This window comes from Hypomesus nipponensis, chromosome 12 (genome assembly GCF_054491055.1).
Source record: "Hypomesus nipponensis isolate SF chromosome 12, ASM5449105v1, whole genome shotgun sequence".
Taxonomy (NCBI): domain Eukaryota; kingdom Metazoa; phylum Chordata; class Actinopteri; order Osmeriformes; family Osmeridae; genus Hypomesus; species Hypomesus nipponensis.
The window spans coordinates 12,792,095-12,852,151 of record NC_140372.1 but is presented as its reverse complement, the minus strand read 5'-3'; the positions used below and the strand labels follow the sequence as shown (position 1 = coordinate 12,852,151).

General features: G+C 47.1%; 8 protein-coding genes across 9 annotated transcripts; 4 read left to right on the top strand and 4 right to left on the bottom strand.

Annotated features, from left to right (window-relative positions):
• Window positions 1-3,236: 3,236 nt before the first annotated feature.
• Window positions 3,237-6,006, top strand: LOC146261208 (homeobox protein Hox-D4a-like). The gene is made up of 2 exons (XM_084668103.1): window positions 3,237-4,874; window positions 5,306-6,006. The coding sequence occupies exons 1-2, from the start codon at window positions 4,499-4,501 to the stop codon at window positions 5,605-5,607; spliced, it is 678 nt and encodes a 225-aa protein (XP_084524229.1). The 5' UTR covers window positions 3,237-4,498; the 3' UTR covers window positions 5,608-6,006.
• Window positions 6,007-12,253: 6,247 nt separating this feature from the next.
• LOC146261207 (homeobox protein Hox-D3a-like) lies at window positions 12,254-13,822 on the top strand. The gene is made up of 2 exons (XM_084668102.1): window positions 12,254-12,767; window positions 12,938-13,822. Exons 1-2 carry the CDS (start codon window positions 12,374-12,376, stop codon window positions 13,633-13,635), a joined length of 1,092 nt encoding a protein of 363 aa, XP_084524228.1. The 5' UTR covers window positions 12,254-12,373; the 3' UTR covers window positions 13,636-13,822.
• A 1,320-nt stretch (window positions 13,823-15,142) lies between these two features.
• mtx2 (metaxin 2) lies at window positions 15,143-19,419 on the top strand. Its single transcript, XM_084667931.1, has 10 exons — window positions 15,143-15,303; window positions 15,666-15,713; window positions 15,947-15,993; window positions 16,391-16,463; window positions 16,552-16,628; window positions 17,350-17,442; window positions 17,789-17,827; window positions 17,992-18,117; window positions 18,294-18,370; window positions 18,637-19,419. Exons 1-10 carry the CDS (start codon window positions 15,264-15,266, stop codon window positions 18,836-18,838), a joined length of 822 nt encoding a protein of 273 aa, XP_084524057.1. The 5' UTR covers window positions 15,143-15,263; the 3' UTR covers window positions 18,839-19,419.
• Window positions 19,420-24,072: 4,653 nt separating this feature from the next.
• On the bottom strand, window positions 24,073-29,799 carry LOC146261205 (uncharacterized). Of its 2 annotated transcripts, none has more exons than XM_084668400.1 (5): window positions 29,557-29,799; window positions 27,861-27,998; window positions 27,183-27,452; window positions 26,979-27,074; window positions 24,073-26,403 (listed from the first exon to the last, which is right to left on the bottom strand). In XM_084668400.1, the coding sequence occupies exons 1-5, from the start codon at window positions 29,590-29,592 to the stop codon at window positions 24,343-24,345; spliced, it is 2,601 nt and encodes an 866-aa protein (XP_084524526.1). In that variant the 5' UTR covers window positions 29,593-29,799; the 3' UTR covers window positions 24,073-24,342. The 2 variants fall into 2 exon arrangements, with proteins under 2 accessions (XP_084524526.1, XP_084524527.1); XM_084668401.1 differs by lacking the exon at window positions 27,861-27,998 and having other exon boundaries at window positions 29,557-29,628; window positions 29,706-29,720.
• A 3,302-nt stretch (window positions 29,800-33,101) lies between these two features.
• Window positions 33,102-35,187, bottom strand: LOC146261204 (cytochrome c). The gene is made up of 3 exons (XM_084668421.1): window positions 35,044-35,187; window positions 33,816-33,990; window positions 33,102-33,724 (listed from the first exon to the last, which is right to left on the bottom strand). Exons 2-3 carry the CDS (start codon window positions 33,982-33,984, stop codon window positions 33,579-33,581), a joined length of 315 nt encoding a protein of 104 aa, XP_084524547.1. The 5' UTR covers window positions 33,985-33,990; window positions 35,044-35,187; the 3' UTR covers window positions 33,102-33,578.
• A 1,498-nt stretch (window positions 35,188-36,685) lies between these two features.
• Window positions 36,686-39,946, top strand: rbm45 (RNA binding motif protein 45). The gene is made up of 10 exons (XM_084668044.1): window positions 36,686-36,997; window positions 37,146-37,268; window positions 37,553-37,679; window positions 37,897-38,025; window positions 38,130-38,300; window positions 38,383-38,512; window positions 38,636-38,729; window positions 38,833-38,987; window positions 39,090-39,289; window positions 39,657-39,946. The coding sequence occupies exons 1-9, from the start codon at window positions 36,719-36,721 to the stop codon at window positions 39,280-39,282; spliced, it is 1,401 nt and encodes a 466-aa protein (XP_084524170.1). The 5' UTR covers window positions 36,686-36,718; the 3' UTR covers window positions 39,283-39,289; window positions 39,657-39,946.
• Window positions 39,947-41,253: 1,307 nt separating this feature from the next.
• On the bottom strand, window positions 41,254-52,850 carry itgav (integrin, alpha V). Its single transcript, XM_084667854.1, is given in 31 exon segments — window positions 41,254-41,986; window positions 42,203-42,325; window positions 42,432-42,539; window positions 42,645-42,758; window positions 42,864-42,989; window positions 43,077-43,235; window positions 43,393-43,498; window positions 43,637-43,717; window positions 44,043-44,122; window positions 44,263-44,355; window positions 44,460-44,542; window positions 44,545-44,606; window positions 44,689-44,756; window positions 44,924-45,061; window positions 45,260-45,414; window positions 45,667-45,722; window positions 46,211-46,318; window positions 47,210-47,255; window positions 47,338-47,535; window positions 47,795-48,000; window positions 48,179-48,231; window positions 48,755-48,811; window positions 48,918-48,961; window positions 49,140-49,184; window positions 49,356-49,478; window positions 50,068-50,113; window positions 50,199-50,260; window positions 50,469-50,583; window positions 51,025-51,116; window positions 51,947-52,089; window positions 52,208-52,850. Coding segments are annotated over 31 exon segments (3,153 nt in total). The 5' UTR covers window positions 52,372-52,850; the 3' UTR covers window positions 41,254-41,887.
• An 856-nt stretch (window positions 52,851-53,706) lies between these two features.
• Window positions 53,707-58,258, bottom strand: zc3h15 (zinc finger CCCH-type containing 15). The gene is made up of 10 exons (XM_084668615.1): window positions 58,070-58,258; window positions 57,342-57,443; window positions 57,077-57,173; window positions 55,776-55,928; window positions 55,572-55,663; window positions 55,179-55,361; window positions 54,953-55,099; window positions 54,720-54,842; window positions 54,276-54,408; window positions 53,707-54,107 (listed from the first exon to the last, which is right to left on the bottom strand). The coding sequence occupies exons 1-10, from the start codon at window positions 58,142-58,144 to the stop codon at window positions 53,941-53,943; spliced, it is 1,272 nt and encodes a 423-aa protein (XP_084524741.1). The 5' UTR covers window positions 58,145-58,258; the 3' UTR covers window positions 53,707-53,940.
• Between the last annotated feature and the right edge of the window lie 1,799 nt (window positions 58,259-60,057).

The window sequence follows — 60,057 nt, the reverse complement described above, 5'->3', positions numbered from 1 at the left end:
CATGCTTCTGGTCCAGCATGCATCCAGGACCGTTTGTAGGGTTCCTGGGGACAGAATGCGTCATGGCCTCTTGAAATTAATACAAATAATTGGTAAGTAATACTGTGAAGATCAATGTGTTTTAATGTAACCTAAATTATGAGCAGGCCTTTGTCTCGGTCTCAATAATTGTTTTTTGGGTCCTCCCATCTACCTCCGGTTCCTAGACGGTAGGAGGAAACTGTATATTCTAAATTAAATTCAAGTTAATTTTACGAATGAATCATCGCATGGTGGTTAAGTTGAATAAGGAAATTGAATTCAAATGCCTCACTTGCTTACTCAAATTAGCCTCTTGATAGGCTATTTAAGCGTGAACATGACGTGAAAGCAAAGCTAAGAGCTTTCAGGTCCGTGCTGGGGAGACAACGAGGCAACAAGGAAGGCAAAACTGGTTAGGAATGAAACACAGCCCCTCACGCCTCCCACCGCCCCTGCGCGCGAAGCGCTGTTGTAGCTGAATATCTAGGCCTACAGGGGGGGCTGTTGGCCAACAGTCAGACCACCGAGAGGAAACATCCAGTGCTTAGAAAGGAGACAGTCTGCCATTGTACATCGACTGACGACTAAATAATACTGCATTTGTTGATGGTGCCAAAATGCATCATTCTTGTTTTTAGGCTGGCCTACGCGTTGGGCCCCCAAAAAAACCGATTACACACAGGATAGCCTGTATGATATAGCCTAATATTTGGGCCTATGTATGAAATAACACACAGAGCCAATACCAGTAGTACCTAAGCTTCATAGCAAAATAGTCTACTGTATGTGTGTATTATCCGCAGCTGCCATTTTTGTTGTAGTGCAGTCCTTGCTTGCTTTGTGCGCAGTCCGGACCTAATAGCTTCACCAGAAGTCTAGCTGTTGAAATCGGACAAATTGCTGTTTTGTTTAACAGTAGCGTTTGTCTGTGTGTGTGGCCACACACATACACACACACACACACACACACACAGATTCCTGCTTCGTGTTTTCACAAGGCATGGTTTATGGTTTTATTACCTTCCACTTACGAAAATCAAAGGGTATGTGACCAAACAGATGCTACAACGTTAACACCTCCACTAACCCAAAAGGTTGAACAGAAAGAGAAACCACACATGACCCAGACAAGCTCACAAGATGACATTCAGATGAACGAAGCAAAACGAAAAATACCCTATTACACAGACATACTCAGACAATGTATCCACGGTTGCAACATAATGCATGGTTAAAGTATAAAAAAGCCATCGTAAAAAATATAATTGTAAATGTTCAGTACAACCTGGCAAACCAGTGTGCAGTTAGTACTGCATCTCTGCAAGCAACGTTATTGAATAAATGCAAGTTTGAAAGTTATTTATGGGTTTCGGGCGCGAGCATGAATGGCTATGGGGAGAACACGTGATTCCATTAAACTTTGTTTTATGGCGCAGAGTTGACAAGCCAAAATATAACTCACATTGTAGAATGGCTTGGGTGTGCAGATGGCCAAGAAAAACAGAATGATCACTGATCTCTGATGATCTCCGTGGAACCACGGATTACTCTCGGGCTTTACCGTCGATGGCTACCGTCCTCTCGCACTCTCTCCGGTCGATCATGGCCCGACAGAAGAAAGCTTTCGTTATTTTTTAGTTTGACATCAACAGACCAGACGTGAAAGGTAGGCCTACGGAATGTGTTCCATGTGGCGGGCGAACTTTTGGGTTTTAATTTCTATAAATTCACCGGGTGGCGTTAAAGTGGGCTATCAATTCACCCGAGGCGATGTTTAAATATTCTACCCTATAGTCTAAACGTTTAAACAAAACATGACCTATGGCATAATATGCTACAAACAGACAGAAAAACTTACTTACAACTCAAGCTACATTTAACATGACTATTTTACGCTGTAGTCTGTTTAATGCATAGATGTCTAAATAGGCCTAATACAATGATCCTTTATTTTTATTTTACATAGGCCTATAACAATATAGGCCAATTCACTTCTGTGTGATTGTCAATAGGCCTATTCAAGCAACTGTGTTGGTCAATAACGCATATTCCAGCCACCCTTCTGGAAAGTCGGGCTAATTTCAAAGGCCTTTTCCATTTACCTGGATTTATTTTTACATGTAGGTTATTTCTTATAGCCTACATTTTTCTTTCGGATATTTTTTTAGGAATGGTTACATGTGCATTCTAACAATTGTTGAGCTACAGGTCAGAGCTTGAGGTTAGTTTCCATCAGTAACTCGGCTTTGACCGTCTGGAGGAGGTGAACCGCCGGTCACCCCGTCTCCCATATGAAAAAGTGAAAAACAGGACAAAGGACTAAACCGCGCGCATGTATGTGGCGTTCGTGCATTATGTAAATTAAGATAAAATCATATTTGATCATAAGGGGGTAGGTCTAGGCTTATAAGTCGACTATTTTGATGGGCTCTTTTATTTAGGATGTTTCATAACTTTGTCGTTTGTTATAGTAAATCGGCCTATATAAGCTACCTTATAGGCTACGCCATAAAACACAAACAAGATGAATATTCAAAGTAGTTATATTTAAATGCAGTTTAGTCAATGTGAACCTGGTTGCGCACAAGGTGGGGGTGATCGCCGGGCCACTCTGTCTGGAGGGTCATCCAGGATTCGTGCACTCTGGTTGGTCCCCCGGCCTTGCTTGCGCTGGACAACAGCAGAAATAATGAAACTACAGGATGCTGGCCGTTGACTGATGTGTTCGGGCCCACTGGACGATATTTATATCTTAAATCCTGCAGTGGAGACAGTGGAATGAGGACTGAGAGTCTCAGAGGTCAGTTTATCTATCTAGATGTTACTTCCCAGGCTTCTGTGTTTAGTCTACTCTTAGCTTGTTTATGGGTCTGTATGGGTCAACATAAGGCTAAAGCACCTGAATTGTAATTGTTTATAGCAATTGAATAACTGTTGAATCGAATAGCAGCCTAACTGTCAGCAGTTTGTGTTGGTCTTGCATGTGGGTAGGGACCAAAGTGCATACAACCACAGTGTAGTCTTCTCTTCAAACATAATTAGGAGAGTTGCTCCGTCGTCTATATATACCCTGTAGAACCGAATTTGTGTGAAGAAATAACGGTCACAGATTCGGTTCTAGGGGAGTATATGGTCGATGCAAAAACGTCGATCAAATCCTTTGAAGATGGTGGGAAGAATTGCTTTCAGTAAAATACGCAACCTGATTAATACAATGTTCAGCCTCGTCGCTAGACAGTAGGCTATTCCTCATGGCTTGCAGAATATACCCTATTGCCTACCTGTAGGCAATGTACGATAGATTTCTAGCTGCTCGCCTAGTCATGAATAAATGAACCAGATGTAATCATTTGATGCCATGATTAGAGACGATAGAAAACCAAATCTTCGGTCGTTAGGCTTCCTGAACCTTTTGGGTAATCGCCGACTTTGGCTAATGCAATAGCCTACTTTTGTAACAAAAGTGTATTTTCAGCTATGCTATACGTTTTTTTGGCATGCAGTTTTACTGTAATTAGCCTATTTCTGAACAACTTAATTATAGGCCTAATGATTCAGCAGCAGTTCCACCGTTAAATTTCCCATCTGACAGAATTTTTGGCAATGGCTATGGAAACCTTGATTGTAAAATCCTCTAAATACCATATCTCATAACACACAAATCCGACTGAAACTAAACCTTTTCTCGTTTAGTCTATAATAATGTTACTAAATATATATAATTTGAGTGTAGACTACATTTTGTCTATCAACTGTTCATAAAGGGGATAATCTAATCATATGTCCTATTACAATACTGATGGGCTCAAATGTACTCTTTTGTCCAGTAAGCAATAGTGGCTTAGCTCAGAAGTCAACATGTTAGCTTAATGAAAAAGACTCGCCTTCTCCCTTTCACCGGAATGACAGACCAAGAGACCTCTAGTCCCATAGCACGAGGATGACCCCTCTGAAACAAAGCCTCTGTCCGTCACCTCCTCAGGCGTTGTGCTGACGCTTTGTACCGAAGGTCTCTAGCTATTGTTTTTATTATACCAGACAGTCAAGCTTGAATTATGTTCAGTATTGGCATCTGCTGGGACGCGGTTTGAGCCACACAATCTAGGCCTACTAAAACAAAAGGTAGCTGTCGCTTATTATTGGCTAAAGAGAGAGGATTTTGATATGCAAACCTTCGTTTGTATGGGAACCACTTAAAACAATTCTGCTGTCCATAATCATGTTTAATATTTTTGCATTTTGTTTATCTGAATTTGTCATCTCTGGAGTCGTTTGATTACGCTTACTCTACATATTTAATCGAAGTTGGTGCAAATTGCTGCTGATTCGCTTGAGCCGATACTCCTTCGTCGCGCCATTACAATTGGCTGGGTTGGTCACGTGAGCTGTTAAATCTGTGCATCTGACGGCGAGGAGGAGGGCTTTATGGGTACAGAAAAAAAGACAACTCGAGAAAAATTAGTATTTTCAGAAATTAATGACCATGAGTTCGTATATGGTGAACTCCAAATATGTTGATCCTCAATTTCCACCTTGCGAAGAATATTCGCAAACCAACTATATTCCTGAACAGGCGGGCTACTACCCCTCTTCTCAAGAGACAGTCTACCCTCCAGACCTCTGCCCCCGGTCAGACTACACACCACAGACCTACACTTGTGACACCGTGCAACAGCAGGGTCGTGAGCCGGGGCTTTCCAGCCAGCCTCTTCCCTTCACCGGTCAGACGGAACCATGCTCCCCTGTCCACCTGCCCGGTCCAAGGACCTGCGGCCCGCAACATCAGCAGAAAAGTGAGAGCAAGCCTCCGGCTGTTGTCTACCCGTGGATGAAAAAGGTGCACGTTGTCACCGGTAAGACCTGCGTCTCTTCTCATTAGTCTATACCTTTGCGTTCTCTCTCCTCTCTCCTCTATTGTACTGTAGCATCTTCTTCTCCATCCTCTTCGTTCTGCTCTCTCCGCTCATCCCACCATTTGTCTCGGCGGTGAGCCGCGGGAATCTCTGGGATATTTATGGGCTCCCTGAAAGGAACCGCAATTACACCCGCCATAAAGTTTTATAGCCTCGCGGGGAACATGCAAGCCGAAAGCTGTGCGGAGACAATCTCGCCACAAGGCTCTAGCTCGTTCTTTCTTCATGTTTGCTTCATAACAGGGACAGATGAAAACATTCATTTTAATCTAATTAAATCTAAATCTTAAACCTTAAATTATATTTTGGGACTAGGAAAAGTGAAGGTGAGTGTTGCTGAGTGGTCACCACCGTGTGCTCTTTCATTTCAGTGAACCCGAACCACACGGGACCGGAGCCCAAACGGTCGCGGACGGCGTATACACGGCAGCAGGCTTTAGAACTGGAGAAGGAATTTCATTTTAACAGGTACCTCACGCGGAGGCGACGCATTGAGATTGCACATACGCTGTGTCTATCGGAAAGGCAAATTAAGATCTGGTTCCAGAACCGGAGGATGAAGTGGAAGAAGGACCATAAACTTCCCAACACCAAAGGCCGATCCTCCGGTGGCCCTGGCCAGAGATCGCTGGCAGTAACTAAGGACGACCCTACTCACATCACGGCACTGTAGGGCAGGGCAATCCGTCCTGGAAGAACTGGGTTTAAACAGCTATGTGGAAACAAGTGGAGAACACGCACACAGACAGTTTATATGAAGACACAATTTTTGTTCCGTTTCAAGGCTGATCCATGCAGAGAAACAGGCTTCGGGGTTAATGCAACTCAACTTAAACCTCATCTTACCTGTTTGACTGAAATAGACTATATAGGTGAACAAACCCACGTCCAGTTATGTCAGTTCTTGATGACAGTAGGCTATTTATATTCATCAGTTTGATATGCTATGTTTGTTATAATCTTTCATTTCGTCCTTTCTGTATTTTTGGGGGTGAATATCGCCCGCTAATGTGTAAATGCGGCATATTTTATTTGTAAAAATGCTTCTGAATGCCCGAATACCAATAATGTAAACTACAAATAAAGTAGTTATTTTAAACTATAAATATACTTTGTAAAGCTAATGCTGAAGGTTGTGAATCATATGCGTAAATCTAGCCCACCATTTTACGCGCCGTTTGCATTAACACACCAGATAGCGTTTCCTTTGAAAACACTTAGGAAATTATTTGAATAGCCCATATAAACTGATCATAAGCCTTGGGAATGATATAAAGATCATCGGTAAAATTCTAAATCAATATTCACAGAAAACAGAATTCGTAGTCAGAGTTGCTTACATCCGGCCCGTGTTTCCTTGCTGATAACAATATTTAATGTTATTTATCAAATGAAGGCGATAGCCTTTCGGCTGAAAAATGTGAAAAGGTTTATTTAATCATTCGTATAATCAAATTGGACGGAAAAAAGGGTCAGAACCGACTAGATTTATTGCCTATTGATAACTAAACCACGCCAGAATGACAATCAAATCAAACGAATTTCCATGTGATGATGTAAGCTAATATTATGTGGGTATCGAATTTTATGTTGTGCATGCATGTTATAGGCCCTAGAATTATATTTTCTTCGGCACAAACAAAACGATCCCATTACGCACGTGTAATGGGCAGATGCCTCCACAGCAATCACGAGGCTGTGCTGCTTGGTGTCTCAGTGTGAAGCTGTAAAAAGCTGTTTTACCTAAAAAGCGGGTTTACCTTCACACTGAGATACCAAAGGCAGAGGTTTAGAAAGGCTGGATGGAGGATTCCCCGTACCGTGCTTGAGGGTTGGGAGAGCAGGCTAGAGGGTTTCCAAAGCTTTACTGTGCGCAGGTTCAAGCTGGGGACAGACCAGCCCAGTAGTGGATCAGTTACCCAGCGCCTCAGGCTTGACCTCTGAACCTTGACCCAAAGCATTGTCATGCTGTAAACAGTTCATATAGACTGCGACTGGCTTGTCCCAGACCCTGTATGGAGTAAAACTAATTCAAACGTATTGAGCGTAATTGAGCAGGCTTAATAAAACAAAGTCCGCAGTGAGGATTCGTATAGAGTTTATTACATCAGCATCAGTTGAATCTGCGCTGGTCACCTGGTCGAACTACTTCCCATCATCGTTCAGATTCCAGTTGGTGCATCCCATTGACAACTTGCTAGGCAACATAGTGATGGCTGCCATGTTCAGCTCTGTCAAAACCTTTAAGAAAGGCGTTTGTATTAGGCTACAGTATATCTTTTGTCATGTTTAGAATATGACATGTCAAAACACAATGAGATTGGTGACTAGAATTACAGGTTCAGAGTGTGTAGGTGTGTGTCTTGACTGTTCGATTGTGCTTTTATTTTACAAATATCCCTCATTTATCGTAGGAAATGATTTCATTGAGATACTATCCCACACCTTTGCATGCCTTTGGATGCGTGGCTTTTTGGGCTGTGCATGGAGACCTGTCAACCGCTTGTCGTTGGTCTGTGTGTGTGTGCGTGTGTATGTCTGTGAATGCAAGGCTCCTCTCAGGGACTATAGGGTTCCTGTCCATTCATCATTTAGCCGCAAGATCACGTGGTCATGAGTAAGCGCTGCTGGAAAAATGCTTGCATTTGAAACCATATCAAATAAACTGACTATAATAGGTCCATAGATTATTCAGAAGCATATAACCAGTAGCCTGTAATGTCGACCGGAAGTAGAGAACCCTGTGTATAAAATCGTAATAGAGCCTTTCTTGCACGCAAACACACGCATACATGATGTCCGATACAGTAGGTCTATAGACCTGTAGGCTATAAAATAGAAAGTAATAAGAGGAAGCTAAAAACATGCTGGGTGGAAGTAAATGTATTCACCAAGGAGCTCCAAAATAACTTGGGGGTCGGAAAAATCTCAATTGTATCAGGACTGTTATTGGAATTGAACTCTGAACTTAACGCCTGGTTACACATTTTCTCGTGTCCTTTTGGTAACACTGACGCTCATTGCATTAAAGGGTTGAGGTTGAATTGACTTTTGTGGCAGAATTCAGTTGTTAACCAGCAGACAATACCGGTAGCTCGCTCATCTGGTCATCGCGCCATTTATTTGTACTCTTCAGGTTAACTATTAATCAACCTTGTATATAGTTGAAGAAAACCTGGTCCAAGGAATGCATGTATAGGACCTGCTAAATCAGAATACAGGGACTAATAAAATAGAAATTGATAGAAAGATTAGTCTGATTGACAAGATAAAAAGAAATGGGTCAGCCATTTTACGTTACAAGAATATGCACTATTGTAAATAGTCAATATCAACACAGATCCTATGTCTAAAGTAGCCTATGGGCTGCACGTCTGTGTGTGACAAGTGTGGGTATTCTGAGCACGGTGACAGTTGTCCAGCTCACCGTAAATCCTTTAATTGCTGTGAGTGTGAGAGACGGCTGGGGGCCGGGCGACGAGGCGAGGACAGTAAATCTTTGACTTTATTACCCAAGAGCATATGCCCGTGCCAGGCCAGCGAAACCAGGCCAGTGCGTAGCTGTCCAGGCTGGCGTAAGTGAAGCCTTAGACCCGGTGCTGGAACTGTACCCCTCCAAACACCTAACAGTCTGATTGTATACACTTCCATATCAAATCTAATAGAGTGGTCTAATGGAAGCTCAATGTCACCACACAAACTACATAATTGTCAGAACAATAACAGGCCTAATTGTTCGTATTCGGATATAGGCCTACATACAGCACATATGCAATGACAATTCTAATATTTTAATAACACGTAATTCTTAAGCATGTATGACATGTGTTTTGGGATGTATCAGTATAAACCTAATAGAGGCCACTGCCAGTAGTGTGGGATCGTGGTGTTTATAGAATGGCGCAAGGACTGATAGAGCGCGACTCTGTTCCATTGATGAGAGGCTTCCAACACGAGCTCCGTGTCACGTGAGCAAATCTGCGTGGAACCTAAAGAGATCCTCGTTTTCATCATATTACATGCTGATGGAGATATGAATGAAATTATGACTGCATGGCGGATACCGAGTGACTGGTATGTGGTAGGAGTAGGCTACCTACGTTGTTATTGGTAGCGGAGGACTCCACGGTCCTCTCCGCTGGGAATACGATGTGCTGGTGCGGAGATGTGTGAGGAAGCCTGAGCAGGTCTAGACGGCTCTGTACTGCCGGGAGCCGCGTGAGGGATGTTCTGGCGGTCTGGAGACGAAGCAGAGACCGAGGCGGAGGAAGGACCGCGTGATAAATTGATTTAAAGGTAAGCAACTGAATGTCCAAACGAAGCCCTTCATCACGCAGTCCCTCGCAGAGAATAAACGTGATTTATGTTTTCAGGGGAGAGGGACGGTCGTTATCAACATCACGGTATTAAACCACCGTTAGTCCATGAGCTTGAAGCCTTTCATACAACGGCTATATGTTAGCTAAACATACGTTTTACTAATATGCGTTACCATTTTAGTCCTACATGTATATTGAAGATGGGTTAGGAGGATCTTTCAGTTTGATAAGAATTGGGACAATAACGTCGGAATTGGCGACCACGGAATTGGTGGACTGTAAATCACATTAATTTGAGGTTTTATTACAAGAGTAGAGAGAATGCAGATTTGTATCTCCATACGCTCACTGAAATCTGTAAAATGCTATTCTGACATTTCCTGTCGTGATGACGATAATGACTGCTGCGCTATAACCATACAGGCCCCATATTGGTATACAGCTCTTGAATATAAAGCATTTAGGAAAAAACACATCTCTGTCGTAAACATCATCCTCAGCAGAATATAGTCTATATTAGCCTATAAAGCCTTACTCTAACTCTTCATATCACAATTTAAAAAAATTTAATAGAATGAAATAACCTGCTATTTTGTTTTTTTTGTAGCCCATCTATAGCCTACCTATTATTCCAGGCTATTTCATAATTTCCCATAAAACTAACTGAACAATCCATGTTGATAATATATTATATTATAAACACTTAAGCCGTATAGGCCTACATGATTCCTTTTACATCATAAAATACATCTGCATTTGATTTACAACCAACATTTGTTTTATAATTGATTTAATAATAATACAAATTCAGAATTCGATACATAGTTGTATAATGCATTTGTACATATTTAGACAACCAAATAAATACATTTTGTATACTGTTCTTCTGCGCGGCTCGAGCTTGGTCCATTGTGCCATTGTACTAACCAACTTACCGTAACGATCGCGTGGGCGAGAACATCTTTTTCACAGAATAGAGAGTTTACATATCACTAGAAACTACAAATTAAACTCCCACGAAATACACAGTGCTCCCTTTATACTAGATCCGTTAAAGTTAAGGCTATTGGTTGTTTGCTTCCCTTGATAATCACTGCCAACCTATAGGCCCTAAACACAGAGCGGCAATAGTCCCACCAACATATAGAGAAATCCAGCTTGTTTCTTTTGTCTCGGCGTGGTTGACAAGTGGTGAGAGCTGGAGCTCAGTTTGAAAATAAGACAAGAGCGATGCTGAAAAGTTGAGCTGAGATAGCATTTGTGCCTCAGTCAAAACGCTTCCGTTGGTTATTCATTAATCTGAGTTATGGCCGCTCAAGCAGGGTCAGCACGGAGCCCAGAGCAGAAATACCTCACAGAAAAGTGTAGAACTATCTAGCACTCACACACTCATGGCAAAAGGTTTCGTCTTATATAAAAAATACATATATATATATATTTGTATTTATTGTGTTTGGGCTATAATTTCAGTCACAATTTCTCTTTAGGGAAGGACATCAGCAAATGGCAGACAAAAGCTGAACTCACCAAATCTATATTCAAGAGAACCACGGAGACGTGGTCACACAAATCATAAAGGAGGCCAAGGACATTAAAGCTGCAAACTACACAAAAAGGTTGCTTATTTAAAAACATATAGGCATATCCGAAATAACGTTTAGGTTCTGTGATTTAAAAGTGGATTAGGCCTACATTTTAAAATGTTAACGGGTTATTTGGCTAATAACACGGTGTTGGGACTTTGACAGTATGCTATAGGTCACCACATTAATAACATCGAATGTAATATCTTAAAGAATTAGGCCTACATTCCATTTATTTTTATACAAATAATCAAACCACACTCCAATTTATATGTAGCTTTTTAGGTTTGTGATAAATATGTTACGGTGGAAAAGCCTGAAATTTGTAAAATGTTATTTTCTTGGGGGCAAATTGTTCACAAACAACAGTAAGCTCGAGGCGCATTTGCCTACACAAAGAAACACGATCACCAATTTAAAACAATAAATGTTCTAAACCAAATATTACAGGATTAAATATCTAGTCTATTTGTAACTGTGAACATGCCTTTATATATATGCCGAACTCGAAATCGAATCTCGAAAGTGTTTTTCTCTTCATTCCAAATAAAGGCGTTTCTACGCGCGCAGGACAGGCAGTCATAAATATCCTCGTGCACAGCGGTGACAGATAGCCCACATTAGTATGCACCGCGAGCTCTCAGTAGCTGCCTGAGTCGGAGGCCTCCCTCGTGCATGCACCACTATATGGCTAAAAGGGCATCTGCACAGGATACAGGAGGTTATCACAGCACAGAAGGGCTTTTTATGGACGCCACCCAGGTCCCCCTCCTCACGAATCCAACTAGATCGAAACAATAGGACGTTCTTACCGTCCAAATATTGGAAAATGAACAGCTTTTAGACATGGTTCTGATCACAAGAGGGTTTTTTACCGTCATAAACCACCTCTGAATAATTACTTCAGATCTGAGAAACTAGGCTTTGCAGTGGTCTTGTTCTGGTGAATATGTAAAGGCAGGTTCCTTTCAAGGCAGATAACCTACACCTGGACATCCAAAATAGCAAATTATTTTAGCTCAAAGTGATACTACCATCAGAATAATTTATTTTCCTATGCCAAAGTCATCCTAATGGCTCATTGTGGGTGTCTTAAACATTAAGACCAGAGGTCTTTGTTCCCTTTAAGAGAGGAGAAATGTGGATGGACCACCAAATGCCGATTAGCGTTCTTTGTGGTTATTCTAGACAAAAGGAGATCTTAGACGACAGGTTAATGTTTAACCGACTCTCTGTGATGGCCAGGTCTTTGTGAGGACTAGCTGGACAGCATAACAGTCTCGTTTCCATTCATCAAAATGCATGCTTTGCTATTTGAATGAAAAAAAGATCTGAGAGTTGTAAAAATGTGTCTATTTTAAACACACTTCGAGTCCTTGCTTCAGTATTCTAGATATGACAGGGTCTTTGACTGATTCCTTTTTTCAGCAGGTCCCAGAAAGAGAGAGACGGTGAGAGAGGGAGGGGGTAGTATTTTCTGGTCATCCTGCCACACAACTCCCTCCTATTGGCCAACAGCTGTTATAGGCCAGACTAGATGCCCGCCATGCAGAAGGCCACTTATTATGACAGTTGTGTGTTTGAGGACGGTCCCTACCCCAAGTCAGAGGGACACACATACACACACCCTGCCTACCGGGCCCTCCCAGAACCCCCCCACGCTCCTACAACACACACCAATGAACATGGCGGCAGGGACAGCCATGATGCCCGGAGTAAAGTCACCCCTCCTCCTCCGCCTCCTCCTCCGCCTCCTCCTCCTCTGCAGCAGTTGGCCCCGCCTCTGCCTGCCATCCCCCTTTCCTCCAGCTCCCATCCCCCTAACGGAACTCCTGGTGGAGCTCCTCCAGCCAGGGCCAAGCTGGTGTTTCCCTGGATGAAGGACTCACGTCAGAATGCCAAGCAGAAGAATAACAACACCAGCAAAGAGGGTATTTATCATTGATTTCAAGGTGTTATACAGTAGCTTATGTTTCCCCTGACCTCCATTGTTCTCTCTGTCTTGTTTGAAGGTTAATTTAACCATCAGCTTAATTGTGTAAAAGGAGGTCCCAAACCCAGAATATAACCTCCAGGCTGAGATGTTTCCCATGTCTTTCAGGGGAGCAGTGTGAGGAGTATAGCCCACCCGAGGGGGGCTCAAAGAGGATCAGAACCGCTTACACTAGTGCCCAGCTGGTGGAACTGGAAAAGGAGTTCCACTTCAACCGCTACCTCTGCCGACCACGGCGGGTGGAGCTCGCTAACGTCCTTCACCTGTCTGAGCGCCAGATCAAGATCTGGTTCCAGAACCGCAGGATGAAATACAAGAAAGACCAGCGGGGTTTAGGGTCACTGCCCTCACCGCTGGGCTTGTCTCCTGACTGCAGCCCACCCATCCACACTGGGTTTGTAGCTCACCTCCACAGCTACGACCCGCCCTCACCGCAGTCCTTTTCCAGGGCACCGACGGGCGCGTACAACTTGCCATCATACCCGGTGGATCAGAGCCTTGAGCAGCAGAGACGGTACCCCGAATATGAGCATCAGGGCTACCATGGTAACGGTGGCTATGTCGCAAACGCTAATCCTCAAAGCCAGGGTGTGTATGGTGCTGAGAGCTTCTCTGACTCTGGGGTGCACTCAGGCCCAGGGTTCCACATGGGCCCCCTCCCCCAGCATCACTCTGCCCCCTTGGAGTACCATGGCACAGGGGGCCATGCCGGGTCCTGCCTCTCCGACCCCACCTTCCCCGAAATCACCCCACGCCACACCGCTCAGGGACGGACGCTTGAGGTTCCGAGGCTGACCCACCTGTAGAGGTTCGGCTGACGCACCTGTACTCCTGTAACCCAATAACTACCTGTATTCTACAGGGGTTGTGCCTCTCTGTTTGATGGCCGCTTTCGGCAAGAGGAAATACAGGGTTCATAGCATGGAGGCCAAGCTGTCTCTATGGAATGCACGCACAATACACATGTGAATCCTAGTATCCTTCCCACATATTTTGCTACATTTTAGTTGCTGGGGGGGGGGGGGGGGTGGGTCAGCTGGGTGATGGAATGGTTGAGGGTGAGCGGAGAGGGTGCTGGTCCTGGAACCCAAGATTGTATTGAATTGTGTCAAATATGAGTTATCAATTAAACCTTTAGATAAAAACACACACACCCTTCTGAGAGGTTAACTGTGAGTTTACGTCATCAACATCACACAGGATACAATTAGTGCAAAATATTGGTTAGATTATCAATTTGTTATAGGTGGAATGAGAAACAGTATTTTTATGTCATTGTTTTGATATCTTGTCGCATGCAGTTTATTGTATTTATTATCAAACCTTACATGTTTACATATCGTAGATAATGTGACACTTAATTATGAATTTTAAGGCACTTAAAGTGGCAATGTCATTCTGTGTTTTGTAGAGTAAATATGTTTTAATTTTATTAAATGTCAAATGTAGTGAATCTAGTATTTTGTTAAATATTATAGAATAAAAAAATCTTTGATAAGAAAATTGTATGGATTTGTTTAAACCTCTTCAATACACACGGTAAATCATAACAAAAAAATCATGAAACAAGAGGTCAACATGAAAATTATGGACCAGACGATGTTAAACACGGCGAGACAACACCAGTGTTAGAATTACAGGCTTAATCACACTCTCTAGGACTTGTGGCCGTCAAGGATCTCTGTCATATTATCATATGGAACTGAGTACAACTAACCATAGCAAGGCCACTGATGAAAACTTAGACCACTGCAATTTGGCTGAGCAAGAATTATATGTGAATCCCTGCGTGAGGAGTGAAGTTGGCCCCCCACCGACCGACCCAACGCTTAACATCGTCAAAATAGTCTCAATCGTTTGTGCTCCGTTTGTGCTGGTTTGTGCTGAAATTATTTTCGTTTGTACTGCTTTCATTTTTTAGATATTAAAGAATGTTTTATAGGTCATCCCGAGATCACTCAAATCCAAAATAGTCTCAATCGTTTGTGCTTCGTTTGTGCCGTTAAAATGTTCGTTTGTGCTGCAGCGGTATTTTTTATATTAGACGTTTAATTGTCTGGCGATGACGTCACCCCCTCCCCCCTCCCACTTTCTACAAAAGGATTGTTAATGGTCGCAATAAAACATTCTTTAATATCTAAAAAATGAAAGCAGCACAAACGAAAATAATTGCAGCACAAACCAGCACAAACGATCGAGACTATTTTTACGGCGTTTTGCGTTGGGTGGGGGGTCAACTTAACGCAGGTTTGAGACCTTCCTACGGAACCAACAATGTTCCACTCGATTTGAAGCAGCGGACAACTGCACAGACGCACCGGTGCGTCTGACGTCAGAGCAACACTGATGCTGCGGCGTGCCCTTAACCTTGTTGTATGCTGAGAAATATTCTACACACAACTGCGGCTTAGTTTGAGTTTTGACAGATTTCACTATGTCACTTGCAACAGAGGCTTTTGTCTCCCAGATAGCAGGTAATGTGTCTTCATTGAATTGTTGTTACATGTCTTTTTTGCTACCAAATTGCAAGCTAGTTACTATCCAGCAGCAACATTAGCCACTGTAGCCAGCAGAAATATAGCTATGGGGGTGTGCCAGCGTCACAAATTAGCACACACATCAACAACGTATATGTTCCAATCAAAGGTTATGTACTGCATCAAAGTCATCTATGGTTGTAGTTCAGTTGTGCTCGGCCTGTGCCCTTTCCAACGTAACCGCATACGTCGTAGCTAGCACTCGCTCCTCTACTGTGTGTTAACTAAAGAAGAAGGATATGGTTTGGTAACGTAGGTTCTCAACACGTCTGTGTATTTGACCTGTCCGTTTCCTGCAGCCGCTGAGCCTTGGCCGGAAAACGCCACCCTGTATCAGCCTCTGAGAGGTGAGTTTCCACAGACAGTTTAGTTTTTAAAAATTAATCTCTGATTGGCTGGTTGTTATTGGTGGTCTGAAGCAGGTGTGTTTACACCAGGTAGTGTACTGTACGCTGGCAACCTCACTGTTAAGGATGCTTACCAGACCATCCATTGATCCCTTCCACCCATCGCTACCACCATGCCTACATATCTCCTTCCTCCTTCTCTCTTTCTCTCCCTCTCTAATATTGTTCTCCAGAGGACCAGATCTTGCTGTCAGATTGTGCTTCCTCTCTAGCAGTGCAGGTAAGTCTACGTCAACACATTACACACGTTACTAAACAACACACGACAGCAGGACATGTTCCCAGGCAACCCAGTGCAGCTTGACACGTTGCTAGGCAGCAGAGCCATGTGACCACATTGTGAGGCCACAAAAGACAGTGTGACTTGGGCAAGAATTCCCCTGCCATCCCAAGAACCCAGAACAGTGTGAGCTGGAGAGGTACGGCTCAGACAGCCCAGCTGGGCAGACATTGTTCTTACTGTAGTACCTGGTGTCCAGGTATCAGTGGACCCTCCGGCGTATCTGAATCCTAGCCTAGTGTATATGGCGGAAGGATAGATAGGACGTAACTGTGCTGTAGGGTTAGTGGATGACATGGGAGGGTAGATGATGAAGCGCTGTCAATGTGTGTCCTAGGCCTACCTGAGGATGTGTGGCCTTCCTGTCCAGGTGATCTGCCGTCCCAACGCAGAGTACATGTCACCCTCCGGTCAGTCTTCCATGGCTACTGTGTTTGAGTGTGTATTTGTTTGTGTGTGTGTGTGTGTACACTGAAGGTTGATTATGTGTATCCCCAGGTAAAGTCCCCTTTGTTCAGGTTGGAAACCAGGTGGTGTCAGAGCTGGGGCCTATAGTACAGTTCACCAAGGCTAAGGTAACATGCGCACACACACAGTGTTTCAACCTTTATTCGTGCTTTGGTTTAGGTGAGGGAGAAAAGGGCCAATATGAAAGTGTGCCAGGGGTGATTTAGCTTAGATGGTAGCATGACAACACAATGACCTGGAAACGCAAACAAATATTATTGATTATTATTAATATAAATATTTGTTTGCACAATGCCACTGTGCCCAAACAAATAATACACTAAAACTGCTAAAGACACCCACCTGCCTGGCCTAAATAATGCCTCTCTAACAAAAGTGCATGATACAAGTTCTTTGCCTATTGTTCTTAACAAGTATAAACTACATTATAGAATGTATGCACATGGGCATCTTAACTGTCCCCTTGCCCCTGTGCAAAGAACCAAACCAAAGAAAAATCCGACTATAGCAGGTATAATTTACAATCTAAAGGACTTCAAAATAAACAGTAACAAAGTCGCCTCTCGCATGGAAGACAGTTGGGATTTAAATGGGAGACAGACGAACAGCTGATTGGTTTGGAGCAGTAAGCGCTAGTGACGAGGAATGGAGACGATTAGATGATTAGCGAATCACAGACGGACACCTGGGAGACAAAATATAATCCACAACTATACGTACATAGACAGGAATATCTGTAAATAAACATGCCTGTAAGACACACACACACACACACACACACACTGTGTGTACTGTGCACCTGTCTGAATCCCTTCTCCTCCACCCCAGGGCCACACTCTCAGCGATGGTCTAGATGATGTGCAGAGAGCTGAGATGAAGGCCTACATGGAACTGGTCAACAACATGTTGTTCACTGCAGAGGTACACAAACACACACACATCCAATAGATGAAGTTCAACCTCCTTCTCTGCCTCTCACCATCTTCTTCCTTCTCCCTACCTCTCGCTCTCCCTACCTCTACCTCTCACCATCTTCTTCCTTCTCCCTACCTCTCGCTCTCCCTACCTCTACCTCTCACCATCTTCTTCCTTCTCCCTACCTCTCGCTCTCCCTACCTCTACCTCTCACCATCTTCTTCCTTCTCCCTACCTCTCGCTCTCCCTACCTCTAGTTCTCACACTCTTATTTCTTTTTTTGGTACGTCTCTTCCTTCCGCCCATTAAATCAGTCTTTTTCCCCTGTCTCATTTCCTCTCTCTGTGTCCAGTTGTATATCCAGTGGTGTGATGAGACCACAGCGGCCGAGGTGAGAGCCTAAACCATCATCTTCACCAGGCAGCAGTTTGGGCATTTGGGGAAAGGAGGAGGACCAGAAGGAGGAGATGACGATCTGTGCAGGAAGAACAAAACAAACAAACATTTATTTTCTGTTTACTCTGTGTGTTTGCGTGTGTGTGCTCGCTCGCTCAGATTTCGCGGCCCAGGTACAGCAGTCCATTCTCCTGGCCTCTCAATCACATCCTAGCCTATCAGAAACAGTGGGAGGTCCGAAGGAAGATGAACGCCATTGGCTGGGCGGGCAAGAGTCTGGAACAGGTCAGAGTTCAGACAGATCCCAGTAGAACACAGTAGAATAGGACAGAACTGAACCATTTGATTATGTTGTTGTCATACTTGTGCATAATTAACTATATTTGTCTCTAACCCCAGAATGACATTGATTGTTAATTTGAATAACTCCTCTTCTCTCTGCTCTCCCTCCTCTTCCTCAGGTGTATGAAGATGTGAGCCAGTGCTGTCAGGCTCTCTCTCAACGTCTAGGAACACAGCCCTACTTCTTCAACAAGCAGTATGTTTATCCTGAGTTAAATGACAGTCGTACATTAGATTAGTACACCGTACAATGTCAGAGTAGTACTCTCTTTTACAGTAGTTTTATATTAGACTTGTGCTTTGTATTACAATAACAGTGTATTAGACTATTGTTCCGTTTTACCGTTACAGTATATCAAACTGACGGCGTCTACCAAATGACTGATGTAATAAGAGCAATGCACACCCCCCCCCCCCCTATTTCCTCCCCCACTCCACCCCTCCCCCCAACACGTGTCCCAGGCCCACAGAGCTGGATGCCCTGGTGTTCGGCCACCTCTTCACTATCCTGACCACGCGTCTGACCAGCGACCAGTTGGGGGAGAAGGTCAAGGCCTACAGCAACCTGCTGGGGTTTGTGCGCCGCGTGGAGCAGGCCTACTTTGAGAACAGCCAGGCTGGAACCACCTCCAGAGGCTTGAGCAAGGGACCCTCGCTCATCTGAGAGCTGCCCACACACATACACACACATCTGCATACTCACAAATGCACACACACACACACAAACACACACAAACACACAGACACACACAAACACAAAAGATATGGACATGCACAAACACGAAGACACACAGGCACATAAGAAGGGAAACAGTTCCCACACATGCATGCGCCACACACACACAACCTCGTCATCTGGTTAGGGTTAGTCCCTTATTCCTCTGGTCCCGAACCCTGGAACTACCTAGCTTTCCTTCCCCCTCCTCACTCTCCCACCCTCCGTCTCCTCCCTCTCTCTCCTCCCTCTCTTCTTGTCTCTCCTTCTCCCTCCTCTCTCCCCCTTCCCTTCCAGTTGTGTCTGTCTGTTAATGCCATAAGAGGAATACACCCTGTGTATTACACCCTGTATATTCCTGTGTATCTGTCTGATGTTTCAAACAACACCAAGCAATCACTCGTATCTCAATATGTCACCAAATTGTTTTCCCCCCTTTTTCTAATGTCTGATTTTGTTGTTGTTTGTTGTCCTCTGAATTGTTGAATGGAAAGTGCCTACTCAAATAAAACCCCATCTGTCAGACCACGGAGGTGCCTGTTCTGAGCTGTTATTGCTGCTGCAGGGGGAGTAGGAAGGGATAAGGAGTAAGAGGAGAACATAGGTCTGGTGGTATATTTGAGGAGGTGAGAGGGGGGTGGGTGAGGGAGGTGTATGCTAAGGTGACAAGCATTGGTATTCTAGAGATTAGAGATGTAAGCAGCTAGCCTCTTTGGGCACATGGATACTAAAACACAAATACACAAACAACGCACCATGTAGGTCTTAGGGAACTCTGGGAGAGTTCCAGGAAGTGGACAGGAAACTGATCATTACGAAGTCCCAAGAGATGTGCATGTGTGTGTAGACATGCGAGTGTGAGACAAGATCAAGGTGCAGGCTAGAGTCTCGTCCTGGGTGTGGCCTTTAGTCTGGGGTTGCAGCGGTTGCCCCTGGCAATGGCAGCTTTGAACCCTGAAACCCAGACTGTGACAGGTCACATGACAGATGGGTTGACTGAAATGACCCTCTGCTCTTTTCTGGAATGTCGGTGTTCTTCATCCAGACAAACTGATCTCACACACACACTCACATACACACCTTTGTAGGGGATGTAACTACTCTATGTTGACAGATTGACCAGTGCGATAACAGTTGTATCAGAGACAGTTAAGTCTGTTTTTCCCTTCTCTGCATTCACATAAGCACTCAAACACTTACTCATATATACACAAGCATTTATACACACACCTTTCACAAACAAACACAAACAGTTCTCACACAAAAACATGCACTAGGTGCACACACAGCAGTCTTTGACTCCTGTCGTTGCTGGGAACCTCCCCCCTAGTGGTGGGAGCATGTACCACACTTAACCCTGCCAATGTCCATCTGTCGTCTATCCGTCTGCCTACATTCATGCGTGCTTGCTTGTCTGAGTCCTTGGACTGTCTGGGACTTTGTGACCAACTCGGCTGTAAATACGATGGTAAACCTTAAAAGGTTCAGTTACACACAGCTTGGTCGTACTCTGTATGTAGCAGAGTGTGTGAGGCAGGGCTCCAGGGGCCTTGATGACCCTTGACCTTTGTGGCGACCCCTTGCATCTCTGCAGGGTCACACCACGGTCAGCTACTCCAGTCAGACGTACACACACACTCAGGCATACACAATGATACATCAACCCCCTCCTACAAATACATAAACACATATTTACACATAATACACCCTATTTTGCTGCAGGTTGCATTTGAGTACAGCCCTCTTCCACAAATTTGATGATTGATTGATAAAACCTCAGGTCAAACCCATCTAATTCAGGCAGACCTATGTGTGTCTGTGTGTCTGTGTGTGTTTACATTGAGTTCATCCATCTTCCTATAGAGAAGGGGAGACCCAGTGAAGACATCACTCATATTTGGGTTCAGGAGCCGGTCAAAAAACAACACATATCTATCTATCATCTGTGTCTGTCTGTCTGTCTGTCAATTTCTGTTTCCGTCTTTATTCTCTCTCACCCTCATAACTGCTGACTCTGTCTTTCTTTTTCTCTCTCTCTTCTTTTCTCTCTTTATTTTCTCTTCTCTTTCAATAAAAACAAATTTCTCTCTCTCTCTCTCTCTCTCTCTCTCTCTCTCTCTCTCCCTCTCTCTCTCTCTCCCTCTCTCTCTCTCTCTCTCTCTCTCTCTCTCTCTCTCTCTCTCTCTCTCTCTCTCTCTCTCTCTCTCTCTCTCTCTCTCTCTCTCTCTCTCTCTCTCTCTCTCTCTCTCTCTCTCTCTCTCTCTCTCTCTCTCTCTCCCTCTCTCTCTCTCTCTCTCTCTCTCTCTCTCCCTCTCTCTCTCTCTCCCTCCCTCCCTCCCTCCCTCCCTCCCTCCCTCCCTCCCTCCCTCCCTCCCTCCCTCCCTCCCTCCCTCCCTCCCTCCCTCAACACCATCCCTCCCTCCCTCCCTCTCTCCCTCCCTCCCTCCCTAAACACCATCCCCAGCCCCAGTTCGCGTTGTTTCGGTTTTGAGGAGGAGTGGCTGGTGTGGCATCATCCAGACTCTGGCGAATCACATAGTACCCCTGTTCAATCTTAGATTTATTAGCAAGACGTGCCCAACCATTCTCTCTCTCTCTCTCTCTCTCTCTCTCTCTCTCTCCCTCTTTCTTTCTCTTTCTGTCTACTTATTTATTTCTCTCTCTTTCTCCATTTATGGTTTTCTTTTTCTTGCTATCCTTACCTCTGTCACACACACATAATAACACACATACAAATAAACACACAAATACAACACTTCACCATCAACACTCACTGCAAGATATTGCCCAATCAACTATCACCAGCATCTCTGGACCTCTGTCTCCACCTACTGGTAGAACATGGGGTAGTTTAATCCTCCTCTTCTCTCCTAGATGAGGCTCATACAGACCCATCCCCCATCCCAGAGTTACGATGACTCTCATGTCAGCTCTTAGTCACAAGCTTTGCTGGTCCAGAGTCACGCCCAATCATGACAACCCCGTCCCAGGTCTGCAGGTCCTCTGAGTTTAGCTGATCCAAGAGCAGGCCTTGTCATAGGGAGAGAGAGAAACAGAGGCTGAGGCAGGGAAAATGGATTAAGAAAGTAGGGAGATGCAGAGGGATGGAGGGAGGGAGGGAGACTGAGGAGGGGGAGGGAACAACCTAATTAATATTCGTAGCCATAAAAATGAGACGTGGGAGCAAGGCTAATTTTATTAGCCCATTAATCTTCCTACACTGCGATGTCACCACAGCCAACCAATGCGATGAAGAGTGGAGCAATTATAATCTTTATCACATGCACACAAACACATTTACAATAGTTAAATATACACTGATATTGTATTATGTCTGTAGTAATAGTCAGATATTTGGAGAGAGAGAGAGAGAGAGGAGTGCTCTATGATTTAGTGGATTGAAATAGAGACCAGCATCAACAGGATTTGAAAAGAGCCCTCAGGAACCAATTTAGTCACCAGACTGGAGCCAAAAGATCAATGTGTGTGTGAATGTGTGTGTGTCTAACCCACAAATGTTTCCACTTTACCAGGCTAAAGCAAACTCATTCACACACACACACACACACACACACACACACACACACACACACACACACACACACACACACACACACACACGTGCCCTCCCTGTGTTCTGGTTAGTTTGTGCCTTCCCAACTGAAATTATATCACCAGATCAAGACCACAATTGCTGCTCCAAAATCTGCTGTTTGTAATCAGAACTAATGAGGGACAGCTGTGCATAGTTTCAGATCTCTCTCCCCCTTTCTCTTTTTGTCATGTCTCGTTCTCTTTTGCTCTACAAAGGTGCCTGGGTGCCATCTACTGGTCAGGTGTGACCACAAGGAAACACCGCATCCATCCAGGTTTTGTGAAGGACGCAAGGAGCCGCCACGCCTGCTTCCTAACCCAACCCTGCTTCTATAGTGCTCTTCCTGTGGCCCTGTTGCCATCGCCTCTTGAGAGGATGACAACATTAGCGCTGCGTCGGGGAAGCACAATTTTTCTTTCAGTAGGCTACATAGATCTACTGTTGCATGAAGGTAAACAATAGGGACATTCTAATTCGTAATTTAACCGTGCCATGAACTGGCCCAGACAGGTTCGCACCGGTTTGCAATTTTAGCTAAGTCGGTTAACGCCTCTTTCACTGCAAAAGGTGTTGGTGGGTCCCAGGTCGGACTAATGGCGCGGGATAATGCTATATATATGTATAATATATATATATTTTATATATATATATATATATATATATATGTATAATAATAATAATAATAATAATAATACACGGTCGTGGGCCGGTTTGCGTTTCAAGTCCCAGATCGTTTTTCAGTCCCCGTCCAGACCTGGAGCATGCTCGCATACTACAATATGATCCTGGAGGTAGGAGGACATCCTGGTATTTTGGCTTAGGCCTACCTAGATGTATTTGGGACATAAAGACAAAAATATTTATGTCCTATGTTGGTAGAATGAGTAACTGTAGTCCACTTCCACATGACACTGTTGCGACTGCAATTGCAGATGAGTTTATGCTGATGAGCTGACATACTATATAATTTTTACTCCTATATCTGAAATGTTTAATCTTTTCGTATCTCATCCCATTTTCGGAAAATTCTATGAGACGTGATACTCAAACCCACCGACAGGTGACTCCAGTGTACTCAACACGAAAACAAACGAGCCGCAGTCACATCCAATTTTCTTATCCAATGTGCAAGGTCAACATTTATAAATCTCACTTATGACAAGCAGTTAACCTGAGCCTATGTTCTGCAGATGGGTCCATGCAGCCAGCTCACTGATCCTCTGTGAATGGTTAACTTCTGTCCTGGGCAAGGATTGTCCGACTGAAGCAGTAGCAGAGTTTATGATTCAAGGTGGTGTCTGTCTTGGATAAATATCCCTGCCTGTAGCGTGAAGTCAGACTGTTGTATCTGCCATAAACGGGCTCCATCAACAGAGGCTATAGTTGTATGTTTCTTTTGGATAAGAACGCAAGCTAAGTGAATACATGTTAATGTTCCGCATTACATTTGTCCATACATTATATTCCTAATGTATATTATCTATAATGTATGGTACAGACTACCACTGAGTCTATATGGTACTACAAGTATACTTTAGTTTTCCACCATGAGAGAAATGTCAGGGTGGCTGAAAAAAAGAACACTGGCTGACTCCTGAAAGACAGTTTATTTCAATACAAAATAAATTGAGAAATACCAAGGCAATGAAAGTCATTCAAAGGTAAATCAGATATAAAACCATACAATATTATTGATAATATAAAAATACAAAATAAAGAAGGATTAAAAGATGTGAAATACCCCCAGTATATGAAGCAAACACTTTTTATATAATTAACCTGATCCAGCAAATAGATTTGAGTTGTGGCCAAAGACTGTGTGAACCAACATCACAAGAAAAGTGCAACACTGAGGACCCTAATTTGCGTTACCCTTGGGGGGCTTTTTAGCACGTGGCACCAGGAACATGGATCCGTCAGAGGCCTGCTGGAGGGAGTAAAGACTTGGGGAGTATGGCTGCCCTTCCTCATCCCTCAGTTTGCTAAAAACCTCCAGATAGAGGCTGCCCAGCTGCACCCTAAGCCCCTTCAGGGAGCTCTCTCTCTGGGCACGTTCCCCCAGCAAACGGCCTCTTTCACTCTGGAGCTCCTCCATCTCCTCCTCTAAACCGCTGATGGACGCCATCTTGCGTTTGCGGCAGTTCTGGGCTGCCACCTTGTTCTTTCCCCGCCTCCTGATGTCCCGGATCAGAACCAGCTGTGATTCGTTAAGCTGGTGACGTGTCATCAGCTCATTGTAGTCATCAACAGGAAGGTTAATAATACTGTCTACTGCAAAGGGGATGGACAAGGCCCTGGCTCGCTGCTCATCACGAGACAAACGACCCCGCCCCCTGGATCTGGAGGACTTTCTGGACTTGGTGAGACGCTCAGCATGGCCACGGACGTCTGTGAGGGGATTGGTGTCTGGAGAGGAGGGGCCTGATGACGACAGGGAAGAGCCAAAAGATGATTGGTGGAGGATGCTGTGGGATGTATTTTCCCTATGTTGTGATTGGCTGTGGCTGGGATTTGTCACCATCTCCTCTGTTTCTGATTCACTGAAGCCCCAGGAGCCGTCTTCCTGATTGGATGCCCCAGATGAGCTTGTGTCTATCCACACTGCAGAGTCTGGAGACTCACCATGTGGATGGCCGAGGAAGTCTTCAGTCAAATCAAGGTCCTCCCAGTTAGGGGGACACAGGTCCTCCAGGTTAGGGGGTGATAGGTCCTCCAGATTAGGGGGGCACATGTCTTCCAGGTTAGGGGGAACCAGTTCCTCCAGGTTAGGGGGACACAGGTCCTCCAGGTTAGGGGGTGATAGGTCCTCCAGGTTAGGGGGGCACATGTCTTCCAGGTTAGGGGGTGATAGGTCCTCCAGGTTAGGGGGGCACATGTCTTCCAGGTTAGGGGGTGATGGGTCCTCCAGGTTAGGGGGGCACATGTCTTCCAGGTTAGGGGGTGATAGGTCCTCCAGGTTAGGGGGGCACATGTCTTCCAGGTTAGGGGGACACAGGTCCTCCAGGGGAAAGGGACACAGGTCTTCCAGGGTGGGATCAGATAGGTCCCCCAGCAGAGGGTCAGTCAGGTCCTTCAAGGGAGAGTGGGCCATGTTCTTTAGGGGCCGGGGTGACAAGTCCTCCAGGGGAGTGTGACACAGGTTGTCAAGCAGAGGGTGAGACAGGTCCTCCAGTGGAGAGTGAGAGGGGTAGGGGATGTTGTGGGATGGCAGGGGACTGGGAAGGAGGGGTGTAGCTGTGGTAGGGTAGTTTAGGTGGCAGTACTGGCTGTAGTGTTCCTCCTCCACCACTATGGGCAGGCTGCTGTAGTTCTGCTTCTCTCCTACCAGTCTGCTTTGCTCCAGGATCTCTGTTACCTGCATACTGAGGTTGTGGAGCTCTGGGAGAGATAGCAGCTCCAGCCAGACCTGCTCTGCCTCCACACTGCCTGAGGGGGTCTGGGCGGCTGGGGGGGGCGATCGGACCTGGAGGGGTTTTAGGAGGGGTAAATGTTGGGATTGGGGAGCAGGAGAGACTGGGAGAGGTGGTGGAGCAGGTGTAGGAAGGCAGGACGAGGCAGGTGGAGGGAGGCAGGACAGGGCAGGTGGAGGGAGGCAGGACGGGGCAGGTGGAGGGAAGCAGGACGGGGCAGGTGGAGGGAGGCAGGACGGGGCAGGTGGAGAGAGGCAGGACGGGGCAGGTGGAGGGAGGCAGGACGGGGCAGGTGGAGGGAGGCAGGACGGGGCAGGTGGAGGGAGGCAGGACGGGGCAGGTGGAGGGAGGCAGGATGGGGCAGGTGGAGGGACAGAGGAGAGGGAATGTTTAGACGGTTTTGGGGAAGCTCTTTGCGGAGTCAGTAGCGCGGACAGCATTGGGTTCTGGGTAACAGGTGAGGGCTGGGGCATGGGCAGGGCTGGGGGGCTGACCACAGGGGAGGGGACCTAAAAAGAGGGAAGAAGAGAGGAGAAAAAGGTAGGGTAAGAGGGTGAGAAATAAATTTTAGTATATTACAAAAAAAGTGATATAAATACATTGAGAGTCATTTCCTGAGGACAGCTCAAAAAAACATGGAAAGTATGACCAACATACAGAAGAAAATTGTTTCTTCAAAGTTGAACAAACCAACGGTATAATACGATAACATCAGTTTGGCTGTTGGTAGGTAACTTTCTATTCTTGGCTATCTCTTAAGGTACAAGATCCCAGGCGCCTGAAACATGATAGGATGTCGCTACAAAGTCACTTCCTGCACGTACACCTCTCCATTATCTTATCAACCGACTGTACATAATCCATGTATGGTGCCAAACAAAACGGACTCCCAAAACGTGTTTATTTGACCTAATCAGATGAATGATACACTATTACACTATCACAACATATAAGATGAACGATCCATACACTGTACAATATTTCTGTCTCTATGGGAGAATGGCTGTTGCGTGGACAGCATGTTGGTAATTACAACCATATAAAACGTGAATGATTTAACCGTGTGTGCGTGTGTGTGTCTCACCTGCATGTTCTCATCCAGAGGAAAACTGTCCTCCAGCAGCTGCATGCACTCAGCAAACGACAGAGTCTCTTCTTCCATCTCACACAGCATGGGGTCCTATCACACACACACACACACATTGCTGAATTAGACACAACATCTCAGGCAGGGGGTTCTCCAGGCATCGTGTACGTGAGTGACATCATCAGTCTATATTGGTCTGACCTTGTGAGTGGAGCCATGGCCTGCACCAGCATCGTCCTCACTCGGCAACGCGAGGGGGAGGGCCGTCAGCTCCCCCGTCTCTTTGTCCAGATGCAGCCCCCGGCGACGCCCCTCCTCCTTCTCCTCCTCCCGCTGCCGGAGCTCCTCCTCCTCCTGTTGCCTCTGGCGCCGTAGCGACGTCTGCTTCTGACGCAGGCGCCGGTCGAAGACTTCTCGGCCCGCCCCCAGGTCTACGTCCTGTCTCCAGAGGATGTCCACCAGCTCCATCTCCTGGAGGGGGGGGGGGGGAGTGGAGGGGTTCAAACACTGATGATACATCAGCCTGAGAGGCTCCCACCACGGCATCTGCCATCAGACCAAGAAACTGTCCTCTAAGTCTGAGAGCAGGTACTCAGTACTGTATCCCGCCATGTTCTGGTACATCCTCAAGTGTTGTCGCAAACCACCTCCACTACTCTGGTAGACTGCTGCAGTGTTTTCAGCTCATAACCTGCAGGACAGTGGGTGTGTGTTTGTCTTTTTCATTGACCCCCGTGACCAATGAGGTACAATGTGTGTGTGTGTGTTTGTGTGACACTGTGACCAGCGAGATTTGTGTGGAATGTGGAAGCTGCCGGTCAGGATGAAAGGAGCAGAGCTAACCTTGACTCCTCCTCCATGAACTTACTGAACCCTCACCTCACTGTCCTCAACACGCCTCACTAAGCCACCACGTCTCTCCTCCTGTCTGCCGTTGGACTGCTTGGTATGCTGTATATGGCCATGCTGAACAGGTTCCAGTGATATCATTCGGAGCCTGGCGGAGCTGCATGTGACCTGTGATATAACAGCAGACATGGGCGGCCAGGGCTGTTGGTGAACTTCTCTGTTTACAGACACTATGGAGGGAGATAAGCTGCCTATTCACCCTCTCTATTGCTTCCACAATCCCACTCTATCCCTCCCTCTCTCTTTCACTGTCCCTCTCTCGCTGTCTCTCTCACTCCCTGTTTCTGATCCCACTCAGCAGGAATGCCTGCTTACCTGGGCGTGGGTATTGGAGAACAAAGGCTACAGGTGGCTGTGCCAACAGGGGTGTGTGAGAAAGTTGCGTGAGAATAGCTGGGCCTCGTGGGTGTGATAACAGACAGCTGCAAGCTGATTGGTTCGAAGTGTTATCTCATTCTGGCTTTCACCTCAGCCCCAGAAAGACTCAAGCACGCACACACACACGCCCCCATCAGTTTTACAAATCCATCATGTAAACACACCTTTCAGAGTGAAAGGTTGGATAAGTGTATCTGGCAGGTGTGTTTGGGTCAGGGTGAAGGGCGATTAGTGTCAAGCTACATAAAACTGTTTAATGAATACATAAAAACGATGAATACCAGTATAATATGACAGAGATTGGTTGTGGTACTATGTTTAGTCTCAGATGTTACTAGTGTGTAAACGCTTTCAATCTGTTATGTGACATTTTTATACAAATCTGAAAAAAATCACAGTTCCTACATAAGCACGCCACGCCTCCCTTTCACTCTCACCCACTTATTTGGGCAGGGTTCCCAAACACAAAGGTAACATTGTGTCTAAGCCTGTATATACAGTACATTTACAAATATTACACGTGCTATTAAATTAGCGTTGTTAATATTAATTTTGTAATCTAATGTCAATATTTTGTTCCCAACATACAAAGTTGATAAAATACTCAAACCGGAACGGGGGCCGTCCCTGAGCCGAGGGGGCTCCAGACAAACGACCAAGAACGTCTCAAGGATTTGATCCCTATATAAATGACATACACACAAATATCTAACGACTTCATAGGCTCAGGACTCCACCGTTATGCTCGAAGGCAACGTTTTTGTTAACCGGTAGATTTTGGGCCCGCTGCTCCAAGTGGAATCTTGAAAGCCCGGAAAGCTGCGAGGAAGGGACTTGCGAGTGGGGTTCTCTAACCAGACCTCGAGAGGCTAACGTGACTAAGCAGGATTTGACCAGTCTGGAGCGTACAGCACGAAACCAGAATCCATGGTCCTGAACAGGATTTGCTATGAGAGAATTATGTTCCTTCTTAAATTATATCGTAGCGGCGTAGCCTACAGTCTGCAAATAGGCCTTGCCATTCCCTCTACACTGTCATCCATTTAGTTCAAAATAACAATATGGTTTTCAATATGAGGGAAGTATTTTGTTTTGGATAGTCTAGGGTAGGTACAATATCTAGCTAGATACGTTTTAGTGTTGTTACAACGTGCAGGAGCCTCCTGACAGGAAGACATTTGAGAAACAATTATTTATCACAACGATAAAAGCTATAATACCTATACTTATATAGGCTAGCTGTGTGATTACCTGGCTCATATCTAGATGACTCAATCGTTAGACCTACCTGAAGACCTTGAGGATCCTCTGACAGGTCCAGCATCTCTGTACCAGTCCAGTCAGCCAGTCGTAGCTGGCCCTAAAACGACAAGCGTCAGGAGTCTCTGAGCCACTAAATTAACCTTACAGGCACAAAATCTTCCTAGTCCGACTTACAACTTCGGAAGTAAAGGAAGGTATGAGTTCTGGAGAGAAACGTGAACCAAGCCACCACAGACCCCCACCCTTATCGAACCCCCTCTGTTACGGAGTGAAGGGCCCTGCCCACATGCGGCAGCCAGTCAAGGGCGCTCTGAAGGCGGAGAGGGGAACGCCCCCGTTGCCAATCTTCTCTGTATCGTCTTGCTATCTTCGTTTTCAGGATGTATTCCTGCCATCCAGTGGTTTATTGTGGTTACTACAAGGCTATTGTGTTGCGTAACTTATTTTACAACACAGAAGAGATTGTGTACACAGACAGCATCTGCAAACTGCAGGTGGCATTAAACTCTGTACAACTCGATCAACTCGGCAGAAAACGTCCCTCCGTATACCTGCGCAAAGTTATCCCATACTTCTCAGTGTGAGGAATACAAAATGTTATACGAGAGCGTGTGTAATGGTTGAAATGCGTGAGATTTGAGAGCCATGTTTGAATGATGTGATATGAATTCCCATCTCTTCCAATTTATTTCAATTTTTCCCCCTCTCTACCCGTCCTCCTATTTTTGTTTTCTACTTTTTTATGTCCCCCTCAGCCTAATCTTTTCTCTTCTCTTTCAATACCCCCCCCTCTCTCTCTCTCTCTCTCTCTCTCTCTCTCTCTCTCTCTCTCTCTGTCTCTCTCTCTCAGAGAGACAGCTCAGCTCCGTACAGCACTCTGTCCTCCAGATACTCAGTGCATGACACGACTGGGCTATGAGCTGCTGCTGCTCACCGGCCGAGGAGCCGTCCACCCATCTATCTATCCAATCCATCAATCAATCCATCCGTCCTCTAATAGACTCCCACCGTAATTCTCAGACACAACATGCTCTTAAAGATGACAGACTGCTACACACACACAGAGAAGCACACACTTGAACCTTAGATGTTGAACTGTGCCACCCCCTGCCCCCTCCCTCCTCCTTCTCTGAATGACCCGGCTAGGTTGGTCTTTGATGATAGAGCAGATAAATCTACCTGTTTCCCCCTTTGTAACCAGATCCCGACACACAGTTAAACTGGTTCCCTGTTGGTAAGGCTGCTAGATCAGAGGTTGAGGAAGGACTCTGGTACTGGCCTGGATTACTGCTACACAACTGTCTGTGTGCGGAGAGAGGGAGAGAGTGTTGGGCGGAAGGGGAAGGGGGAGGGGGGAGGTGAGAAAGGGGGCGGGAGTAGGAAGAAGAGTGAAACACCCTGTGTGTGTGTGTGTGTGTGTGTGTGTAGGGTGGCACCTTCAGCCTTAAACCTCTACATTACACTACACCGTGAGGAACGACAAGTAATATGCAAACTCTAGAGAAAATCTAGAATAGTTTCAACTATAACTATCTCCACCATTGAGGAAGAACGTGAACACATACGGTATATACACTCCACCATAGAGGAAGAACATGAAGACATACGGTATGTACACCATAGAGAAAGAAAATAGAGTATAGCTTGACCCTCTGCAATAGATGAAGACATACAACATTCATTCAAGCATTTTCCCATACTATATTGCTATATATTCCTACACTTCAAAATCAAAATCAATCCCTGCCCCTCGGTCTACATTCATGACTAGAATAGACTCTATCACACACTCATGTGACATCGTGATTGAGAGGACTGAACGGTTTAGTTCTGACTGCAGGAACATGTATGACCAGGAGCATGCAGGAGATGATTGAACATGATTAATCGGACATGCATGCGCTGGAACATGGAATGCATGCGCTGGAATGTTTAAGCTGGAGCGTGTCGAAACAGGAATATGCCAGTGACCCGAGTGCCTTCAACTACATGTCTGCTCAGTGTCCACCAGGGGGAGATGTATGCCTAGCCATTGTATTACTTAACCAGTCCACACAATGTATATGTGACATTCAGGAATTAATACCTTATGAATCTATCTATAACTTGTATATGTCCCTCAACTTCATACAGTATTTTATGAATGACAGGACCAGCAGGTGGCTCTACTCCTGAAAAATAACTGCAGTTTTTGTACCATGGTTGACGTTCAACTTCAGCATTAATTTCCAGGATAACAATTGTAAAAATAGAACGGATATGCTGCTGATTTTTTATCAGACACACTGTTGCCAGTCTTTTACAAACATGGGTCTCCAGCAGTATGCTGGACAGCCCAAAACGGATTGTCAAGAACATGTACACATGACCAGACAGACAGACCTCATGAGCGAACACATTAGCAAGCACAGACTCTACTGCCATATCATAGGACACACACACACACACACGCACACACACACACACACAGACACAGACACTCTAAGACAACCACACACCTGTTTTCGTCATGGAGCTTCCATAACTCGGGTGCTTTTTCTATATATATCCTACCAGTATTAACTGGGAGAGTCTTGCTGCTGGGGTGACACAGATGGCTTCCCTCTGGTCTGGTGTCATGTGAGTGGCTTGAAGAGTCTTATGTTTAAAATAACATTTGTACAACCATGACAGCCCAGATGGCTTAGACAGGCTGGGGGAGACCACTGCACCGTATTCGCCAGTTCTTAACATCAGTAATTATATTTTAGACAGTAACTAAGCTTTTATAATATTTATACAATGATTGATGGATCAATTATAGGACATTCAAAGCTTCCTATTCGAGGTCATTCATTCTCTGTCTTGATTGCAAATTCTATCCACCTGGTGGCGCAAATCTCATGTCCTTGACCAAACTTCTTCCTGTTTCAGAAACGTATAAATGAAGTCTCATTTTATGATTGTTTTATATCGTTAAATACGCATCTGAATTATCTTTATATTTTCTGACAATCTATAAGTAAAGTTTAAAATATAAATTTTTAATACGAAGTCTTACGTAGTTTCATGTTGTAATCTTGCGTCACATTCGGCAGGGCGGGGCAGTGCGCCATATTTTATAACGAGGTCGTTTAAGGACATCACAGGGGTAAAAGAGTAATGACTGAACTTTGGACTAGTCATACAGTCAGTCGGATCATTTCCTAGAGAGCGGGTTGACCAGGGAACACATAGCCTACTGACAGTCGCCTACATTTTCTAAATGCTAAAATAGTCGTTGGGATGAAGCGACATATCGTATGACGTGGAAGATAGTCGACCTCACCAACCTACTTCCTCTTATACCAGGCTACTTCCTCTTATATCATGACGTGATGTGACCTTACCTTTACAATCCACTCGGATCCTTATACATTTACAAAATAAAGACATCTTAAGGAATTGAAATCTCCTTCATATGACCATACAACCTATTATGAACTTTATGCCTGTCCAAATGTTGCAGTTTATTATGTGGTGTAACTACAGTCACTGCAGACAGGTGATTCACCCTACTTCCTGGACTGTGGCAAACACAAGGACACAAACAATAATTCACAACTTTATTTCTCTCTTTTTTCAGATACCATAGCTACCATTTTTGTGCATACCACTGCGGGTCCCAAAGCCAGTAGTGGAATAGGACCGGCTCCATCAGTAGTCAAATAAGTTAAACTCTCAACAGATCCTGTTAAACCAGGGAATACAGTGTCCATTCTTCCAGGAAACAGACCTCAACCTTCAGTTACCACCACAACCATCTTTTATCCCAGCTAACTGATCCAACATGGAGGATGCTGATCAATAGGACGGATGCAGCATCTCTGCTGAATCAGGGGTCCATTTTGAACATGTTATGAGTTAGATGGTTGCCACTACATGCCATGACTGGAGGAAGTCATTCTGGGCAATAAAGATTGATTATTGTTGATTACTGATGTACAGATTCTCAAGAAAGAAACAAAAAGAACAGCAAACGCAGTACTAAAATCACATTGAACTTAAATAATGAGTCATCAGGTGGTTTTATGACGTGGCAGATTTGAGGTATGACACCAGGTCCTGCCGTTCACCCTTCTTCTTGATGCCAGCGAAGATCATCTTGGTTCCGGGAATGTATTTCTTGGGGTTCTCCAGATACTCCATCAAGGTATCTGTCTCCCAGGTGATGCCTGTAGGACAGCACAGCGAGTCAAGTTAAAGACAACGTTTTTTGTATGTTGGCTGGAATGGCTGGTCCATGGAGGATTCAGGCTGGCCTACCTTTACTCTTGTTGGCGTCTGTGTACGAGTAGCCCTCAGCCTGGCCCGTCTTGCGCCCAAACAGCCCCCAGAGGTTGGGCCCCACTTTGTGTTTCCCCCCCTCCTCCACGGTGTGGCATTGAGCGCACTTCTGGACAAAAGCCTTCTTACCCTTTCCGATGTCTCCCATGATGATCTGCCCAGGGAGAGGGAGGAGAAACACATATGTTCATTGTCTGTGTGTAAGAGAGTGCTGGGTGTATGTGAGTGTCAGTGCATGGGAGAGAGAGAGAGTTATGGTTTGAGGATGTTGACCTCAAACTTGATGGAGCTACTACTGAAGGTCACCACAGAGCTCACACAGTAGCTGGTGGCTAAAGGGACATTAACGTCTCCTCAACGGTAGAGCTATCTAGATCTATGAGAGGATCCACTTGTCTAAACGAGTCAAGTTAGTAGCCTTACCCGACCAAAAGCCTATCTTGGATTAAGGATGGTTTTAATTGGTTTCCACTACAAAGTAAATCAGTACCTGTTTTATGATTAAGCCTGTGATAAAACGTTGATAAGGTAGCCAGCTTGCTACGACTGTAATAAGCTTACGAGCGTAGAGGTGTTGGGCGGTCAACTAGCTGTCAGCTAGTAGCAGCATAATACACTGATATCTATGTAGCCGGCGCTATGATGGCGGGCTGGCTGGCATTGTCCATCAAGGGCAGACGAAACAGTTACACAGATATACCCAACAGGCACATATGTTAAACATCAGAGTGAAAGGCAATGCCCACCTATTCAACAAACAGGTTAGTGAGATGTAGAGCGGGAAAGGCATCTATATGCCGACAAAATGTGATCACATCGCCGGTCTAGGTTAACCAGGTATCCAAGTTCTGACTATACCATATAGCCTACTGTCACGACTGTCACGACTATCACACCGATGCTGGCTGCACCGTTACACCGTTAACTGATCAAGCCAGTTACAAGCCATCGTAAAAAGTGCATGTAGTCTGAGTGACACAAGAAGTCAGGGAAGAGCGTGAACGAGCCCATCTGTCGTATCCTATGTAACAATAGCATAGCTAACAATAGCATAGCTACAGTATAGCTACCGTAGAGAAGCTTTACGCAATCCACTGCTATTCTTCAAAGGACACACGATACTGTTTCCCAGCTAACGCTCTCCCCTTTACAGAAACAACTTAATGCCAATATACTCTTAAATAACAATAGAGAAAATATGATCTACCTTTGATTACAGTCTGATTCCTTAAAATTCCGTGAGACAGGGACAGTTATCCTTCTACTGCTATCACCGGCCTGTAGATCGGTTATGCGGTCGGAGAGAAGGTCACATCACTTTAGAGGCACCGGCATTTGACGTCACTGCCTAGGCGTTACCCAATCACGTGCAGTCTTTCGCCGAATCTCGAATTGGTCCTGTCTCCACATTCCGCATCCTCTTCATGCCGATGCACCTGCCAATCCTTTTAAGGACATCATTTTAGGATTAAATCACCGAGCCACATATTATTTTTATGAATATACATGTGGAGTAGAAAGAACAATAGTTTGTTATTTTTCCATCCGGTGGTTTGACTTACTGACACGTCTTATTGCCAACGAAATTGCTCCTATGACACCTATCACAGCCTGACAAGATTGATTATTTAGGTACAATTGTCTGAAAGTTATGAAGAGTTTAATGACATGTCTGGGCGAGTCATAGCCTACCAAGGGGGTTTGGATAACATTGCAGTTTAGCTGAGGACACTCTGTGCTTTGTGCCGTGTTACAGAAACTTGTTCTTAAAGCAATTATTAGTAGGGCGGTAGTAATATTATTATTATTTTTGAACACTACCCGCCTGTCAAGATCACCTGCCAGCATCTTACGTCATCCTACACCAGTCTGACATAAGTAATCTTACGTAGCCTGCCCATGGAACCTCTCTAAGGCTAGAATGTAACGCCAGTGGTCCCCGCCTATTGAATATGATGATATTCATCATCATGTGGGCACGATCATACTTTACAACACCTTAGTAGGCAATCCCCCCCTCCCATAGTGGGTAGTTAAACGATGTTATAACAAGCCTTGTTACAAGTGAACTATATCGCCTATCATGTAACTGGGTCTTAGTGGGCGGTATCGCCACCTTATGTCGATTACTTGCGGTCCAGTGTTTCATAATCCCGCGATCACCATCGTCATCACAATGACACTCTCGCCATACATTCACCATTCGCTGAAAAAGTGAATTAGTGATTGACAACCTGAAACTGAGGTGAACTCACCTCACGTGACTCACCTTGCGCGAATCCTCCGTGTACCGCTGCCAGGGCAATTCGTGTTTACACTACAGCCAAGTTATAACATTTACATTTATTCATTTAGCAGACGCTTTTATTCAAAGTGACTTCCAAAGGACATTTTTTACAAAAAGTGAATATGTCAATGGTCATAAACAACGAGATAAAACGACATCATAGCTCTTTTCATATGTATTTATATGACCTTAACCCTTGTGCTGCCTTCGGGTCACATGACCCAAAGGTTCATAACGAACCATCGTTGTGTTTACCCAAATTTACCCAATACAAAAACAAATATTTTTTTCTTTTCTTTTAACCTTCGCAATGTGGGGGGTCTGAGACCAACCCAGTCTCATCCCAACTGCTGACACAGGTTAAAAGAAAATGTTTCACTTTGTTTTTGTATGCAGTAAAGTTGTCACAATACGATGGTGGGTCACAATGACTGATGGGTCAGAAAGGGGACCCGAAGATAACACAAGGGTTGATTTCTAGGTTAATGTATAGTCCTATGTTTGGGGTGTGTTTTGGTACGTTAAATCTGACGAGAGTTGTGTGAAGGGGGATAAATATCAGTGACCTGGCAACCCACATAGCTACCCAACAAAAATGGACGACTACTCCAGCAAACAGCCTCAAGCAGAAAACCTCGACGATCCTCCAAATAGCCGACTCTTTCTCGTAACTAGTCGGTCAGTCTCAGAGGATGTTATACGTGATAATTTCTCTGTCTTCGGTGATATACAGGGGATATGGGTAGTGAAAGACAAGCAAACTAAAGAATCAAAGGGGGTCTCCTACGTAAAATTTGCCAAATCGTCGCAGGCATGCGCGGCCATGGAGGAGATGCACGGGAAAACGCTACAGGAAGGAACAAAACCAATCAAGGTTCGCCAACTTCTAATAATTGCTTTGTTTCGTCTTGTGTCTGGCTAATTAGCTGCCTACTAGAGCGCAACTAGTTCCTCTGTGCATGCTGCGCACGACTTAGCACTGTGGCTAACTATCTATAGCTAACGAGTGTCTTCTGTTTCAGGTGTTCATTGCTCAGTCCCGGTCATCAGGGCGCCACCGAGACGTTGAAGATGAGGAGCTCACCAGGATCTTCGTGATGATCCCCAAGACTTTCTCCGAGGAGGACCTAAAGGACACGTTCAAGGTAGCTACTGGTACCAAAACCAGATACATTGAGTAGCGAAGCAGATATGTCAACCCTGTGTTGGTACTGTTGTTCATTATCATACTTTATTTTATGTCTTATTTCTGGACCTGGTTGTTGCTTTGGACTTAACAGGAAATCATGTCATATGTCTGTATTGGTATGTTTTCCCCATGCATAGTCTTTTGTCCTTAGTAGGTAACCCTAACTCTAGTACACAGGGGTTGTCCAGACATTGCAGTGTATTGCCAAACTAGTTGACACCAGTGTTCTCCTACCTGCAGGATTATGGAGACATTGAATACTGTGTCATCATTAAAAACAAGAGCACAGGCGAGAGTAAGGGGTTGGGTTATGTCCGCTACCACAAGCCCTCACAGGCCGCCATAGCCATAGAGAACTGTGACCGAGGTAAGGGACCTTCTCTCACACATACACAACCTCATAAAAAATGGATACAGTCATTTATGGTGCAGCATACAGTAGTGTTTCTGGCCCAGCCTACAGTCAAACAGTAGTGTTTCTGACCCAGCCTACAGTCAAACAGTAGTGTTTCTGACCCAGCCTACAGTCAAACAGTAGTGTTTCTGACCCAGCCTACAGTCAAACAGTAGTGTTTCTGACCCAGCCTACAGAGCGATCCTGGCCGAGCCTCGCAGCAGAACCTCAGGGCCGGAGGTTGACTACAGCAGCGGCTCAAGATCTGACCACATGACCAGCGGAGACCTGACCATGAACACATACCCCTTTGCTTCCTGTAAGTGTATCACACACACACACGCACACACACACACACACACACTCAAAGAGGATGCATCAGGGCCTGCATGTGTGAGTGTGTGTGTGTGTGTTCCTCCCCAGCTGACCCTGGCAGCTACGGAGGTGACTACAGGAGCAGTGACATCATCACACGTTGCCTGATGGTGTCGTCCAGGGCGGCGCTGACTCAGGAGCAGATCTACGGCCTGTTTGACCTGATCCCTGGGATGGACTACTGTGAGCTGCAGAGAGACACCTATGGACTCAGCAAAGGTAGAGCAGACCCTTTAACAAGTAAGCAGACACATACTAGCCCACATACTTCAAATGACATACTGTCATTTGACCCCTCCAGGCCACGCCGTGATTCGCTACAACAACTTGGGCTCGGCTGTGTACGCCAAGGAGAAGCTGAACGGATTCGAGTACCCCCCCGGCAATCGTCTGGGAGTCACACACATTGACGACGGAGAGGACAGGACCAGGTAGCCTTGGAAACCCCAGATACACCCGCTCACAGATGAGCTGCAGTCCCCTTTTTTTTTTCATCCCAGCCAACCCGTGCTCTTGTCTTTCTTCCTTCCTCTCACCCTCCCTCTCTCCTCCAGTCCAGTGGGGAAGATGGCCATGCAGTTCGTGGCGGCCCAGATGATGTCGTCCGTGTGGAACAACCCCAGCAGCCAGCAGCTGAAGAGTGGCTCTGTAAGACCGGCACAGCCTGCCAGATGAAGGAGGGAGGGGGTCTTTCCAGCATGGTCTCTAATCATGTGACCACCCTGTGTGTGTGTGTGTGTCCGTGTCCCAGAGTTACCAACCATGCCCGGCGCCGCGCGTGCAGACGGACGTTACGCTGCCGTCCCTCAAGAAGCTGGCGCCCTCCGACAGCCGGGTCAAGGAGCGCCTCTTCGTGGTGTTCAGCCCCGCCCCTCTGCCCGTGGATGTACTGGAGGATGTCTTCTGGTAACCACGGCAACCACTCTTCTCGTTCTTTCTCTTGGGGGCCCCCAGTTTTCCTTTGTTCTGGAAATAACAGATCGTGTGTGTGTGTGTGTGTGTGTGTAGCCGGTTCGGCTCCCTAGTGGAGGTGCACCTGGTGCCGGGGAGGAAGGTGGGCTACATGAAGTATGCTGAGAAACAGAGCGCGGACGACGCCATGGCGATGCTGCACGGGCGCGTTGTGAACGGCGTGAGGATGAAGGTGATGCTGGCGGACCCACCTCGGGAAGAGTCCCACAAGCGCCCCCGCACTTACTAGTCAAGCCGTGAGTACTCTTCTGCGTGCGTGGGTGGTTGGAGGGTGTGTATCTGTGTGGAGGGTATGTTTTTGTGTTTGGAGGTTGTGTGTGTCTGTGTGGCAAGTCCCTCTTTATGGTCTTTACCTGCGTTGGAGCTCACATGAACTATTGGACCTGAGTGGTGAGTTCAGTGTCTGCAGGATGACTCGTCAAACTGCACTACCTCGCACTAGTCTAGCAGCAGCGGGCTAACAGTTAGCTGCCCTACGCCACTTAAGCCTAGCTGAAAGGCTAACTGTTACCTTCTGTATCCTGACCTATTCTAGCCTGCAGGCTAACTCCATCAGGACACCGTTGAGCTTTTTCCACAGCTGTCCTGTTTTTGTTTCTGCAGAGACGGTCACATGACCAAGGACGGACATGACTGGACAGACACGCTGACTGGACACGACCACAAACACACGACCGTACCACGACCACTGGACCGACCCAACTTCGACCCGACCCTGACTGCTGTACCTCTGTGTCTCTAACCTCTAACCGTCTCCTAGCCTCACCTAATCCTGGAGGATGTCTGTAATATCGGAGGTACAATATCATTTGTTATTAGAGGAGGTTCATTGGAAGCTGGAATGGTGGTTGTGTGTACATTTGAGTTGCCTAATAAAACTTCTGAGGTGGACAGTTGTTTGTTTTTTTTCCCCCTCAAATCACGAATCATTTGTACCCACATCTTTGGATGTGAATAAAATGAAGAATCATATTTCAACTTGCCACATCCTACCACCAATCAGCGTAAAGGACAGCGCTTTATTTCAAGTGTGTTCCTGTATGTGTTAGGGTTGAGTGAAGATCTACCTGTCTTGAAACTAAGCCCCATACACACCATCACCCCAGCCTGTAATCCTAATCCCTCGCTCCTGCTGTTGGCCCGGGGAGACCCTGACAGCACCTCAGCTCCTCCTGTGAAGGAGATGCTGCCGTTGGTTACCGTGTGCCTCCTGTGTCCTACACCTGTCCTTGTTTAGGTCTTGGGCAAGTCTTTTCTTTCCATGTAGTGTTTGTGTGTTTTGAATGGAAACGTGCTACATCAGCAAGGTTAAGGGTTGAAATCAGGGTTATGACCTTATCTCTTAAGGCTTGCACATGGTTTGAGGTTACAAGCCATGTGACCTAGGTCAAAGTAGATCCTCAAGGTAGGAGGGTTGGGGTTAAACCCTGATGCCCCCCCCACACGGACACACTGCAGGGAAAAATGTGAATGTAACCAAGCTTGGGTAACTAAAGGCTACATGTAAATAAATAAAATGGGCACGTGACCTTCCTCTACGTGACCTTGCTGGGTGAACTTAGCATGTGTGCTCTGTCCACCCAGTCACGTACTGTTCCACTTTAGATATCCGGAGTTGTCCGACACTGGTATTTACAACCGCGTGTGTGTGTGACCTCTGTCAGTCTTCAGGAATGTGGAGGAGGAGTTAGGACAAGTTGAACGGGGACACACTGTAATAAGACTGGCGGGTGCGCGCATGTCAATGTAGCTCCAGACACTTGCCCGCGTGTGTCGAGTATGTAAACATGGCTGTGACCTTGCCTCTTTCCATCCATCTTACGGGAAAGTCTACACGTTAACAGTACTGGTTCTAACTGTACTGTACAGACCTGGGCTTGGTAGAGCAGGGATGGGACAGGAGATAAAAAGATGACTTCTCCCAGAAGAGGTGGCGAGAGAGAGAGAGGAGATTCCTGTTGGAACCAGGAAGAGGTGGAAGTGTTCCTGCGCGTGAGCAAGCACCTCCTCAGCAGTCCTGTCCTCACATGCCCCCCCCGCTCAGCCCCCTCCTCCCTCTCCCTCCCTGCTGGGCGTTCCAGCATGTTCCTTCCAGATCCGTGTCTCCTGGCTGTGTGGACTGACAACGCTGCCATCTAGTGGATCTAGTTCCGAAGTGTCAGTCGGCCACTCTACCACACACACACACACACACACAGGATGTGAGACTTGACTTTATTGAGGGGTCAGTGAGAGATACAGTAACATGTATTCAGCAGGGTAGTATGATGTCTGGTGGTTGAGCCAAGACAGTGTTTGGGGGGGCAGGAGTGCAGGTGTGAGGTTAACGCACGTTTCAGAAACCTGCTGGAGCATGAAGGAATACAAACTGTCTATGTCATCTAGAAAAAGGTTAAAAATCAACTTCCAAATCTAGTCGCCCAATATGGGCAAGACCTAATTTACACCTCACTCAGTAACCAGCGTGCCACACACACACACACATTCACACACACTTTTTCCCTCTTTCTCTCTGTTACACACACACACACACACACACACACAGACTAATATACAGGATTATTCTCAGGCACGCTCATGTTTGAAGCTTCCCTTAACTAAAGATTAACAGCAGGATTGGTAATCAATGAATTAATCACAATTAATTACAGTTCTGTGATTGATCGATCGATCGATCGAAGGAACTAACTGCTAGGTGACCACAGCTACCACAACACAGGGACTCGTCAACCTGGTTGCCATGGACACGATCTAGTAAGTCATTCCGTCATTAGTAGATAAATTAAGGTCTAAATAGAACTGTTGAGTGGGGGGGGGGGGGGGGGGGCGACGACTCAGGTGTCTGTGTTGGAGTCCCCGTTCTCCTGGGGCTGCAACCGTTCCTTCTCAGTGCTGTCGTCCTGGGGGGGGCGCACGCGCTTAAAGAAACCCAGCTGTGGGGGGGGGGGGGGAACCAGAGATCAGGAGGAGCAGAATGTGTTACAGAGCGGCCAGTGTCAGTCGGCAAGGAGCTGAACGGAGAGAGGGGGAAGGAGAGGCGGGAGAGGAGGGGGAACAGAGAGTAGGGGATGGGGGGAGGTGGAGGGGCGGGAACAGAGAGTAGGGGATGGGGGGAGGTGGAGGGGCGGGAGGTGGAGAGGCAGACTGACCTTGTACATGACGAAGCAGAGCAGAGCCAGCAGCAGCAGACCAGACAGCACTGCCAGGGCGATCACCCAGCCTGGCACCGGCTGGCGGCTGTCTATGGCCACCCACACCACCGCCGTGCTCACCTGGACACACGCGCACGGACCAGTGACAAGCGGTTAACAGTTCTACATGCACAGCAAAACAAACAGAATACACATCCACACTCTATTCTCTCCCTCCCCTCCCTACCGTGGTGGTGTTGGCTGGCAGCTCAGAGACCAGGTTCTTGTAGGGCATCTCTATCACGACGAAGGAGGCCGAGGAACGAACCACATAGGACCGGTTCTGGTTCTCGGCCTGGTGGGGAGGGGGAGAGAGAGGAAGGCGGTGAGTCGTTAGCATGTGAGCCATGCTGTCGCTGCCGGGAGGGGGCGGAGGCCGGTGGTTGCAGGGGTCTGGTACCTTGAGGAAGGTGGCCACGCCCAGCCGGGAGCGGATGAAGAGGATGGCGCTGCGCCCTCGCTCCATACGACCCACCTGGCACTTGATCTCCAGACACTGGGCTGTGCTGCAGTCCTACACACACACACACACAACGCGGTATAAAGGGACGGAGAGAGACAATGTGTGTAACAGTGTGGGGATGTGTACCAGAGGGTGTGTGTGTGTGTGTGTGTGTACCAGGGTCCCCAGGTCTCCCTCCGGCTGCTTGCCCTCCAAGTCTCTCCGGTGCACGCGGTTCCGCCCTTCCACGCGGTCTCCGGGGGAAAACACTGTCGCGTTCCTCTCCACGGCAACCGCCGCGCCCTGCCCAACATTCACCATGAGAGGCCCTCAGTGGGGATGTGTGAATACCTGCGTGTGTGTGTGTGCGCGTGCGGGTGGGGTACGTACAGACACGTTGAGCGGGTTGATCTCCATGCTGGTGGAGCAGTTCATGGGCCCGTCCACCTCGTACTTGATGATGTAGAGGAGGGAGGAGTTGAGCAGGCGGTAGGGCACCTGCACGTCCAGCATGGCCTTACTGAAGGTGCTGGGGCCGTTGTTACGCAGCTGGGGGGTGGGACAGGGGTAGAGGCGCGTCAGTCGAGGCACACCCCCGTGAGAGTGCTCTCCACCCTCTGCTGCTGTAGGGGGATTGGGGTGTGCCTAAGGTCGGAGAGGGGGCTTTCCTTTGGGGTCGAGGGGGGCGGGGGCGTTCGGTTCGTACCTCGTAGATGTGCTGCACCATGGGCCCAATGTCGTCCTCCACGACCGGAGGGGATTTAGGCAGCCAGTTAGCGATGGGGAGGAACACCTGGTCTGGAGCGGACACCCTGACAGACGGAGAAAGAGATGGATGGACAGAGAGACAGAACGGATGAATGGCTGGATTGGAGGGTTGGAGAGGTAAACAGATAGATGCATCTATACAAGCGGGTAGGGAGGGGGGTCAGGAGGCCTGAGGTACTCACCCTCGTACCTCCACCCGAGCCAGCACAGCCAGGCGGGTCAGACTGGACACCACCACGCTGGTGTTGTTAAACTGGTTTGAGCTGCCGGACACAGGACACAGTCAGACACACACAGGCAGACAGACAGACAGACAGACAGACAGACAGACAGAAAGGCAGGCAGGCAGGCAGGCAGGCAGGCAGGCAGACACAGGCAGACACACAGGCAGACAGACACAGACAGACACACACAGACAGACACACAGGCAGACAGAAGGACAGACAGACAGACAGGCAGACACACACAGGCAGACAGACACACACAGGCAGACAGACACACACCGGCAGACAGACACAGGCAGACAGACACACAGACACACAGACAGGCAGGCAGACAGGCATCCACACGCACGTTCACACAATCTACCTGACAATCTGCAGGTTGAACTGGACGGAGGTGTCCTGCTCGGACAGCTGGTGGACGCTGAAACGCAGACCTGCTACCAACTGAGAGAGGGAGGAGGGGGAGCAAGCGAGGGAAAGCTTACACCATTGGACACAAGGTCTTCATTTCCATTTACACCCATGTTTATCCATTGGCGGCCACTAGAAGGCAGCGCAGCCCTACGTGGTGTGTGCGCGTTCACCTTGGTTCCGCCCTTCATGGGGTTTCCCAGGTCACACACCACAAGCCTCGTCAGGTTCTCCCTCTTGTAGGCACAGGACAGTCTGGACAGGGTCTGGAGGGGGGAGGAGGAGAAGAGGGGGGTCAGACCAGTCAAACGCAACAGCACCCCAGATCCATGCACATGCTTTCAAGTGCCAAGTGTGTGTGCGTGTGTACCTGGCTGTTGCGGACCACACCGGTGAAGTCCGCCTGGGGGGGCAGCGTGACGTGCAGCTCGGCCTCGTACGCCCCCTCCCCCCGTTCTCCGACGTCACCTCCAGCGTCAAGGCGTTGTCGTCGCCAATGTAGATCCGCTCCCGGTCGCTAGGGGGCAGCACAGCCAGATGGTGCTGTCTCTACTGAAGGTGTGTGTGTGGGTGGGCGTAGGTGTGTGTGTGTGTCTTACCTGCGGACCGACAGCTTGAGGTCTGGTTTGCAGATATTGTCGTTTCCACAGTCTAGCAGAATATGAGCCTGCAACCACAACAGCAGCCAGGCCAATCATAAGCTTCAGCGATCAATTTGAGACAGTTCATTGTGTATAGGTGTGTGTGTGTGTCCAGGTGAGTGTGTGTGTGTGTCCAGGTGAGTGTGTGTGTGTGTCCAGGTGAGTGTGTGTGTGTGTCCAGGCGAGTGCGTACCTGTCTGGACACGTTGGTGGGGGTGCTGTGGTCCAGTATGAGCTGGAGGCTGGCTTTGTCTGCAGCCCTGAGGACGTCCAGCTTGTACTCCAGCAGAACACTGATGGGGGTGATCTTATCACGGAACTCAGAGTCATCCTCCACACACACACACACACACACACACACACACACACACACACACACACACACACACACACACACACACACACACACACACACACACACACACACACACACACGGGTTAGAACTTGTGAGGATGTGCACCACCAGTAAAATCAGTGCTGGCGGAGCTGCTTCTGATGATGATGGTGGTGGTGAAGAGGCAGACTGACTATGAGGTAAGCATCCAGCTCCTCACAGGAGGGGCCTCGCCCGTTGCTGGCCGTCATGTTCTTGCTGTACTGGGACGTCTTGCTGTGGAGGAACAGCACGCGCTTGATCGCCCCCTTGTGTTTGAGACGGTCCAGTACAAGATCCACCTGGAAATCTGTAGGGGGGGAGGGGGATATCAGAGGTTATCAGGGGGAGAGAGAGATCAGAGGTTATCAGGATGAAAGAGAGATTAGAGGGGTCAGAGGTTACATGAAGGAGGAGAATCAAAGGATGAAATGGGAGTGAGAGAGAGAGGGGGAATGACAGGAGGGAGACATAACAAGGGAGTGAGAGAGAGGGGCGGGGGAGAGTGACTCAGAGAGAGAGAGATAAGAAGGGTGACAAAGAGGAAGAGAGGCATTCTTACTGATTAAGGCCGGAGCTCCTTTCCCAGATGCCTTTAAACAGTATTTGACCTTGAAACTAGAAAGAGATAGAGACACACAAAGAGAGACAGAGAGAGAGACAGAGAGAGAGACAGAGAGAGACAGACAGACAGAGACAGAGAGAGAGAAGGGTACAATGTACTGTCAATGTACTCCAGAAGCTGATAACCCAGTGTAGGACAAGCCCTGAGGCTGTTTAGACTATTAAACAGAGGCAGTATGCTACCTCAGGCTACAGTGAAACATGGTTGACCTAGTTAGCTCTGTCTGTGCTTTAATGAAGCTAATGCTAAACTCAAATTCGCCACAGAACAACCCCATCCACGGCCTCACAGCTGAACTGCATTTGAAGAAAAAAAAACAAGCCAAAGGTTGCGTCATTTAGTGCGTGTATGTGTGTGTTCGAGATTTGGCATAGCAGACACAGACTAACTGCTGTTAACACTCAAAATGAGTCATAGGGAGGGGTGCACACACACACACAGTTATTGAGTGAGTGTTTGTGTAAGTGTGCATGTGTGTTACCAAGAGACCCGGGTGGACGTTCCAGGCAGGGTGCAGGAGCGGTCCTCAGGGTTGAGGATCTGAGGGCTTATGTCCAGGGTGGCGTTCACACTGATGACTGGCCGGGCCCTGGGTCAAGGGTCAAGGGTCAGGGAGGTCACACAACATCGCACACATGACCATAGTGTCAGTGCCAGTCGTAGCATGGAAAGGAACCTTCATTCTTTTCATATTGCTGGGTTCTGACATACTGTTGTGGAGACTATGTTCTCTGGTAAGAAATTCTTAGAAGCCACTGTGGTGCATCTGGTTCAAATGCCTGAGATGATGAACAATCCAAAGTTGATTATTATATTTTATTATAAAGCTGAGAGGAATGGAGTGCGTGTGCTAAGTTGTATTCGCGTGTGTGTGGTGTTCTGCGAAGAAATAGAATACAACAGAGGTACTTAATCATACCAATAGGCATCTCGCAGTATAAGGATATATAGTGACAACCTCACATTAATAATAGCGATATTCTCACATTACTGAAGTGACACTACTTCCTACATTATGCACGTAGTCTTTCACATTCTAGCTGCTAAACACCTCAGGTAATCGTTAAACGTGTCACTAGTTATCCAACAAAGATTACGCCCGCATTTATAATGCAACCGCGACACCGGCATCAATTGAATATACACCCGCGATCATAAAACGCATTAACAACTTCAATGCAGTGGCTAACAAACACAGACTGACAACAGCATAACTAAACATAACACAGGAGCATTATAAATACTTAAAGGAACCCACACAATTCCAACACTCGCTCACTCAAATCTTTACACCGAAATGTCAACACCCTATACTTCTGTATCGTCAGTCCACTGGTCTGCTATTCCCGCCACTGGGTACCAAGCATCCCCAGACTGCACTCCGATTGGCTGTCCCAGTGGAGCCATAAGAGGTGCATGCACTAACGGAATGACCCAAAGAGCAGGGAGTGGGCTAGGCCCAGAGGAGAGGACAGCTCACCTGTAGAGAACAGCTCTGTCTGCTCCAAAGGCCCCGACGATCAGATCTGGTGAAACACAACACAGTCAGCTCTCTGTCTCTCTCCCTCTCTCTCTCACACATTAGTTCTCTCTCTCCCTCCAGGGTACCTGGGTATCCATTCTGGTCGATGTCCGTTCCTCCAGACATGGCGTAGCCAAAGCTAGGGGGCATGTAGGCTGACGCCCAGCGCCCTTCCAGCACCTGCGAGGCAACAGGCTCCACCCCCACGGCCCCGCCCCGCCCGTTGTAGATGAACACCTGGCCCCGCCTGTACGGGCCTCCGTAGGGCGCTGCCACGGCAACGTCTGGGGGCGGGGGGCAGCGTTAATGAAGATAAATCAAGGATACGGCAGGCAAAGAATCAACACACGCACCTGCCAACACGTCACACACACCACCACCACCACCACCACCACCATCACCACCCCTCCCCTCCCCTCCCCTCCCCTCCCCTCCCCTCCCCTCCCCTCCCCTCCCCTCCCCTCCCCTCCCCTCCCCTCCCCTCCCCTCCCCTCCCCTCCCCTCCCCTCCCCTCCCCTCCCCTCCCCTCCCCTCCCTCCCTACCGTTGTTGCCGTCCAGGTCCAGGTCTCCCAGCGCGGCGACGGAGCTGCCGTAGCGAGCGTAGATCTCCCCCCCGGTCAGCTTCCGGGGGGGCTGGAAGGAGAACCCCCCCCTCCCCAGGTACACGTACACCTGGCCCACCTCCCTCAGCTTCCCGTCTGAGCCCCGCTCCATGAAGAGAGGAGCCCCCACCAGCAGGTCCACCAACCTGGGGTTGAAAGGGGGGCGGGAGGGGGGGCATGGGGGGGGCCGACAGAGAGAGCGCGAGTGAGCAGAGGAACGGGCGAGAGGGAGAGGGCGAACAAAAGATGGGGCTTGTCCTCTCGTGGTTGGCTTACAGCCGACGATCGTTCCAGAGCCGGGCCTCCAAACAGGGAGAGACTCACCCGTCGTTGTTGACGTCGGTGGCAGCGACCGAGTGTCCGAAGTAAGCTGCCATCTGTCAGCAGCACAGAGACAGAGAGAGAGATAGAGAGACAGAGAGAGAGACAAAGAGAGAGAGAGAGAGAGAGAAAGAGAGAGATAGAGAGAGAGACAGAGACATATATAGAGAGAGAGAGAGAGAGAGAGAGAGAGACAGAGAGAGACAGACACAAAGCTGCTCCGGTTACAACGTTTAACCTGAACCGTCAAACTACATCTATACAACCCCCCCACCTCTAACCACAATAATGAAAATACAACTGCTCTGTTATGTAATCGAATCCATGTACTTAAAAACTCCAGGATCACTGTGTGTGTGTGTGTGTCCGAGTGACAGCATGGATCAGTGAACCTGACCCAGTTCATCATGCCTGAAGGCGTTTACACAAATGCTCTGGAATAGATCGACACAATCATCACCCCCCCCCCCCCCACGTTCCTGACCTGGATTCCACAACATAGCCCACACTAACGCTGGTCCCAACCCGGGTCCTAGCCCTGCACCTGGTCCTAACCATGGACCATGGACTAGATCTCACCTGGACTCCGGTGAAGTTCACCGCAGACTCCATGCTGTGTCCGTTGAGAATGGTCACCTGATGAGAAAAGGTGGACTTATTTGGATTCACGGAACTTACGCCTGACAGCAGCGAGCTGTGGATGTGTGTGCTTCAGTGTGTGTGTGAGTGTGTGTGTTCTTACATAGCCCAGAGACTTGTCACCTCGAGGGACTCCGGTCACGTAGTCTAAAAAGAAGAACACCAGCAGACTAACATCAGAAAATAGACCCCAGAAGTGGAAGACGGAACAGAGCCCAGCAGGGTAACGTAGAGTAGAACATGGTAGTGGGCCGTCGAGAAGAGCACAGTAGAACTTAGTACAGTACAACAGAAAAACTGATTACTAAATAGTAGAAATACTCACCATCCTTTCCATCACCATTAAAGTCTCCCACAGTCACAGAGTAGCCTGAAACACACACACACACGTCAGAGGCAACAACGTGGCTGTCTGTGCCAAAAACGTCTGTAAATGTCTGTAAAAGTCTCTCTGGTTTTTATTATTCACTCAATTGATGTAGATGATCTTTCAATGTTCTGTGTCTCTCTGTGTGTTCAGTTTGTGTGTGTGTGTGTTCACCCAGGTAGCTGTCATCAAACTGGGCGCTGGCCGGCTTGGTGGACAGCTGGTTGCTATAGGGAGTGGTGAACTGCTTGTCATAGCGATTGATGATCTCAGTAATGTCATCCGATATCAGTTGACCTGGACAAACAGGAAGTGGAGGGAGAGGAGACAGTCGAAAGAGTTAGGATATGGTTGTGAGAGAGGAAACGGACGTTTTATGAACAGACGGTAAAAAAAACCAGTCTAACAACCCAGTATGGTCTTTCCCACTCCACATCACATGTGCACAAACACACACACCCACATTCACACACAGCCTGCACACCCAGACATTGGAATGATGACATAGTGCTATTCTGGCTGTGTGCTTCTACCCTTATATGGTCATTTATGTTTCTCGGAGCTGCAAGCAGCGTTAATGCAGGCTTTAGGTGTGTGCATTGCTACAGATAATGTGTGTCTATGTTTATGTGTTTCTGCAGATAGTGAGTGTGATAATGCAGACAGGGTGTGTGTGTGCTGCCGACAAAGGAGTGTGTGTGTGTGTTTGTGCAAATAGTGTGTGTGTGCGCGGGCATCTGTTGCTGCACAAAAGAGTGTGTGTGTGTGTGTGCGTGTGTGTGTGTGTGTGTGTGTGTGTCAAACACCCTTACTAATGCTTATAAATAGAAAAACACCAAAGGGCGTTCGGAATCCTGACATCCACCTGCACCAGCTGATGTCTCACCTTGCCAGTAGAAGCTGCCAGGGCCTCCAACCACCACCCTGTGGTCCTACAGCACAAGCACAGACACACAGGAAGGTCACTGGGTGCCTCGGAGGCAGACGATTAATCGCCACTTCTGGTCGTGGTCTTACCTTCACAAAGTCCACACTGAACCCTGCTTGACAGAAACCCTGGAACTCTGGAGTGTGTGAGGCTATGGAGGGAGCGACAGAGCGTGAAGGAGAGAGAGAGAGACAGAGAGAGAGAGAGAGAGAGAGAGAGAGAGAGAGAGAGAGAGAGAGATGGAGGGAGACAAGCAAGTGTCAGACAGGAAGTGGTTCCTGTGTGACTCAACCAGACGCTGTCTGTTCAAACCCACGATGAGATGTGCCAGACAAACAGTCAGACAGACGGGTACGTACCGGTGCGACAGGGTGAGTACTCCACAGTCTTCTCTCCCTTCATCAGGAAGCACGTGCCCACAGGCTCTCTTTCTGACAGGCCGTAGGTGCTCCACTGGTACAGGGGGGCACACGCCTGCAACACGGGGAGTTAGATGGCTGAGCGGTTAGGGAATCGGGCTAGTAATCACAAGGTTGCCAGTTTGATTCCTGGCCGTGCCAATGACGTTGTATCCTTGGGCAAGGCACTTCACCCTACTTGCCTCGGGGGAATGTCCCTGTACTTACTGTAAGGGGGGAAAGGGGGGGGGGCGTAATACAAACACTTTTGTTTGACGCTAATTTTCCTCAGGAAGAGGAGGAGGAAAACAAGAAAGAGGATCAGGAGCAGAAGGAGTAGGCCACTCACTAAGATGTTAAGATTGAATATGTTTTTTGTATGTTAACTGTATGCACCTGCCCGCCACAGTAAATTCCTTGTTTGTGAAAACTTACTTGGCGAATAAACAATTCAGATTCTGAAGGGGGGGGAAGAGGCCACATGGAAGAGAAGGAGGAGGAGAAGGGGGGCTCTTACCAGGATATGTTCTCCGTCTGAGCGGACTGAGGCGCCAAACCACTGGTTGGACTTGAACTCCATCTGGACACCCTTGTCATTCCTCCTTTCCTCTGGACAGAGAGGGAGAAAGATGGAAACATTGAGAAGGATGCAGCTGAATCCAGTATGTTGCGGCAAACAACGCTAAGCGTTGAGGGCACTGGACTGAACGAGGGCCAGGCGAGGTGAAGGCTGGGAGAGACTGGAATGGAGAAAGCTTAAACATAAGCCGAGAACATGCTAAGACTGGTTACAGCTGCTCGCACACATATACACACACACACACACAGAGCTAACTATCATAAACCACATACTACATTTAAAGAGACAGGCGGCGATCTGCCCCACCCTGGATTATCTTTTGTTTGTCTATCTACATGTGTGTACTACAAAAAGCCGAGTGCTGGGTTTGATGTTTCCAGGAAGTAGAGATGACAGGACAGGAAGAGAAGACAGCTGCCAGCAGCCATGCAGACAGACTGACCAAAAACACAAACGTACACACTCACACGCACCAGACTGGCTGTAAGGCTATTCCAGGTCTCTGTTAAATTTAGGGAAATGTCATATACAGAGGGAGATGTATGTAGACATTAACTAAAAGGTTGTTTATATTACACCACCTGGATACTGACCAACTAGTTAAACAATTACACAAGGAAGGCAACAACAACAAAAAAGCAGGTTATCAATATGAGGCTTTTAGACTCAGCCTGTATTCACTTCCAACAACTCCTAACATCAACACTAATCTCCAAACGATGGTTACAACCGATTGTATAACTCCAACCTTCAAAACACTTGTTTTGCTTTCCCAGTCATCATAACATCAGACTACAGCAGAGGCGGATCACACAGACTGACCGAAGAAGACCAATTATCAGTGTCCAATCAACTTTACCAGAGTTGTCAAACTGCAGTTGCTGGCAGCTTGCGTCTATCGTCTTTGACCATGGACAACTGTAGACTGCACCTCGCTCCACCACCGTGGAGGGCACCGAATGCGACGTGTTGGCCTTGGGAGCCCCGACCAAGATGTTCGCCCTGAACAGACATACAGCGAAACACACAAACGTGTTACCCAATTTCTTCCAAGAGTCACAGATGACAGGCTTTATAATTTAATACATGGCTTTCAAATCGCAACCGTTGGCAAACTTACTGTTTGTCCTTAGGCTTAAAGAAATCGACCGAGAAGCCAAAGTAGCTTCTCTGCGGACCGGAAAACACAGACGGATTGTCGGCGTCCAAATTGAAGGAATAACACCCCAAACAGTAAACTAAAACGGAAACAAGCGGACACCACAGACCGCGACGAACTTCCATTGTGTCCCAGAAATGCAGCCTACAACACAGGCCTAGGACAGTATCAACAAAAAAGTTGTAGCCTAATACCAGAAACGACTATTTAAACAGCGAGGTCTCTGGGTGTTATCTGGCGTCGTTTAATATTACTCTCCGCTGGAGGTGGGCTACTTTTTGATTATGCGTCGTGATTTCACAGTCCCGACGCTTGGACAAATTCCTCCTCTTTCCTTTTCCAAAAAACAACTCCCATCCCTGTCCGAGATCATGAATGTGTCATCAAGACACTACCGCGCATACTGCTGTTTTGTTTCTGCTGCCATGTCAGGTCCCGAGGCTAACAGTTTTCTAACGCAGTTCTCTGAGAGTAGCTGGGAATGCTAAAATGATTCTCGATTAGGTTGCCCGGATAGCCCGGTGGTGTGCCGAGATACACAATGTACAATATTTATGCTTGGGCTTGGCCAGACGTCTCTCCTGGAAAGTGTAAATCCAAAACAAACTGACCCACTCAAAGGGAAGTGGGAATTGTAGTAGCCTACATATTCCACATTTACATCGTTCATTATCCAGAGAAGGGAAAGTGAAATTACTATTAAATTGTACAAATTCGATTATATTTCTACATTGGATAGAACACACGGCTGGTTTTGAGTTATCAGTTCACATTATTTACGCATATTTAACTTAACATCTGTGTCGTGTGGTGGGTCAGCTTCACTTCTATTTTCCTCGGGTCAGATGCGTGTAAATTAGGGATCTAAAATGATAGTTTAGGTGCAGTGACGTAATGACGCCCAGGCTGCTATATTTGGTGATGCCCGCGAGACTGGACCGTGTGAGCTACAGCTTGAGGAATTCGACGCGGGGACCACTCTGGCATTCCTCGGTAGTTGTTCTTGGCACATCCACATAACATTGAAATCGCAATCATCTATCTGTCTAACCCCGCCTTTCTAGAATGACATATTCCCCACCCTCGTAATCAGATATAATCATTAACATCCATCAGAAGGGTGTCAACATGTCTCATGGTCTCAGGATCATTAATTCATGATTTATATTTGCTAAGCCATGTTTTCTCTGTAAGGGAAAATGGAGAGGAGAGCACAGAAGACAGCACATTGTACTAATTATCAACACAAGACATCCCAAAGACTAAACCTCTGAAGGAGGGTGGGGGACCAATATGGGAGTGGTGTACAGTGTGGAGGCAGTAAAGGGGTGAGATTGGGGTATAGGTGAGGCAGTAAATGGGTGAGAGTGGGGTACAGGGGGAGGCACTATAGGGATGAGAGTGAGATTGTGAGTCATAGGGGAGGGGGAGGAGTAAAGGACAAAGCAGCAACAACAGGATGTGATCATCAGCATGTTTATTGTGAATCTCTTTAGTTAAGTTTTTTCTCTCTCTCTTTCTTTCTCTCTCTCTGCTCATTCATAGTCCATGAGGGGTGCTCTACAATCCTCGATTATGCCAGCAAGTCAGTAAGCCAGCCAGTGAGTCAGTCAGTCAGTCAGTCAATCCATGAAGTCAGTCAACTCGTCAATTGGTCAGCCAGTCAACCAAGTCAAGTCGGGCAGCTGGTCAGGTCAATCATCCAAGTCCAGTGTGTTGAGCTCCTCGTCCAGCTCATCCAGGTCTTCTGTGAACAGGTTCTCATCTACAGGAACGTCCTCCTGCTCCACCTCCTCGTCCTCATCCTCGTCACCATGAAGACCGTTCTCCTCTCCCCCACACGCTCCGTTCATCTGGTCGTCTGGGCGACGGGGGGGGGGGGGGGACGGACAGACAATCTTTATGAAACATGTATGACGCAGGCACACACTCCATACAACATAGTGAACACACATGTACATGCGGTCTTTGGTATTACAGCTATTGTAGATACGACAGGGTTGTGGGTATTTTTTTCTAATGTCCTCACCATCTGTTTCCTGTGTTGGTCGGCGCTTGGAGGTGAATCTGTCCACCGCTGCCACGGTGATGCCTGTGTTGTCTACCTCCTGAGGAACGAAGCGGGCCAGGTCTATGTCCTGGAACTCGCCGGTGTTTTCCACCTGTAGAACAAGTATCCGTGGGTTACACAGTGTTTCCCCTATGTAGATTTTTCCGTGGCGGCCCGCAACGGTTACATTTATGCCGCCACGGTATCAGAAATAGCGCTGTACACAATTTTAGGGCGTCTTATCAGCCGTGATTGTTAGAGCGCATGTCGGAGAATAGCACAGACTCGCTTCACAGCGCAGTTGACAATTGCACGTGTGCGTCCTTGAGAACCGTAAGTCGTATAACAACCCCCATCCCCTCCACAACAGACAACGCAGAAGAACAGAAGAGATGCCAGCACGGTCTCTAACTCTGGTCCTACCTCCTCCAAAGCATTGTCCTCCTCGTCGTCGTCGTCTCCCCGGGCGTAGCGCGTGTCGTCCGCCTCCTCGTCGTCGTCGTCCACCAGCTCGGGACGGAACTCGAACACCTCGCGACCGCTCACCTGCCGCAAAAACGCAAGGAAATGTCAATCAGAGGCCTTGTTGTATGTTCTGTGAGCCAAACAACGGCGTACCCAGTGGCTCCCCTCCACACCTCCTACCCCCGACTCACCCCAAACGAGCGCCCGGCCTTGAAGTCAGCCTTCTTCTTCTCCATGTCCTCCTCCGCCTTTGCCACCTTCTCCTGCCTCTTCCTCCTCTTCCACGCCAGGAAGGTGTCCAGCGTAATGCGAGTCACGTTGGCTCCCAGGGCTGAACGCTGCGCACACACACACTTGTTAGCAGTGCATCACTTATCCAATGGCTTGTTTGGACACACACGATACACACACACGTACCTCATTCTCTATCAGCTCCTCCAGGGAGATCTCGTCTTCCCTCTCCTCCTTCTTCTTGTCCTTCTTCAGGACAAAGCCGGGAGGGAGAGCGTGACGGTAAATGCAGACGTCCGCCCCCCCAGGACACACCCAGAACCAGCCGTACTTGTTGTTCTCTATGGCATCCAGGAAGTAGCGGCACACCTGCAGGAAAAAGGAAACAAGGAAAAGGGGGAAAGAGTCAGAAATGCTACAGATTTGCGTATCACCCAGTGCTACTGCTGCTGCTCTGAGAGGAGCTTCAGTTGCTTAGAGAAATCTCCTGTCAGGTGTAACCCTGACAAGACGGGAAACACAGAGACAGGAGGAACAGGAAACACAGGAGAACGAGCGGCGAAAGTGACAGAAACCTACAATCTGAGTTTTTGCTTTCTTCTTCTCCGCCTCTCCGTGTTTCTTGTTGATGACCTCCTCCAGCTTCTTCTCATCCCAGGTGTCCATGGTGTCTGGAGGAGGAGGAAGAGAGGATATTGATACAAGGCCTTTGGTGAGGAAGTTACTGATGAGGATAGATTTTAATCAGGGTGTTGATTTGGATACATGGGGGAAAATGCCAACCTTTTTCCAGCTCGTCATCTCTCTCGTCCACATACAAGCTGCGTTTTTCACACTTCCTCTCCAGGGTCAGGTCATGAGAGAACTTACACTTGTCTCCCTTGGTGCACTGGCCCTGCTTGAAGAAGGCACAGAGCACCGACTTGGGGTCCACACCTGCGGCAAAGGGAGTGAAAGACAAGGATGGAGAGATAGAGAAGAGAGAGGGAGGGAGGTGTAGAGAGGAGAGAGGATGGAAAGGGGAGAAATAGAGAACAGAGGGAGGGACGATGGGAGATAGAGGAGACAGAGGGAGGGAAGGAAGAGATATATGATAGGAGGAAGGAAAGAGAAAGGGGAGGGAAATAAAGATGGAGAACAGAGAAAGGAGAGATAAGAAGGAAAAGAAAGAAGACAGGGATAGTAGGGAGGCTCACCATTAGTGAACATTCCTGGAAGGGAGCATGTGTCGTCTTTATAATACACAAAGTTAAAGGCAGGGTAGGCAAGTTGTGCAAAGCTAGCTATTTGAGCTTCTTTTAGACACTATTCAAACCAAAATATCCCATAATATAACAAAACTACAGTAACGAGCATTGAGTGGACGGGCAAAGTGCGTGCAGCAGGTAGGTAGACAGACAGGTAGCCCGTCCAATCAATAGTCAGGGTCGGTGTGCGAAATACCCATCAATATTCGCGGGTCCCCATCTCTCAATTGTTGCGCAATACCGATTTAAATTTGCTCAATATGCAGTATGCAGGGACGGACTGGGAGTAAAACTAGGCCCTGGACTTTGATCCAGACCGGCCCACCAGAACCGGTCCCCGTATACGCCACCACAGTGCCCTGCTAATGCATGTACATTCTGGGTTTGATGTGAGGCTAGTAGGGAGTTCCACAGTTAATGCGAGCGTGCATGACGCACGAGCAAAATATTTTGGCTGATTTGAGCGAAAAAATTTTGGGGGAGCTTTATGTAAAATAAACATGGCGCTACCGATGGCCAGTCCACTACTGGCTGTAGGTATAACATAATAGTACCTATTTCATGAATGCAAGCCAAGACAATCAGTCTATAACCTACATGACAACACGCACACACTTTACCATTTTTTATAATCCGATATGCTATTATCCTAGTATTCTAATATTATTCTATATGCGTTTAGATATATTGGTTGCTACCAAGATGTGAAGTTACTTTCGGCAAATATGACAAAAAGTGCTTCTCAACAACATTGCCTACCCTGCCTTTAATATAATTTGTATGTAGACTAGTTCATACTGCATGCGCAGACCTTCAGTCCACTGGCTTCCAACTCACCTTTGGCAACCTTTTGAGCAGCCACCACAGGCTTGAACAGCTCGTTCAGCTCCTCCAACTCCTTCTTCTTGTCTCCCTTTTTCCCTACCTCTGTGCCCTGTAGACAGAAGGGCAAAGACGGAGATAAAGAAGAAAGCAGACAAAGATAACTGGCCAAGGAGATGAGAGAGAACGTGATAAGTCAGAACTAGAGGCGAACTCAGTGGGGTCAGCGTATACAAAAGTTAAGATCAATAGCTACGCGAATAAGTACAAGGACACTCACCTTAGCGCCTGGTGGACCGCCAGACTTGACTTGATGAGTGACATTCTTTATGAACTTCTGTTGTTTGGCTCCCTTCTTGTTTTTCAACCCAAATGTCTTGTCCTGCGCAGAGGAAATAGGTTAAACGGACGTGCTAGTATGCAGCTAGCGTGGTTAGCCTGATGGCCGCTCCGTTTAATAAGCTAAGAGTTTAACTTACAAGCTCTGATTAGCTCATTTGCCACACCAGGAAATTAAATAGTTGGACAAAGCTATAACTAGGTAGCTCTAGTGGAAAACACCACACTAAATAGAAAATGACACATACAGCTAGTCACACCGTCTGGCAGACCGATAGTTAGAGCTAGCTATGGTAGTTAGCAGATTTAACGGTTCCATAGCGCCATGCCACCCGGCCAAATGTGGCCACGTTCTGATTCTGAATCTGAAACGGGTTTAGTCAACTAGCTAGCCTAGCTAGCAGAGCTTATAAAAAGGGTTGCTTGGAATGGATATAAGAATATACCTCTATGTTGGAAATAGTCGGCTAGCAAACTGACAACATAACCTTGTGGGGAAATGAGCGTCCTGTGTGACAAAAATATCCAGACATAACAGCTTATCAATGACATGTTAGTGCCTTGCCTAAGCTAGCTAGCTGGATAGCTCAGCTCAGCTACATCGTATCGATCTTTCTAGCTAGTTTGCTAGCTATTAATGGCCACAGAGGCAATGTATGTTAATTTCACCTCGATTATCTTTTCCTTCTTCTTCTCTTGGGTCTTTTTATTTCCCACGGCTGGAGCAGGTTTCTTTGGAGGCATAGCGGAATGAAAGAGCCGGCTATTTATTTATATTTTACAGTGCCAATGCACGATAGCCACCGCTACATACACTGCTAGGCCACATGTGACAATGTTGCTAAGTTGACACAGCATGACGTCATCTTTTAGAATTCTGGATACTGGAGTTCAGAGCTGGAGAAATTAACAGAGTTCACTGCATCCTCCAGTCCATGACTACAGAGAGCTTCTGCTCTCTGGAAATTAGGAATACGTAGCTAATTATCACTGCCTGGTTGAATTAACAAATGTAAAAAAAAATATATATATATGATTAACAAATGTTTCTCTGACCTAGTTTCCGCTGATGAAGTGATGAATTGTCACATAACTTGTGGGTACAAGTTAGTAGGAGCTAAAAAGCACAGGAAATACTCTTTAGCTTGAAATCAGTATTTTGAGATTTAAATTTACAGAAAAAAACAGACTTGATAAAGCATGTAATAAACATGATTTATTTAGCTGTTGGTATATGATAAACAACAAGCTTCAATCTGCTGCCTCAGAATATTCTACAGAAAAAAAGGGAGATGTACAGAAAGATGCAGGAGAGTTGGGAGAGCAAATAGTAATGAATATTAACTTTCACTACTAACTCTCTGGATGTGGATGGCTGTGATGAACTTGTCTACACACTCACTTTGACCTGATCCTTTGGGAGATATTTTCCCCTCCTGGTGTTACGTACACATGTTAAGGACGTGTGTGTGTACTGTAGATATACATGTCTGTGCCCGTGTAGTTGTGTGTTTGTCTTCCCTCCTGTCTCTCCATATTATCATCATTCATTCAGGTGTCCATTTTCCATTGGATCGTCTGCTTCATTCATCTCTATTCATCATCATTTGTATGTCTGTTCCCGGCCAATCCGGTGAGTGTCTGGCTCCCCCGTTCCGACCTTCCTTCGATAGCCGTTTTTGATCAAGTGTCTGTGCTCCATGTTCTGTAACTGTTTGTTACATGCTTTTGTTTGTTTTTTTTGTAAGTCTTTACGACGAGTTTGTGAGTATGAACTTGTCTACACACACTGACCTCGGCCTTATCCTCTGAGAGGTATCCTCCTCTCTCCTGGATGTAATCAAACAGGTCTACGGCAGGTACAGGCCTCTCCAGAACTATGATCAGCTCTTGGTACAGCTCATATCAGTCCATTAGCTCCACTGCTTCCTGACCGCCCTCTCCTCCTCTAACCCTGGCCTCACCCCTCACCTCCTCACACCTCACCTCCTCACCCCTCACTTCCTCCCCCTCACCTCCTCACCCCTCACCTCCTCACCCCTCACCTCCTCACCCCTCACCTCCTCCCCCCTCACCTCCTCACCCCTCACCTCCTCACCCATCACCTCCTCACCCCTCACCTCCTCCCCCCTCACCTCCTCACCCCTCACCCTCACCTCCTCACCCCTCACCTCCTCCCCCTCACCTCCTCACCCCTCACCTCCTCACCCCTCACCCCTCACCTCCTCCTCCCTGGCCTTCTCAGCCATGTCCGCCCCACCCTGTCCTAGGATCAGTAGGATCATCACCTCCAGGGGAAGCTGTTGGAGCTTCCCACCCAGGGTCTTAAACACAGAGAACACAAAAACCAGTTAGAGTTAATGCTGCAATAGGGATGGGACCTGTTGGAAGACTCTGGTTTTGTAAAACAATGAGACAATTCAGAATGAGAATCTGAAATTAAATGTATGAATTGAAATAGGTTAGTAGAGGTGAAAGGGGGATTGGTCCACTCACCACAGGTGTACGTATCACCTTATCAATGGGGACATGCTTGACTACCACCTATTGACCGAGATTGGTGGGGGGGCAAAGAACATGTTGATTTATGAAAATATATGCTGCTCTGTTTGTCAGTGTGGGGATTTGTGTGTATGTGTTGTCATTCTCACAGGCAA

Coding starts and splice junctions, on each gene's coding strand:
- LOC146261207 (XM_084668102.1), top strand. CDS start 12,374: ATGCCCGCCATGCAGAAGGCCACTTATTATGACAGTTGTGTGTTTGAG. Junction 12,768..12,937: donor TAACAACACCAGCAAAGAGG/GTATTTATCATT, acceptor CATGTCTTTCAG/GGGAGCAGTGTGAGGAGTAT.
- zc3h15 (XM_084668615.1), bottom strand. CDS start 58,144: ATGCCTCCAAAGAAACCTGCTCCAGCCGTGGGAAATAAAAAGACCCAA. Junction 57,174..57,341: donor GCGGTCCACCAGGCGCTAAG/GTGAGTGTCCTT, acceptor TTCTGTCTACAG/GGCACAGAGGTAGGGAAAAA. Junction 55,929..57,076: donor TGCTCAAAAGGTTGCCAAAG/GTGAGTTGGAAG, acceptor CCTTTGCCGCAG/GTGTGGACCCCAAGTCGGTG.
- LOC146261205 (XM_084668400.1), bottom strand. CDS start 29,592: ATGCTGGACCTGTCAGAGGATCCTCAAGGTCTTCAG. Junction 27,999..29,556: donor AGGATCCTCAAGGTCTTCAG/GTAGGTCTAACG, acceptor GTTATATCACAG/GTCACATGCAGCTCCGCCAG. Junction 27,453..27,860: donor GGCGTGTTGAGGACAGTGAG/GTGAGGGTTCAG, acceptor CCCCCCCTCCAG/GAGATGGAGCTGGTGGACAT.
- rbm45 (XM_084668044.1), top strand. CDS start 36,719: ATGGACGACTACTCCAGCAAACAGCCTCAAGCAGAAAACCTCGACGAT. Junction 38,513..38,635: donor GACGGAGAGGACAGGACCAG/GTAGCCTTGGAA, acceptor TCTCTCCTCCAG/TCCAGTGGGGAAGATGGCCA. Junction 38,988..39,089: donor GTACTGGAGGATGTCTTCTG/GTAACCACGGCA, acceptor GTGTGTGTGTAG/CCGGTTCGGCTCCCTAGTGG.
- LOC146261208 (XM_084668103.1), top strand. CDS start 4,499: ATGACCATGAGTTCGTATATGGTGAACTCCAAATATGTTGATCCTCAA. Junction 4,875..5,305: donor AAAGGTGCACGTTGTCACCG/GTAAGACCTGCG, acceptor CTTTCATTTCAG/TGAACCCGAACCACACGGGA.
- mtx2 (XM_084667931.1), top strand. CDS start 15,264: ATGTCACTTGCAACAGAGGCTTTTGTCTCCCAGATAGCAG. Junction 15,994..16,390: donor CTTCCTCTCTAGCAGTGCAG/GTAAGTCTACGT, acceptor TGTGTGTCCTAG/GCCTACCTGAGGATGTGTGG. Junction 16,464..16,551: donor AGAGTACATGTCACCCTCCG/GTCAGTCTTCCA, acceptor GTGTATCCCCAG/GTAAAGTCCCCTTTGTTCAG.
- LOC146261204 (XM_084668421.1), bottom strand. CDS start 33,984: ATGGGAGACATCGGAAAGGGTAAGAAGGCTTTTGTCCAGAAGTGCGCT. Junction 33,725..33,815: donor AGACGCCAACAAGAGTAAAG/GTAGGCCAGCCT, acceptor GCTGTCCTACAG/GCATCACCTGGGAGACAGAT.